This window comes from Frieseomelitta varia, unplaced genomic scaffold (assembly GCF_011392965.1).
Source record: "Frieseomelitta varia isolate USP_RPSP 00005682 unplaced genomic scaffold, Fvar_1.2 scaffold_416, whole genome shotgun sequence".
NCBI classification, from domain to species: Eukaryota; Metazoa; Arthropoda; class Insecta; order Hymenoptera; family Apidae; genus Frieseomelitta; species Frieseomelitta varia.
The window spans coordinates 321,807-393,895 of NW_025110164.1; the positions used below are offsets into that span (position 1 = coordinate 321,807).

At 36.7% G+C, this 72,089-nt stretch overlaps 1 protein-coding gene across 3 annotated transcripts; it reads left to right on the forward strand.

The window, feature by feature from the left end:
* The first annotated feature begins 28,547 nt into the window (after window positions 1-28,547).
* Window positions 28,548-57,604, forward strand: LOC122531781 (neural cell adhesion molecule 1-like). Of its 3 annotated transcripts, XM_043659969.1 has the most exons (12): window positions 28,548-29,998; window positions 44,805-44,958; window positions 48,500-48,711; window positions 49,491-49,601; window positions 49,683-49,898; window positions 52,138-52,434; window positions 52,521-52,651; window positions 53,911-54,070; window positions 54,137-54,439; window positions 55,635-56,090; window positions 57,042-57,251; window positions 57,399-57,604. In XM_043659969.1, exons 1-12 carry the CDS (start codon window positions 29,812-29,814, stop codon window positions 57,440-57,442), a joined length of 2,481 nt encoding a protein of 826 aa, XP_043515904.1. In that variant the 5' UTR covers window positions 28,548-29,811; the 3' UTR covers window positions 57,443-57,604. The 3 variants fall into 3 exon arrangements, with proteins under 3 accessions (XP_043515904.1, XP_043515905.1, XP_043515906.1); XM_043659970.1 differs by lacking the exon at window positions 57,399-57,604 and having other exon boundaries at window positions 56,956-57,072; XM_043659971.1 differs by lacking the exons at window positions 28,548-29,998; window positions 44,805-44,958 and adding an exon at window positions 47,873-47,973.
* Window positions 57,605-72,089: the final 14,485 nt, after the last annotated feature.

Here is a 72,089-nt window from a genome sequence, read left to right on the forward strand (position 1 = left end):
TGAAATTTCAAATTATCACTATTATTCTCTTTTTTTAGATTATAATACATATTACACACGTGTTGATATTTGAACAATATTTGAAACAAATCATATTAACGATATTTGAACAATAATTGAAACAAATCACGTATTTACGTTAACTTGATCATTCTGGAATTTCTAATATTTTGCTATTATTATTATTGATATTAATTGTTACTAAGATCCAACAATACAAATCCTACGTTACAAATTGACATTATGTGTCTAATCTGTATGCGCATAGTAATCCATGTACATACGTATCTTATCCTTAAATGCATCAAGAAAGTCGAGAATAAAGTCCAGCACATTGTCAGACAAATTATCATACAAATTGAGTTACATGATTTTCTTAAATGGATGTCGTAAATAACGATTAGTTTTAGAAACCAAAGAACAAGATAAAGATATCTTCTTTAATATCGTAAACAAAGTAAACCGAATACTTCAAATCTCTTCACTTTGAAGATATTCAAAACGATTAAGACTTTCCAAATTTTTAAAGCAATCAAGACATTCAAAACTTTGAATACTCAAGATCTGTCAAGGCTCAAAATTCATCAAGATTTCTAAGAATATTAAGCTTCGAATTACGTTCGAATTCTTTGTTTCACAATAATTCATAAAAATATTCGAATACATACCATGGAAAAATTTTTTACGACATATTTATTATGAGAGATAACTGCTATGATTATATTGGTATCTGAAAATATATATAAAACAATTATATGTATATACATCATGAAAAAAATATTGTGAAAAATATATGACTATGTTATGTACATAATAAGCATATACTGTTGAGATTTATTTATACAATGAATCATGACTGTTTAAATACAATACATTTGTGATCTCTGTAAAATGAATGCAAAATCATAACAGTTACACCTCACAAATCGCATTATATATAACACGCACAATATATTAACAAAAGATTTTTATAAACGTTCCAACAATTTCATAAACTATAATACACAGATTCGGGTCGTCTCGAAATACTTCGGATACAGTCTGACTAAATTCCATTATGTACAGTTGTGTCGTATGGCTTTCGAATAATTTAATAAAGCTCAACAGCAACGTTCTCGAAACGTTTGTCTCAGATCACTAAAATTTAGCAAGTTAGTCGAGTTAGAATAAGAAATGATTGTCGTGTTGTTTGGTTAGGGGTTAACAACGCGTTGCGTAAATAAAAATCACGTACTCGGAGTCGTGAAATATACGGCGCTACTTGATTCTTAGAAGCGCGATACAAAAAACATTCTCGCGAAGACAATTACCAATAGATGTGGACTTGTTTTCGCGCTTGTTAGTCCTCGCGCGTATACCTATCAATGAGAAATGATTTCATAGTCGATTTCCTACACGCCGAGCTTCCGGGTTCAACTGACTCATCGTTTTTGCTCGTCGCGATAGCACCGACACCTCTTTAATTTACTATTTTATTAAAAAAAAAAAAAAAAAAAAAAGAAGAAAGAGAATCATGTAAAAACCACGGAATTCGTTTCGCCAACTTTGAAAACCTCGGGGCGCTGCGTTCGCCGCAATATATGCGATACGTATACGCTACGCGCATGTTTTACGTAAATGAAGTCATCGCGTCAGCGGTAAATCTCCTCGAAACTTCCGTGGTCGAAACTCCATGTCGAAAAAGCCAGCTAGCGAACTGAGAAATTATTCAACGTGAATTAAAACATTTGAAAACATGAGTCATTCGAGTATTTGAAAATCAATATGACGAAAGATGTTATTTCGTTCTCGACGAGACATCTTTTTAGCTACGTAATTGGCACGTAATAATTACAGTAGTTTACTCTTTCGTTTTTATAACTTTATTTATGACTTTATTCTGCTTCGTACAATGATTACAAGTATTTATATTTTGAATACACTTCCGTGTATTACATTTTTTCATTGCTAGAAATCCATCAGAATTGTGTATTGATGGGCAGTTTCGATTATTTCGGCCAGGAGATTTTGATTTAAACAATCTATCGTGTTCTGGCCAGCAGGATCGGGTCAAAGTGACTCGTCGATCAGAGAATCGGTCGTTTGGACCCTTGTGGCTTCATTGAAGCTGGTCGATTGATGGATTGATCGATTGATTGTTGAGTTTATTCAGCTCAATTAGAGTATTCGGTGTATACTGTCCTGACTTTTGTTGAGTTCTTTCTGACGTGATAATACGAAAGTCTTAGGAAAGGTCTTCCTGAGGGAAGGAAATATCCTTTTTGATAGGTGACTGAAGAACTTCGTTCGAATGGGGTAGAACGTAGGAAGAAGCCATGGAAATCAGGGAGAAAGATACTCGTGCAGAGAAGAAAGCAGTGGACGGTTTAAAGAAAGAGATGGTAAGATAAGAAAAGCTAGACAGCTTGTAAAAAAAAGTTCTGATTTATGATTGGAAAGTTGTCACACTGTTCCCAGTTGTTTTAGAGTTACTCGCACGCTCGCGCGAACAAGCTGGACTAAGAGAATAAATTTATGGCAACAGCAATAAATGAAAGTAATTTACAGGAACAAGTTGCGATAAATTGTCAAATTACAGTTTTAAGAGGCTAATTTTCATTTAGTTGGATCGTTGTGAAATTATCCGAATGAGGAGAGTTCCTCTGAATCACAGAAACTGTAACAAGACGATGTTGAAAATATCTGACTGATGAGAGAAAGTACTAGAGACTAATGGAAATGATTCCATAAGCTGAATTAATCATATTTTATTTAAAAAAAAAAAAAAAAAGAAGAAAGAAACGCAGTGAAAAGTAGTAGCTGAAAAATTCAATGCTCGATGCTCATATTTTATTCATCATACGAATACGTTTGTACAATTTTATCCATTTATCGACTGCATCGAATATAAAAAATGTTAAAAACGTAATGCGGAAGAATTGGACCTTCGCGGTATCGTTGATCAACTTTTTTAGCTGCATTCACGTAGTAAGAGACAGCTGTCATTGAAAGAACGTAGAATTGGCTATCGTGAGATCTCTCTTTCTCCGTGCAGGTTCTTCACAGGCAATTATTTCATTTCGACTAATTAGAACATCATACAAGGGGCTAGATCGCTTTTATCAGCTAAGTAGCTACGTCTTAATTTTCTTGGAAACTTTGATCCCCACGAAACATCTGCACGTACATGAAGAAGAAGAAGAAGATAAACATTGAATCGAAATAAGCGGAATCGACAATTCGGCCGACACATGTCGATTTTACAAATCGGTGTTGAAAGAAACGTGGATAAATTATCGCGCAGGCAGGCGTAATATGTAATCGTAGAAGTGTGCATTTTTGTAACGCGGTCGCAGATACGATATCGCTTTCATTGCGGTTCAATGAGTTGCGTAGTGCCAACCTGCATAAATATGACACTGTTTCGCGCGCGATAGATCATACAGCAATTCAGAAACTGCGTTTGCAGTATTCGATAAACGAGGAACCGACTGCACGGAATAGAGTCGCTGTATACTTCGCCAATCAACGGCTGCTTCATGTTACGATATGTTGGTAACGTTTCTCGAGAGTGTGAAAAGGGGTTGTTCGGAAAATTGCCCTTTTTTTTCGATTTACTTGTCTTTTCCAATTGTCAGAATTTGGAGATATCGTTAAATTATTAATCGAGTATTCATTACGAAGGGACCACAGGCGAAGTATATGGATAAACCTGGTATAAAATGTGTTTTATTTTGGCCCATGATTTCGGAGTCCTAGGATCTCCTTACCATTTTCGTATCACATCCTGTCGTACCGATTCAGGGAGTTTTAGCTATATGACGAAGCACTCTTCGCGTTTAATTTTGAAAATTTTTTATTTCATAATTAGTAATAGTGAGTTAGTGTTGCGAAACAAGATACGGTTTGTTCCTCAGATTCATGTTGAATGTAGATTTGACAATAGTCCTTCTATTGGTTATTGTATTGAGCAGGAAATGTTCTTTTAATTGCCCTTCTGGCTACTGTTTTAGATTTTCTTTGTCAGTAGCCTTTTTGATTATTTGGGTTAGGTTTTCTTTTTCAGCACCTCTCGTTTATTACTGCATTTATTACTACTAAAAAAAATATATACATTTATTAGCTGCAACTTTGTTAAATTTTATTATAAATTTAATTATTATTTATTCATAAATTTATGTTTGAAATTAATGAATTTTTGTTCGAAGAAGGAGAATGGGTGGGATGGGTCTCCACTCGCAGCACCTCCACGTGGTGAGACCTGGGCAATCGGTATTATTGAATATATAATTAGTAATTGCATTATTATATAGCTAAACAATTAATTATATATAACTGGTACAATTACTAATTATATGGCAATTAATACGAGCTGAATTAGTTGCGATTTGGGTTAGATGTTTGTGTAGATGTATGTACATATCCATTAGTTTGATGAAAAATAAATAATATGTAGTTTTGACATATGGGTAACTAATTTGTAAACGTATGATAAATATTCCATCCGAATTTGTATATTTTTGATACAAAAACATTTTATAATGTCTAGAATTAATTATTTTTTCTACAATGATTGTATCTTTAAATGAGAGGGTTGTTCTTTCTTCTTCTCTTTAATTTCTCTCATATTATATCGAATTTTTGATAAAATTTATTTGAGCTGATAGATTCTTTAATATTTCATTGATAACTGTAGAATTTTTATTTACTGCATGAAAAAAGGCCCATAATACCGTAAAATGTGAATAGAACTATATAACTCTGACATATAGTAAAATGATTTCGGTATTGAGAATTGACAACACTGTAATGGATGTCAAAAATCATGTTTCTGGCGTATTTACTACCTAAACGATCAACTTCGATCGTTTTACTTGATGTAGTTCCCCAATTCGCCGTCATTTAGCATAGAGCGCGCTAAAAAACCAACTAACTTTTTAGTATGTCGGTATTTCAGAAAGTGAGCACAGACGAGATATATGAATTCATATTCTTAGTGAGTGACCTCGTGGCGTGAGACAAGAAATCCCGTAAGATACTTGATTTATTCATATTCCTCGTCTATGGAAGGATAAAATTAATCTGTTTTATCTACCGCGAGTAAAGAAGCACCAAGTGGAAATCGTCTCGGTTCCACGCTTTCTTTCGCGAGATGCCACACGATATTCCATCGAACAGAAGCTCGAACCTGATTCACACTGGCCAGATCTGTTTACTCGAATAAATGAAATCATTATTTGATAAATGAAGTCACTTCGTTCCGACTTTCACGAAGCACAAGTTAAGCATGTGTATACGTCTAAAATGAAACGAATTAATTCAACATAGATTGTTTTTAACTATCCTCGAACGGATCCTCTGCTGATTATCTACTCGTCAATTCTTTCCATTCCAACGCACTCCAGTGTTTTTCTCCCTTCGAAAGCAAAACGAAACCGATGGAGAGCGTTTTTTGATTTATAGCGGCTGGTGTTGCGGACTTGAAAACCTACATCCGGCACGAGAGGAGTATCTAGGACGCGTGGATACGAGTGGCTGTCGTAAAGAAAAAATTCTCAGCTTTAAAAGCTTTTTACGAGCCATCTGACGGACCGTTACCGGCGTTAAAGCGTTTGCCCGTAAAAAACAATGACTCGACCCGTAGCTTATTCAATGAAACATTCACAAAAAATCGTGGTACTAGCGAACCATCCGTGTCGTACGGTTAATGACATCCGCATAGTGGACCGACGATGGCACATTTTCCGTCGAGCAATTTCGAAAATCGATCAGAGCACACCGTCATTCGGCGACGAATGATTCCGATTTCCAGCAAACTGTCCGAATATCCGGCAGCGTTTTGAACGATTCGCGGTTTGCAGTTGCACCACTGCAGGATCTATTTTCGAACAGGGTGTATTTATATCTAACCTTACCTTTCGCGGGCCGAACTACGTGCCGGCACTCACGTAAATGGCATTGCGACCATCTCAACCTCTTTCGAATCCCAATATCTTGCACGTTGCCCCCAACAGCGAGAGCAAGTGTATTTCTCTGTGTACTTTGTTAAACGGTGCAACACAAATTACGTGGCCGTTAGAAAACGCCTTCGTAATGGACGTCGCTACTTAACTCGTCGACAACTTTAATAATTAAGTAAGTAGCTTCGTAGAAACGTTGAGCCGCGTTAAGTCTTCGTTGACTCTCCAGCTACTGGTTTCTCATGGCTAGATACACGTTGCCCCAAGGTCTCCTTTTTTTCGATCGTGTCTGTCAACTCGTGATGTACACGCACTGATCAGACCTGAGACAATTTGAATCTGTTTTGCACATTTGACGACGAATTTAAATCATTGTGACAAATAAATGTTTCGAAACTTGGAATTCTTGAAAGTATTGAGATAAATTGAGTAAGTATACGTGCGATATACCTATTATTATCATTGAGAGCATTACACACGTCTGATTATTTGTTTGTGCAATGAAATTTGGTTACACACATGTGATGCTCTCAATGATAATTGGTGCGTCACGCATGGTAACCACATTTCATTAATTTATTACATGAACAAATCATTTTGTTCGTATGTGGCCCACTGTTACATATTTTTGACATATTGGGAAACCAGATTTCAATTCGTACTCACTGTGTTTTAATTGTACGTAAGTACAAATCTGCAGCATATTCTGCAGAAATTTGGGAAACGAAACATGGTCGTAATGAATGTATTACGTAGTCTCGAAAGTTTTGATCGTCGTGAAGGTCTTCAAAGTCTCGATCGTCTTGGATGTCACGAGAGAGTTTGATGGCATGACGAGTATTTAGTTTATCACAAACTTTCGCATCATTACTCGAGTTCAATGTTATCGATGTAAATTATTAAAGAAATAATCAAAAAAATCCGATTTATTATAAACGTCGTTCATTTATTTATCTGTATATTTAAATATGTAAATCATAGCTCTTGATATTAAAAATATGTTTGCTATAATTCGAGCTTTCTAAATTTTTTTTTCAATATTTCATGTTTTTCCCAAGACGATCAATCCGAAACTTGCGAGATTCACGGCTCATCAAGACTTTTAAGCCAATCATGTTTGAAGATTTAAATTTGAAAAAGAAGAATTTTTATGTAGGTACCTAATTATAAATTATACGCGTAATTTCATTAACACTGTAGCAAGAGGTGACTATTACGATTATATCAAGACTTTCAAGAATTTTACATTCGAATTACATTCAACGTGATGCGAACTTTTATACACTTATATATTTATTTCTACATCATATGTATAACTTCATTAAATTCCACGCGAAAATTTCACGTTTTGCCTACGGGACAAAATATTTCATTTCCACAAGATATTATATTACAATGAAACACAACGAAAGCATATTTCTCGCGTTACAGTATTATCTAGTTGTTTATAAAACTCATTGTTAATGACGTTCGTCTCGTCTTAATTATTTTCAAGTACTCATGGAAATAGAAACGAAGGCCAACAACGGTGTCAACATGATAGTATCTAAAAGACAACTATCATTACTACTGTTTCAGGAGTTTCACTCGTCGAATCGAATTTTTCGTCGTGCGTGCAATTTCGAAACAATTCAGCGTCTCGGATCTTATCACTGACAGCAAGTCGTCGTTGGATCGCGATTCCCTCGAAAAGAAATCGAGTACAGTGCACTTCGCTATCTGGAAACGGAACGAACGAAGGGCCCGCGAACGATTGCGGGTCGCGTTCATGAAAGTAAAATCGCGCGGCGATTCTGTATTCCGGAGCAAAGTCGCGGCACTGCGAAACAAACGGAACCGTCTGCCAAGGGTTCCCGGGATAATCTCGGAAAAGCGGGATAAATAACCAGACGGCTCGTAGACCGGACCGTTTAGTCGTTTATATTTGGATACCGATGCATTCCGCGATCCCCTCGCATTTTGCATCGCGATCGCCGCCACTTCGTCATCCTCTCCACTTCCTAACCTCTACGCGTCTTCCATTCTCCCGACGTCATTTACTGCTGTCGTCGCAATCGGTGGATACCTTTTCGCGAGAGAGCGTAAACCTTTCTGTTCAACAAATTAGAAACGTTGTTGTCTGATGAAATCGTTCAATTTTACGCTTCCGGCGAGCGTACACACGTGGGACCTTCGTGCTTCGAAAGGAGAGAAGAAGACGAGTTGGTTTCGCTTTCTTCTCTCTCTCTCTTTTGACTAATGCAGCCTTGATTTCGGGAAAATTTCCCATGTCACGAGATCGGCGCCACGTGATAGCCTGTTTTGACTGATACAACGTTGATACACGTAGCTAGAGATGGGATCGAGTATCTCACAAGTCTCTAGTTTAGAAAATCGTTTCGGTTATGGAAGGTTAATTTGCTTCAATCGTGAATCCAACAGCTAATAATCCTTACCAGTTATTCATTTTTACACTTTTTAGTGACGAAATTTCCCGGTATTTTAATGTTAACAGAGACGTACGAGTAATTACTGAAGATATATAAAGTCGGACAATATTACAGAGGGTCGAAGCTCTACGTTTATTATCTTTTAGTTCTGAATCAATATTATGACGTTTTTAAATATGACAGTGATTTAGTATGACCAAGCCACGTTCCTGTTTTTTTCCTCTACGACACTCAAATGTCACGTTCACGTCGGATAAATATGTTTTCAAAACCTGTAGGCTTGGGAACCTACCCAATTTACATAAAATGAACACGTATAATTCCAAGTGTACTCACTGGGATATTATTACTTTACACCCACGAGATGAGAGTTAGATATCAAACATAACTTGATCCCATCTGTAGCTGTAGCTGGTCGAAGAAGAACGACCTATCGGTGGAGCATATCGTTCCATGGAGCAAGGGACAAAGACGAGAGGAAGCGTTCCCATGAGACGCCCCCGACGATACGACGTTTTTAACGTCGCCGGAGTGTTTCTCTGTCAAACAAAAGCTTATTATATATTAGCTTGTCGCGGCTAGATGAGAGAGAATTCCTCCGACTGAAGAGAAAGGGAGCCCACGTTTGAGAGCGAATCTCTTTCCCCGTTCAATTGTGTTACCTCGTATATGAAACTGTTGGCCGCGTGGCTCGTGTAAATCACATTTCCGGCAAGGTTTTTCCCTTTGAAACGCGGGACCTTATAACACAAAACGCCAGGCTCGCCAACAATTAGAGAACTGTTTCATAAACCGGTCGGGCAACGTCGGTTCGCGGAAATGCTTCTCCATGAATTAAAACGAGCATTGTGTATTCAAGAAATTTGCATCGTCTAATTGCGCGCGTTGGAATAAAGCGTATATACATATACGTACGTATATATACGTATGTTTGCGTGTCAAGGAATAAGTTAGAGTACACGTTTCACGAGATATTCTTCGCGGTGCTCTTCATTTTCATCGCCGCGCTACGATCGATGATTGGACCCTGGGGCGATTGCCCTACGTGTCTGTGATTTCGACGAAAGGTCGGGTCGTTGAAAGAAAGAAGAGTCGTTATAATCGGTTCATATGTAATGTATGCACGTGCCTCACATGTGCACGCTCGAACCACATGTGTGTGGACAATTACCATTTTTATAGAATCTCCGATGTTCATTGCGAGACACTTCCAGGAATACTGAGGCTTCGTACACGTTTTTAGGATTTCAAACGAAATACTTCAAAGCATTCGAACTTAATGACGTTTAGAAATGAAACTATATTGATTATAATATTCATAGCTTCCACGGAAATGCACGTACGAGAATTTCGTCTAAGAAGGTGAAGCGTAACCTCAAACTTAGATTGTGTTGAGTCGAACGAATTTAATTAATTCAGATGTTGGTTGAACGTCGCTGAGAAACTGATGCAACGTTGAATGACAATTCGCAATTGAGAAACAAGGAACCGAAGAAAGTTTGTAATTGAATAACAAACGCCAACTTTTATTTGTGTATTTGATAGAAAGTCGTTAGAATCTGTAGAAATGCTGTCAATTTTGACAGTGTGAAAAATTCTTCTACGAAGAATTAGAAATTTATAACTCTAACGTCAAGTAGATAACATATTTTATCACTACTCTATAATTATACCGCTCTAATATAGTGTTAAGTGAGGTGACGGATATTACCGACCGTTCAACGGGTTATTTTGATCACGTGACGAAAGATTTATTGAAGAAGAAAAGAAAACAACGACGTTCCACTTGTAAGCACGTTATTATTATACAAGTCATGCAAATGGGTATGCAAATTGGAAAGAAGATGCGACAATTTTTATTATTATCGCTGGTTTGCGGATGTGCCAAAGCGTTTAAAATTTATTCAAATTTATTCCAAGATCTCATATCTTTCTAACAGATATAAAAGTGAGAGAAGCGTCCACGTATTTTCGAGCGACGCGTGAACGCTTGTACTTGATAATACCTCGTGTGCAAGAAATTTCGGAACAGTGTGGAGCCAGTGTAATAAGGTTAAGGATTTGTTATCGCATATATATATATATATATATATATATATACATATATATATATATATATATATATATATATATATACATATATATATATATATATATATATATACACACGTTGCGCCAGTGTTCCTCTCTACTCGTTAAAACCGTACCCTTTGATACGAGCGTAGCTCGATGTCCAGCTAGCATTAAGTGACTTACGACGTTTTCACTGTGGCCTGACGGAAATAGCGTTATGGCGTGCACGAGCAACAAGAAACGTGGCGAGAAAGGGCTAACGGGGGCAGCGAGGACGTTCGCGCGGGCGAAACAAGATGAGAGCGCGTGGAAGAAAGCGGCCGTGAGAACGAAATGGGAATCCTCGTGCAGGGAGGGAGAAAGAAAGAAAAAGAAAAAAAATGGAGAAGAAAAAGGGAGAAATATCGCGGCGCAGAGGCGCTTAAAAGGAAAAACGATCAGAGGGAGCGAGGCACGGGGGAAAGCGAACAAATGCCGTGCGTCGAAGGAAGAGAGGAAGGATAGAGACAAAGCGAAGAGTGGCCGGGGATAAAAGACGAGGAGAGGTGGGATCTTCGTTTTCTAGCCCGGGACAGGTGCATGCCTCTATTTTGGCGAGCATCGGTCGGGAATGTTTTGTCCAAGCTGGTATAAAATCGCGACATTCCTTCGCTCCGCTTCTCTCGGAGCCGGCTCCTTTTAGCCTCTTTGGCTCCCTCTTTAGCTCGCTCGCTCGTGCTCCAAGATGGAGGAGAAACGAGTAGCAATTAGGGATGGGACCAAGTCCCAGTGCGTACTCACGTACGAGTCCGAATAAAGCTCGATATCGAGATTTTTCGTTCCGTTCTAGTGTCTTGAACGTGTATGCATTTTGTACGAATCGAGCTCGATATCTAGCAGCAAGTTTTATTTTCGTTTATTGTGAAAATAATCCAGTTACAGGTTTTGGAAACGCGTCAGACGCAAGCGCAATACTTGTCGAAAAAACAGGCGTACATATTCGTTCAAAATCGTAAATCTTCAACGTTCAAATACTTATTTGCGAAGTTCCCATGTCTACTCTGAGGATATTCAGTGGATATTCAGAATATTATGCTACGAAGTATTACTTTTATTCTCGAAAATTACTCGTGGAACGTTCGAAAGTACGATGCGCTTCGATTTGGGTTAACTGTGCTTACGAGATGTTCGAATCCAACGATCAAATATTCAAAGATACTCTGCTCGTGAGATACTCGATTCTATCTTTGTAGTCGCAACTGACTCCGGCGCGCTTTCGCTGCTTTTCACTAGCCCCGCGCGCGCGTGAATTGCATAACGTTTCGTTTAATATCCTCGCGAGCGAGGCCCTCGACTCGTTTTGCTTATCTCTTCGGAACGGGCGCTCGCGCGGAAACGAAATTTTCTCTCTCGCAAACGTGTTCGAATCTCTCCGTTCTCGGTGGTAACGTTTCCGAAAGCTATCCGTGGCTAACGTCTCGACCACGCGTGAACAATAATAAATTCCTTTGCTATAGGTGCAATTTAGTCACGGTGACGAGACACGTAACTAGAACGCGAGAAGAATGCCAATATCTCCCCGAAAAACTCGAAGAATTCGGGAACGTCGAATTCTTGGCGCCGAGAACGTCCGACAGAGAAAGAGAGACAGAGAGAAAGAGAGAGAGAGAGAAAGAGAAAGAGCAACGCTATTGGCATCCTCGTCGAATCGCCTCTCCAAAGTTCTCGCCGCACTTCCTTTCCTTTTTCGCTGTTCCTTCCCTTTCCCGACGTAATTTTTACCTTCCATCTCGTTCAGCGCGATTCCCACCCCCGTAATAATTCCGCGTCGACGACGTTGGACAATCGTCGATCGCGCGCATACGTAACGACCCCGTCACGGAAATTATTCCATTTCCATCCAGTAGAGGAGAATCCACGTGCACTCGCGGGTTTCCTTTTTCAACGAGGCGGCGAGGGCAGAGAGAAGACACCGACGTCGAAAATCCGTCGATGCGCCAACACGACGCGACCTCGTTAAAGCGCGATTTTAATTCTCGCGGAGGAGCTCTCGCCGGCTTCTCTATTGAAATTCAATTCTCCCATGGCGCACGTCCGATTTTTTGCCGGTCAGGAATTTTTCTGGCATCCGGCTGAATCGGGCTGTTGCCCGACGATATCGTTCCGTCTGTCCGTTTTCAACGCCGCTTATTTACCCGAGTTTTTCTCGAAATAATGGAGAAGAAAAAAGACGCACCTAGTACGGAGAAATGCGACGAGGAGTCGAGAGACACGTGCGCGATGGAAACAAACGCGTCGAGACCGATGGACGCTCGTTCGAGATTTATCGATGCATTAGAGTCTCGCACGCGGCACCGCTTCGTTTCTTCCTCTGACAAAGCGTTTCAAAGCGTCAGAGATTCCTGTCTTACGCGTGGTAAACGAATGTCTGGACGTCGATTCGTGTGATTTTTGACACGCAGGCGTGTTTACGTGTTATGTGTTTGAACATGCGTAGGTGAAAGTGTGAAGTGTCGGATCCCAACTCGGTCAGAAACAGAAAAATCGTAAAATTGCGTTTTTGGTAAAATTACAAGTAGCTTTGAAGCTGCAGTAAATAATTTTGTTGTTTTTCTGTTAGTAGCAACGGATGTCAATATTCGTATTTGCCAATAACGAACGAAATTAAACAGCACGGACAAGTATTTCTCCACTGTGACGCAGAATAGAGAACGCGTTGCATAAACAATAAACAGCCTAGAGATCGAAGCGAAATCGGAATATTCTTCGGATTATATTGCATCAGATTATGTTTCCATAAATTGGTGCTTGCAGCAAATTTTCTGTCCAGCAATAAAAAGTTTCCCGATATTTCTCTTTTAATTCCTTGACACACGATTCACATATACACGTATATTAGAAATGTGAGTCCTTAATTGGAGATTTTATTTGAAGAAAAATTTGTAAATTCTTTGTTGAAAGATTAAAGTGTAAACAATTGTAAAATTATATTAAAGTGTAAACAAGAAACTTTATTATCAATGGTTTCTTCGACAGCTCAGCATTTTTTTACTCTCTACATATCTTCTTACTTTTTCACTCGGTACTTCGGATCACTGATTCTCAATTCATTCGTCGATAAGAGACACGTCCGAGTGATTTGTAACAAAATTTGATAAAAACAGCAGGTTTCCGGTGAGCAAAATCCGCGAGATTACTGTTCGTAAAAATTGTTACATAAATCAGATCGAGTAACTCCAATGATTGTCACAAATGCATTGGATTCGTCTGATTCTTGCGCCAATCAATCCGAGGCGATGCCTCATAGAACATCAACAAATACGATATCGCAAAAAGTCCTTGATACTCATCCGGTTTCACTTACCAATTGTATGCGCGTGTGTTTTCAGTGCACGTCGAAAAACCGCGATTTTTATTCGACGCTTGTTACCGAGACGCACTCGTATCTTTCGTTTACACATTTTATTTACACCCGCGGGATTAGAACGCCGCCCGGTATCCCCGCGGCGGAAGTAACGAGAATCGATTTCTCCGTTGAAACAAAGCCCCTTAAATACAATTTGTATTCGTTTAGTAAATAATTCCTCCGTTCGCCGTGCCACGTACCGGAGGAAAAACCGTACGTTACGGGGAACGAGGCGCAAAACGAAGCTTGGAAGCCAAACTGGTACAATGCAGTGTACGTATTATAATAGAAACGAGTTGACTCTCGAGCGAAACGGAAACGGAAACTCGAGTCCCGTTCCGAGGAACGGGATAATTCGTCTGTCGGGCGGAGAGTTAGTTGGTCAGAGGCTACGCCCTTGAAAATATCAACCGAGAGCAGACCGGCTTTCGCTCTAGGAAACTGGCGTAACTCCCTCCGGTATTAACGAATGTTTCCTATTAAACGAAACCGCACGCAGACCGTGTTGGAATAATTAGCAGCGGCGCCGCCCCGGACTGTACAATTCCATATGGGACATCGTTCGGGGACTTTGAACGATTCACTTGCGAGAGAGAACGTAATTCGGCGGTGGATGGGGCCTGGATACGGTTGCCGGAGGGTGCTGGAAAAGCCTCGGGCCCTCGTGAATCATGGTGGCCACGCGAAAACGCCATAAAAATAATACGGCTGTGTCACGATACGGCCAAAGCAGTATCGTGACTCATCCTCGTCCTGCACGAGTCCTACTGCAACCACGCTGGATGGATCCTGCTTCCGAAGTGCGTAGCTCGATCGATAAGCCATGGGGTTTCCTAGTTGCGACGAAGACGGTTCCGCGAGTGGCACGCGCCCCCCACATTCCCTTTCAACGCTACGTCGAGATGATATCTCCTGTCTAATGCCTGTTGTTTCTTGATTTATATTCAAACGTCGAATGTTTACTCACGGTAAGCAATGTTCCACCCACTATTGTAAGATAAGACGCAAATAAAGATACAAACATACATGTTTATGTGTAATATAACGTGTATATGTGAAATAGAATGTCAAACATGTAAAATGTAATATTGAAACACGACGTTCAAAATAAATATTTAGAAAAATACAAATACAATAAAAATACAGTATAAAATATGAACGAGTAAGTATAAAAGTATAAAATATGAACGAATAAGTATAAAATATGAACGAAAGCATAAATAGATGATTTGAAAAAAATACGATGACTGGTTGATGTTGAATAAAATCACGTGTTACAGCCTTTGCTTAAATTTTCAAAGAAATATAATGAAGGAAAGTTCAGCTGGTGAGAGGGAATTGTTTGCGGTGGAGATATTACCCAGGGTACATACAGTGGTTGGTGAAGAAAGTACAGGATATCTTCCGAGAGTCCTAGATGAAATAGACATTAAATTTCGTAAGTTCAAGAACAGCAGAACAGTCGACGTAATTATTCATTATTTTGAAGGCAAATATTAGCAAAGATAGGTATAAGCTTGCGTTGTTCTAGTGCGAGCGGCTCGAGTGAGTTTGAAAGTGGGTCACATGGCCTATCGAGATAAAGTTTGAATGGGATTCTTGAAGATGTTGAATTTTTTCTGTAGGAAGAGCAATGGATTTGGCGTTTAGTTCCAAATGAGATGAACAGTATTCGAGAACGAACTTCCTCTTAAACGAATTAGTCTGACAGTATCATTTGTCAAGTTGTATTTATGTGATGAAATAAAATATCGCCGGTAATTAGTTTTCGATATGACTGAAGATGAGCTTGACGTGCAACAGTTGTCGAAAATCACCATCTGTTTCTACCTCTAACTAACTATTAATTGGTCAAATCGGATGAGGGGGAAACTACTGCAAAGATACAATATTACTGTAGTAACTACAAGACTTACAAATTATATTTCCATCTTTTGTAATAGGTCTGACAGTACAGTATTTTGAGAATATTATTGATTCTAAAGAAATTAGAGACCCTACGATATAATTTTTAAAAAGTTAAGACTTGTATAAACGTAGGTATAGGATTGTAACGTAAACTCGTCTCATTTTTTTAGTATTTTAGAATTACTTATACGTAAATTCAGACTTAGATTTCATCAACTGTTCTCCCATCTTTCTGGTAGCTGAAAGATTTCTCTCTTATAGAATTTCGGGGGCTTGTTCGAAACTTTAATTTAAAATTAATCAAATTAGTGTTTCCTTATATTTTGATGTTTTATTAAAAAAAAAAAAGAAATTAGTGGGAAGAAACTTTTGGCCCACTCTATATTTCTAAGTGTTTTACACTTTGGGCAACTTCGTTAAAGTTATCATCAACGGAATCTACGCTGTGAAAATCTAAGCTGGATACAATTGAGAACAAGGATAATGCGATTCAGCCGAAAGACACAGGAATGGTTATACATAAATATTAATGGGCAGGAAGCGAGCCGCGTGTCGTTCCGTAATGCTGCATTCAGATTGATATCGATCGCTTTCGTTTCTCGTTAGTCATCGCGGTTTGTTCCGTGTTGTGCGTGCATTGCTTTCGAGACAGCTACGTAACACGTAAACGTACGTTTCAATGACTCACTGATAAGTGGAACTATTTACCTCGCTGTGCAGACGATAGTCTGAAACAACACGATCCGCGTCGATTAAGACGACGACGTGCGACTTTTCTTGTTCGCGATTTCGCACCGGTGAGTCTCTCTCTCTGCGATTCAGCGGTTGTTTAATTATGTCAGACGAAATATGGAAATTTGCAACGCGAGCACCGATAGACTTTGTTCATTGAAAGTGGTTTTATTGAAATTATGGATTTTTACGTCCTAAGTTTTAGGTTTAGGTATCTAGTATATTTTACAATGAACGCTGTAGGTGTTGATACCTTATGTACTTTTCTCTGCATAAAAATCCGCTCTCTATTTGTAATTATTGCAATGAACATCTTTAATCGATCGTTTCTGATCGTTTGTGTTTGTCATTTTTAATCTAAATCTCTCCCATGACCGATAAGTTGTCTATTCCCTTGATATAGCTTTTTACAATAATTATAATAATATTTTTACTCGAAGTTTTGCAAAAAAATCCACTCGAATTTCATGTTGATTCATGGTTGGACTGCATCATCTTTCTATAGGGGCCAAAAGTTTCTTACCGCCTATTTCTTTTTTTTTAATAAAACGTCAAAATACAAGAAAAAACTAATTTTGTTAAATATATAATAAAAATATATTTTATTATATATTTTGTTAATATAATATAATAATAATATAATATAATAAAATATATAATTAAATATATTTTTATTATATATTTAACAAAATTAGTTTTTATATTTTGTTAAATATATAATAAATATTTGTTAAATATTATATATGTTAAATATATAATTATACTTTGTTAAATATATAATAAAAATATATAATAAAAAAATTTATGGATTTATTGTAGTAGAATTGACAAAACACCAATGACACTGAATTTGATAAATTTTAAATCGTTGCCTGACAAATATTATTTAAGAGCACACTCCTGCGAAATTCCGAATGGTAAAATCTGCCATTTCATACATAACAATCTAGTGCATACGAACGTGCGATCTCGCCACGGCGCACGATAGTCCACAATCAAAATTTAATGGCTAAATGATTTTAGAAATTTTCCATTGAATTTAAGTAGCTTAAATGTCGATATATCTTTGAAATTGGATTGCCGAAATTCAATTATTTCTGCACTTTCGAGGAATTATTGCCTCTTTCGTCATCGAATGAAAATAAAGGGCAGATCAAAATAATTGATTTAGTTTTTGATGCCAGCTATTAATTGCAGTAATAAATTAAATTATTATCAGTATTATAAAAGTTGCTACAACTATTTAACTCTCTGTAACCAGAATTGCGTTTACTTACAAAAGAAACAAGGCTTATTAGTCAGACTTGTTCCAAATTAAGATCTGGTGCTTATAATAATTTTTATAAATAATTCGTTTGATAAATAAATAATTTCTGTAGTCGAATATTAATGAGACACAATGGTGCATAGAATAAAATTATCAAAATGTGCCAGTACTTCCATAAATATGCCATTTTTTTTTTTTTTTTTTACAAAGTATTCATTTAATAAATGATCAAAAGTTTACTGTTGACAGTACGATTGCTTCTTCGTTGCTAAATCGCGACGACCAAGATCTCTCATTTAATCTCATGTAATCTCGCGTTGCAAGAGTCGAGCAGAAAACTAGGTTGGCGTTGCAAAATGCAAACACGAAATGTACACGAATTTTCGAAATCGAACGGGTCGATCAAAATTAGCCTCGAGGTTGCTAACTGCGCCGTCGTCGCCTGTTGCCTCGAAATCTTAATTCCCGACGATTCGTGACAAGACGTTCCACCGGAAGTATCATATTCGTGGCCCGCATGCGGTCTATTTATCTCGCTAGGAAATCGAGAATGCCCGTCGTTTACACGTCCCTATAAATTCAGTGGTCAAAGATGGCTCAAGATGACCACGCGTTCTTGATTGAAATATATTTCTTCATCCGATACCTTGCTCAAGAAGCAAGAGACAAATAGCTGCGGATGATATTTCGACTAGCGAATGATGCTAAAACTCAATCCGATCGCTTTACACAAATGGACGAATATGATTAATATTCTAATTAATAATACATAATTAACGAATGAATATAAATAATTCTCTAGATTCAAATATATAGAGAATTGGATGAATGAATTTTGCATCAGGGCAACAATACAATACAATTCTGTGAAACAATTTTATGGCTTCGTTTTATATAATAATTTTTGAAAATTTCAATTTCTGTGGCTTCTTGTTCTTCACAGATCAAATCAATGTCCGAAGAAACAAAACTGTTTGTAGTGAAAAGTGTGAAAACAAAAATGAAGGAGGTTCTTAACGTATTATAGAATATAATTAATAAAATTGTTTCAAATATTGTATGCGACTGTGTGTCAATTTAAAAGAAAACTACAGTGAGGAGCATAATTGACTCAATAATGAAAGATTGTCGATAATTTAAATTTCGCCGAAAGACTTGGTCTTATTTTTTAAGGTCTCTGCTTTCGCAGCTTTGAGTTTTGAAGAAGAAGAAAGTAAAGATACTTTGTTTTCTCGAAAATAGAAAAAATTCAAAAGTTTCTAAAAACAAAATCTTCTTCACGATTAGATCTATCATAGTCTTGAAGATTGAATCTTTACAACGACTTCTTAATATCTGCTGTACTTTTTCGCCATTCTATTAAACATTAAGATTAAATGCCAGGATTTCTTGAATGTTTGTCGTTTAATCCTGATATTCAAACCTCAACAAAATGAAAACAAATTGTACAGCAAATTCTAGGAATTCGACTTCATTCATCAAAATGAATGATAAATCCAATTGCAGAAATGAATTTTTACCATTTTCGGAAAGAAGTATTCTCACTTTCCCATCCATTACGTGACGTGAAATCATCTTTGAAAAACTATATTTTTTTTTACAAATTTACATCTATTTAAATTATCAACAATTTTTCATTACTATCGATTCATTTACGATCTGAACTTGCAAATTGCCAGCATCGTCTTTTTTGCTTTTTGTGTGTGTGTGTGTCGGACCTCTAAGCTGCATTTAACCGGTGTATGACGGTGGAAACTTGTTGTGACAGGACGCAGGATTTATCACGATGGGCTATTTAAACCGTGCCACATCCTGTCCACGTGTCACGGGCGTAAACGGTTTTAATAATAATTTTCGTCCGAATCGATGGAGACGATGGACGACGCGCGGGAGACGAATGGCGTCGTTTAAGGACCACCTACGGGCCCCTATAAATTTCACCGCAATTCTCGACAATTACGTCTCTTCTATAATTCTATTATTTATGCTCCGCAAGTGCTGAGCCTGACGTACTTTATCTACCCGGGGAATGCTAGATATCGATCTGCCTTTTCTCCGCCGCGCTCGTTTCGCGCCGAATTCGTGATATGCGATCCGAAGGGTAAAGGGAGCCGAGTAATACGTCCCGCGCACACAGAGTAGGTTATGTTCACGCATACATGTATATTAGCTGTGCACTAAATAAGAGCTGAAGCTTCTTCCACAATTTACAGCGAAGAGCACAACTGAACCACTAACCCAAATTCTTTCTCTATTGTCGTTAATGTTTGTATAAAAAATTAACACGATAGAAACCAATATAAATAATACTTTGATGTTATCAATATTCTCATACTTTGTAAAGAAGTTTCAGCGAAGTATTTAATTCTATTATTCTTGAGTTCTTCTTAATTATTCAAGAATCGATATATGTTGGTTTAGTGTTAGGTAAGTTTTGTGTTTTTTTTTGTATTAATGATCCTAATTCTACACGTTTTTGTGTTCGTAATTAATTTTACGTATTTCTTGTTGCGTGTTGAAATATAATAGTTTCTTTAGGAAAGTGGATATAAAAATAAATATTAGGGGTGTGCGAGAACCCGAAAATATCGGGAACCCGATGGTCGGGTCAGGTCGGATTCCCGAAAAATTCGAGAATCCGGCTACCGTTTCTCGAACTACTCTACAATACTATATAGCAGCCTACATAATATGTAAATACACAGTTCAATTTCTTCTGCCAGTGAAGTTATTGGGAACACGGATTCTAAGAATCGTATGACCTGATGTGTACAAACTGTGTGACTGCGTGCTCAGTACTTGGATATTATGTATACTGTTGAGCAGTATCGCTGAAAAATTCGGGCAGTTCAGACGTATGTTTCAAAATCTCTGTGAATTTCATAAAGATTAAAAATCTTTTAAAAAAAAAAAAATGTCGAGTGATAGTGAGAGTAAAGTTGTGGTAGCAGGAAGTAGTGCGGAAGATATCGTGCAGATGAAGAATGTAAAGAGAAAGCTCTGTTTGGGAACATTTTCAAGAAAAAGATGATACAAAGGCGGAATGCACGCATTGTCACCATGAATTTAAAACTAGGTATGCAAATGCTACTGGTTTATTACGCCATTTGAAGCAAAAGCATCCAAACATAAGTATATGTACTAGAAAAGAAACTGAATCGATATAAAATTTGTCGCATGTACAAAATGATACGCGAAAGATTGTTAAACCAAAAGATATAACAGAAGGAATTGCTCGAATGATGGTTCTAGATCTGCGACCTTTCGATACAGTTGTAGGCGTCGGCTTTAACGAATTATTTAAGTTTGTTCCCAATCCTTTCCTAAATCCCAACTCTTTCAGGAATTCCTATTCTTTCGAGAATCCTGATAAATCCGAGAATCTCGAAATTTTCGAGTACCCGTCCCGATCTTGAAAAAAATTTCGTGTTCCCGACCCGACCCAGTATTTCTTCTGTTCTCTAATAAATATAAATACTATTTTTCATATTCATACAAATTATAGCTCATTATATTTTTATATTCATTAATTCAATTTAATTTAATTTATTAATTACGGGAAATCTTAATATTAACAACGAGAAAAGGAATCCTTTTTATATAGCACTTGATATATTCCCAAACTCTGGAACTAATCTATTTTTCTAGTTTTTCACCAGTTAAATCGCGATTAGCACACGCAACGGTTGTTGTAGCGTAGACTTTTCGCTTTATTTAAAATTATTAATGATAAAATCAATTGTGCATTTCTTTTAGAGCAAATAAATTTATACACATCACCCAGATAGTTGGTATTAGAAAAAGATCGATATCTTTCGGCCATTAATCATCAATATATATATCATACCAAGAGATCCATACATCGTCCTCGAGATCCAATAGAATTATCATCTTTGGCTAATTAATATACTAATAATATCGATCTTTTCTGTGGGCTTAAACTCTTCCATGACACAAATGTAAATTTTTTTTTTAATTCTTATATCTATTATTGCATTTGTAATATTTAATATTAACATTAATATTTGTTTAATAATATTTTAATATTGTTATATATATATATAAGAAATAGATAATATATAATGTTATCTTAATTATAAATATAAATATAAAAATATAAGTATAAATAATTAATATAAATATTAATATTATCTTAATTATATTCTCCACCGACTAAATCCACGTGGTTCCCTCGGCTTGAAATCCCGTCACCGGACTCGTGAGATAAGGAGCACGTGACCCGACTTTTTTCGAGTGGCCCTGTACCGGGGAGATCGTTTTTTCGAACAAACGCCGTTGCTAATTGAATCGCGCCCTGCCCGGCGGATCGAATCGAATTAAGAACGGAAACCCGCCGTCTATGTCTATTAGCAGCGTATAAAAGCGAGCAACGTCGGTGCGTTGCGACGACGACACTCGAAATGAGTGATAAAAAAAAAAAAAAACAAGGGAAAAAAAAAGAACGAGAACAGCAACAAAGTGGTGGAATTGTTTAGTTTAGAGAGAGAGAGAGAGCAAAAGCGGCGCTTGAGCAAAGAATAAATACAGACCGGCCAGCAAAAGTTTTGAGTGGCCGGCAGAGCGCTCGAGCATACACCGACCGCGTTCAATTGTACCTAACCGAGTGGATAAAGTTCGACGAGATTCTCGCCGTCAAATAAACGCGAGTATGCTAGATCCAACGTTCAATCGGCCAACTAAACGGACGTACATATACACACAAACACCGTGTACGATCTGCGACAGATTTTACACCGATCTTCGCAAACACGTTGCTCCTTTTTCCCTTATCGTCTACGATTTTCGATGTTTATCGAAAGGGAGACAGATAATTAGACACCTGACTGTAGCTCTATTCTAAAAGTTCGATATTTTTGTTACGATTGACAAACGTTTTTCTAACGTTAATGCCCTGCAGTTTCAAGTTTTATACTCATCTTTGAGAAACAGTTGATGCTTAAATTCTATGCAAATCTTTTCCATATTGTTGGAAACATGTATCTCGATCATTCTAGAACTTCTTTGTCGGCCATTTAATTATTATATATTCGATATTCCTTTTCTCCGTATTTGTTATTCACACGCGTTAGGATTAAATTAGAGATTGAATTGCATTTCAGATTGTAGCAATTTAGAAATGTTCAAGATTAGAATACGTGCACAGATTTTCATCTTCGACTGACAATATATTCGTAAATATGAACTAACGTGCGAATTCTATTTCTTAATTGTCATCGACGCTATAATTCGAATACAGATATTGGTGTATTTAGTAGATACATACATGCACAGATTAGTTCGACGTGTTCAAGTGCTTGAACATCCGTTTTTGTCTTCTGATGTCGGGCAGTGAAAGATCAAAGGAGGATCAAAGATCATCCAAAGTACAAATGAAGAATGATTGAAGACGAATGCCAGTAAAGAGCAGAATGGTATCTATCTAAGTATCCGTGAAACAGAGATGTCTATTAATCAGATAGATGTTAAAGCTGTTACAGTTGCGCCTATTCACAAGTCTCATAAAATTAAATTAATATTTTCCTTTGTGAGAAATTCTCGAAGTTTTACTTATTTATCGTCGTGCCATTTTTAAATTCGTAACTTAGTGACCTCTAAGAAAATAAAGTGGAGTATCAGGAATTCACGTGATAGCTGAACAGTGGTTAAAATTCGAGGCATCATTATGTATGACGTTGTGAGACAGAATTGCTCGAGTTCACACGCAATATTCTCATTTTCTAAAAATTATTCATCGTCGCTCAACCCTTCCATAAAATTCCATAAAATTCGCTCTCGAATGAATGAAGAAGAAGGAATAGATTAAAATTATTCGCGATATTTATAATATTTGATATTATACTTGAAGAATATTGTAAATATAATGTCGAATGTTACATCATTCTTGTCAAAATTTGACTACTCTGTCTTAACCTTGCGCTGGCAACTGGTTGCGCGGACCATAACGAGTGACCGAACCGTATACATCAAACTTATAATTCGTCGCTTTCTTTCTCTATTGAACTCGTCAGTGTGATACCACCAGATTAGAAATTACTGAGAAGTAATAAACTTATCATTTGTTTTGCCTCGGTTACATTCAAATATACTTGAAACTGAGAAAATGTTGCAATTTGGGACAAAAGATTCTTGACGTGCGTGGCACGTCATTAAAGATGTACAAGAACTTCGTCGCAATATACATGCACGCACGAAAATATTCGAGTATCCCTTATTTTTTTCTACTTTTTCTCGGCCACTTTTGCCAAGAAAATTGCTCGATTCCCGATTCGTACAGGCACGTGGGTGCGTGCGGTCGGCCTCGGCGAAAAAGAGAGAGTGTAGGTATCCAACGCGATGGAAACGCGAGGTATTCCGAAAATAGATTCGCCGCGAACCGCGTGCGGCGACATTAGAAACACCACGCGTATAATGCCTCTTCTCTTGCCGGCTACAGTAACCGATTCGCCTCTCTCGTCCGCTTTCGTTATGAAAAGAAAGCCGAACGTAAATACACGTGGACACAGAGCTCCCACCTACGCATCGATCACGTGAATTATAAACACCGTCCGACTTTCCCGTTGAATTCGAGATCTTTCTTTAACTCCGGGGCTAGAGAAGGCCCGGTTCTCCATCGAACGTTTATTTTCTTATCCGATTCATGCCGCGGACCAAGTAGCTACGTACATACATACGTATGCATTAGGTCGTTCGTAAATGAAATGAGTCGAACACTGAATGGAAGTTTTCACGTTCGTTGCTTCCTCTTGAAGGAATAATATTAGTAAAGATGCAATCGACCAGATTTGATCCGTTCAAACAATATTAATCAATATTAATCAATTGGTTGCATGCTTGGATTTGGTTATTTAATTCTCAATTCTTGAACACTTTACGGTTTTCTAATTAAAATTAGAGAATTTTCAAGTTAATTCCAATTACTGTAGTGTTATATCTGTGGTAAAATTATTATAATTGAAATCTTTAGTTGATTGTTGACAGCTTTGAAGGATTATAATTTTCTTGAAAATGACACCAATCAAATTTCGATTTTTCTTTTTCGACAATTGTAAGACAAAGTTGAATTTTGTTTTACAATTAAGATCTTTAATTGATAATGCTTTGGTCAACTTAATTTAATTTATTTTAACGAGCATCATGAAGAAAGAAGAATATATGTACAAAAATACATGATATGAAAGTCATAATTGTAAAATTACAAACAGCGACATGTGGAACGTGAGATAGACAAAATCAAAATTGAAAAGTGCGAAGAAATTGACGAGAAAAATTCAAGTGCAATAGCTTCTTGTGACTGGATCAGTCCAGTTTTACGAGAAGTCGATATTCGTTCACGGTTTTCACGTTTTTTAAACAACATAATCAACACTGTTACGAACACTGAATTTTACACCTTTTCTTCATGGAATGGAATGTTGAATTTTTATAAAATGTTGCACCGTGAAAGCAATGTAAAACATAGTGCGGTATATAAAGGCGCGTTGAAAGTGTCGAGTCTAGTTGATGATTCATCACATCTTTAAACGTTACATATATTTATATACGCACATATTTCTCTGTAGGAGAATACAATGCATACAATACATACACACAATTACATATATCCACACACATATTTCTCCACAGAAATGTTTAAATAATTTTTAAATGCAGAAAATTTCAAATAATATTCACATTGCATATGCAACAGTCTAACAACAGTCTCCCTCGAATCGATAAACGAAATGGAAATAAAGAAAAGGGAGGAAGAAAGAAAGGAAAAAAGAAAAGAAAAGAAAAGAAAAGAAAATTGTTAGAAACGAACGAATCACGCGGCGACGAGCCAGATCGTTCGAGCAATCCATCAAATCGAACGGGCAAGCATTCGGGCGATGAGTTTGTCCCTTCAGCGGGCATTCCTGACCCTCGGTTCGGCCGACGACTCCACCCCCGGACCAACACGCTGTAACATATACAGCATACACTACCCCAGTCCCCTCTTGCGTTCGCGTAATCGTCTGCACGATGATACGACAGAAACTCACCCCGCGTTTATTCCACCGTGCCGAACTCGGTGGTGTTCCCTTCCACGTGTGTGTACAGTTCAAGTCAACCAGACAGAGACAGAGATAGATAGATAGATAGATAGATAGATATATGGAGAGAGAGAGAGAGAGAGACAAATCGGCGAAGCGAAACGCATGCATTTCCAAGCTTTCTACCCTACGCGCGTTCTTTGCTTCGCCGGTTCCGTGTTTGTTTGATATGTTTTCCATCGAATATGCACAGCAAATGTCCGACAAACTATTACTCTGTTGCTTGATGAAAACGAGAACGGGCAGTAGCTAGAGATTTTGATAGTTATTGGCGGACAAATTATTTTTAAATACTTGCACGTTGTTGAAATTAACATTTCGAACAAATTTGTTTTGTATATGTATATGTATGTATTTAATAGTTTGAGAATATTGTGTAATATTGTGGGTGAATGCTGGACAATGGGTGGTATGTAGCGGGAGCATATGCTATTTCATTCGAAAAGTCCGCGAAATATCCGAATTAATCCGACCTAATTCAAACTGACAAACAGGATACAATGATACAATTGTACGATTAATTAAATAATTACACAGGATAAATAGTTTCATTCGAAGGTTAATTTTTGTGAATTGAAGTTTAAAATTTCGACAGCTCGTTCTAATTTGGACAGCAATGAATAATCGACGAGACATTATTCTATTCGTTTTCGATCGGATAGACAACTTGAACATGCTTAATTAAGAATTCACATGGTACACGTGCGTTTAATAAATCCTCGAACTTTAATTCGATTTCCAACTATTTCTCCACACGTGGAATAAACTTTCCAATACTTGGCCAAATATATATATATATAAGTATGCTTGATAGATTTTCAAACTCGGTTGTTTTTTGGTAAATTGTGAATGAAAACAATCGAGTGAAACATTCTTCTTCCATTACGCGTGTCTTGTTTTGTCCCAAAGGATTGTTCAAAATGATTTCTACAACATATCTTTCGGTATCATAATTTTTCTCTTTTTTTTTCTTTTTCATTTTACTCAGAAATATTCCGAACGGTGCATTCTTGTTTATACTTTATGGTAAAAATAAACAAAGAATTTCTAGCGTAACAACGTTCCATCCGAAATGAAAAGCGTGAAATACTACAGTGTATTATAATGTTAAAGAAACGCTTAATTTTACATACGTAAATACACACGTGCTACTGTTACATACGTCATTGTATCCACGTGGTGAATGTTCAATTCAACGCGGAGAAAAAAAAGAAAACTATCGCAGTTGAAACAGAACTATATTTGAGTTATAGACGTGCAAAACTTCGCTGTGCGAGACCAGAAAATTAGATTATTAAATATTATAAAAAATTTAACGAAAATAATTAGAATTATATTATTCAATTTCATCTTTATCATCTATTATATTTATATTTTTTTAAATTAATAATTATTTTCATTTATTTTCTAATATTAATTTAAAAATTTTTATAAATTTTTTTATACTAATATTAATTATAAAAATAAGAATATTTTCATTTCATAATTGAATAATTTTTTGTTATGAAAAATCATCACGACAACAAATTTTTTTTTATCAACAATTATGAAATTTATTCCTATTATATTTTTTTTGTAATTTTATAAATCTTTGATTGAATTTAATTATTTTATTGATTTTAAATAGAATTTTTATATCAATTTATATTAATATTAACTTTTCTTTAAAAAAATTATTTGCATGTTCAACTTCAATTAATAATATTTTAATAATTTTTATATATTTAATTAATATTAAACAATTTACATTATTTTCTATTATATATTCAATTATTTTATATTTGATTATTAATTTATTAATAAAATTAAATTTTAGTAAATTATATATTGTTTTTAATTTCAGATTTATAAATTATATATTTAAATTATGAATTTTAATTTATTCTATATTACCATTAATATTTAGTTTTATATTAAAATGAAATTTTTTATATGAAATAATTAAATTTAATAAATAATTTCATATTTATATTTATTATCAAGAATATTATTAATATGAAAATATTTAGTTATTTTAAAAAGACTTATATATATAAATAATAATTATATTTATTTTAAAATTAATAAAAAAAACAAATTTATCTATTTTTTTATTCATAATTTTATTTTTATTTATATTTATTACATTTAATTTATTATTCCGTATCTCGGCTGAAAAAGAAGCACGCACGATGATTTCCGCTCGTATCACGCCACGATATCGAATTGCAAAAGTGTTTCCAGACGTCGATTGAATCTCCACTTTCTCCAAAACTTTCGCAAGCGAGCGGGTCGATAGTCGAACGCAGCCGTCTATCGAAGAAACGAAAATTTCCGACGATTTCCGTCGTTCCTAATTGCGAATTTCAGCTCGAAAGTTCCTCGAACTATTCTCAGCGGCGCGAAGAAGCGTGAAAGCACGCGGGGGGTTCAAGAGAAAACAGGGTACCCAGCGGAACGCAAACGGAACGGAACACCGAAGCGGATTTTGCCCGCGTCATTAGCACGAATGCGCCGCAGCGGGTGCATCTCGGTTGCAGCGTTAAGACGCGCGTTGGCTGCGCTGGGAAAAGCGGCGAGTGGAAGCGGAGAAGAGGTAAACGAGCGCGAGCGTGTGCGTGCTGAACTGCGTGTCCTCGGGGCTGGGTTAAATGGACGTGTGCCGTATGAGGAGGGTGTGCACGAGTGGGGGCAACTACACGCGTGTCGTCGGGGTTTTGGTTTTAGTTCCGTGGCAGTCGCTGCCGACGACGACCATCTCAAACGGTTGTGTCGAGCTTCCCTCTCGTCGTTTCTTTCGGCTCGGATTCCAAACCACGGATTCGAAACACGCGCGGCCTCTTCCTTTTACATCTTCCTAGATGTAAAAGGTTCGCCAGCCTTTCTCGTTCGTCGTTTCTTTGTCGACTTGTTGCGTGTTCGCTAATTTGTACACGCGCGTGCAGTTTGGTTCAACGACGAGCGCAACGATATCGGAGGAAAGAGAGAAATTCGCCGTGAAATTCCTCGCGGGATATCGTTAGCGTAACGAGCGAGTGTTGTTCCATTGTGCGCGAGCTTTAGCTCTACGGCAATAATAATCGGGACGAGTTCTATGTATTTACGAGCAGAGAGGGAAACGCAACGAGAAGAACAGAAGTTCGATCGAGCCACCTGATCACCGGTCTAATTTAAAACCGCGCGCGCGACGCGCAGAGGAAAAAAAAAAAAAAAAATAGAAGAAGGAACGAGGTAACCGCCCAGGAATAACGAGCGAGAGGGAAAAAAGAAAGCTCGCGAGCCGCGCGTTTGCAGTGCCGGAGATCAAAGTTGCGATCGTACGGGGGCGTCGCGGAAGAAGCGGAGCGAGAGTGGGAGACACGCGGTTGCCCTGACGAACAACACGATCGAGAATTCGCGAGGAAGATTTAGACAAAGCAGACGGCCGGTGGAATTCGAAGGAATTCGAAGGACGCGCGAACGAAAGAGGGGCGGCGAACGAAGGGACAAAGAGTTGCTTCAAGAGCGTTGCGAAAAAAAAGAAAAAGAAAAAAACGTCGGCTCGTTTTGTTAATCAAAGGATTTCGGCGCGGCTCGCCGACGTGACCGGACTAATAACGAGCACGTGTGACTAATAAGAAAAAAGGATCGACCCGAGACAGAAACTTCCTTTCGAGAAGGAAGCCCTTGGAAAAGGATCTTCGTTCTTTCATCTTTCTGCGGGAGGATCGGTTCAAAGTTATCGTCCCGTTGGAACGCGATTGTCGATGTTGGAACGAGAATATTTTCTTGAAATTCTTGGAATACCCGCGACAGAGTTGTCTGCTGAACGCTCCTCTGCTCGCACCTTTGACATGGCAGACGATCGTGCGTCGAAAGATCGATCATCGCGGCGATCGAGCGCCGTTGGAACCGGACGAGGCGAGAACAGCGACGCCGTGTAATCGGCGTTCTCAGATTGTCGTTCGATAGAGATCGTTGAGTGGATCCAGCGACGCGTGGACACACCTGGATCGCGCACGATCGAATGACTCGGAAGGTGTGGATCGGACGTGGCTGGTGGGTGGCGCGTCAACTCGAACACCTGATTCTCGGTTGCCGGTTCGAGATGCGGCTCACGTCCGGACACGTGTTTCTGACAAGTTTGCTGATACTGCTCCGTGCGCGTCGAGCGGACGCAGCTACCGACGATTCGCCCGAATTTTCGAGCAAGGGTACGTTGACTTTCATATCACAAACAGATCGTTTGCCTAAGCGAGCATCTATCTTCCGACACACCAGACGACTGTTCTCAATTTCCATTTGGATTTATCGCTTGCTTCGCCGAACCTTGCAAGTTAATTGTACCGACAAACGAGCGAATTACCGTTTCGCGATCGTGTTTCTGCGAATATATATAGTATAGGGCCGAGTGGTGGATTCGTGAGGGATCGATTAGGCTATCGAGATAGGCAGCGAATACATATATTTTTCTTTCTTTTTTGTTGGCTCGTTGCACAAAATTAATTTATTATTATGGGCATTAATGACTGAGGGCATTGTTGTTGTAAATTGTTTCAATCCTTCAAGCGATTACGTATACGGGCTAGTTCAAGCCATTTACCTTTTCTGGTTCAAGTTAGAAAATGATATTAAAGGAAGAAAATGAATAGGGTCGAAAGTTTTTTTTTTTAATGTTTTTCAAGGTTAAAATTCTCGCTACAATGATGTTAGAATGTCACGTATGTAAGGTATGTAAAGAAACTAAACATCTTGTATCGTAAGCGAGAACAAAATAATTTAATCATCGTCGTTAATGATCAGTTCGTTTATGACAATTGTCGCAATATTACAGCGAAATTCTCGACTGAAGAATCTTTTCTTTAGCAAGAAAACCGTGCAAGGTTTTTATTTTTAATGGAAAATGGTGAATTTCTGAGCGTCATAGATTTCCACGAGTTGAAATTTAGAAAATTAGTTACAGCTATTCTGGAAAAACTTTACTTAACTTTCGACAGTCGCGACTACTCGCACTATCTTCCTGTGATAAGTAAATTCACCTGTGAAAACAAATCATTCTCGAATCCTTCGTGAGTCACTGGATAAGTGAAACTGTGTGTTACATTCGCTCGAGTGCTGTAATGCTAATTCTGTTGAAAGAAAAGCGGCGTAGCTGTTCCAGTCTTATTTCGGAACGAACGAGCGCTCCGACCTCGGCCCAATTTCAAATAAGTTAAAACTTCGGTTTAGTCGAATCTATTGAGAGCGGCTAGAAGGATTCGGATAAGCTCCGCGCGATAACCTCCAAATTTTTGGCATCCGATCGACTACCGATCGAGTCCCTTCAAAGTGGAGGGAGCACCTTTTAACGACGTCTTGTTTCCTCCTTCTTCTCTTCTTAGCAGCTGTTCTATTGGTACTCGGTCGCTCGAGCGTGAAAAGTATTTCTTTTGCGTGGCTGAAAAGTACTAAGACACTTTTTTCCTTTATATCAAATAATCGGTACTTTCGATACTGAATTGCATGTATATCTTGCAATATAATTGTCGATGCATTAAAATTTCATAGGTTACTATGTAAATTTATGTTCCCTGTTTTGAAATGAAAATAAGACACGAATGATTTGAACATAACACGTGACAAATTGTAAAATAGAAATCAATATAGTGTAAAATGTCGCAGGAACATTATAAGTACAAGTTGTTCTTCCACGTATGTACTAAATGTTCTGTACCATGTAGTTAAAAAGTCTCTGCCCCAAAAATGAATTTTTTTGCACGTAACTTTATTTCATTTTGTGCTATTGAAATTTTGATCAATTATTTCTTAACATCAGTCGTAATTGCAATATTTCTGCTTCAAAAGGAAAATGTAGGAAGAATGTTTGTTTCGTTCCAAATTCTAGCATAAAAGTATAATATTTCGTAATAAATATAACATTTCAAATATTACATTTTATACGTCGAAACGTCCCTCATCCGGTGGTTGAACATTTTCATTTTAACATTCAATATAATTTCGCGTGACATTTTGTGTGTATTTCACAAAACAGTAATAAACTGTTTGCAAAGAGAGATACGAATGATATTTGAGCAGATAGAGCGACAAGGCGAAGCAGGATAAATTTGCAGGAAACAATTACGCTGACACGAAGAAAGAAACTGACAACAGAGATTAGAAAAAGGAAGAAAGAGGAGAAAAGAACGATGTTTCGATAGAAAAAGAATAAGTAGTCCGGTGAACTTTTGCCGGTAGATATTTCGGTCGGTGGATAAACCAGAGCTTCTGCTAAAGCCGTAGCAAAAAGAATTTGCGCGATTTATTTTTGGCGCCGTAAAAAAAGGCGCCGCTCGTTTCATCGGTCACGGACAGCTCCCTCGGGGGGGACGCCGCTAATTTTCGAAATTTATGAAAAGTGCGAGAAGCTGAACGCGAGCTAGCGATTTTATAAAGTGGCCCGCGCGAGAAGGAATGCGTTGCGTGCTCCTCGAGCGTCGTTCTTAGCTTTTAACCGAGAGCACAGCTGGGAAGAAGCTCGGAGAATTCGAGACGACTCAAAGTTCTGAAAGAAATTCAGTATCGACACGTTACTATGCACATAACAATGAAATGGTTGATGATTTTTTTTTTTTTTCGTTCGAACGAAAATATTTGTACAGACTGTGTCTCTGATATTGATACTGTCCCTGAAAGGAAGTTCATTGAAATCTTTCGCTGACGCGAATTTAATTAAAAATCGCAGTTTCATTTTGTATCTGGAATGTGTCGATGCTTCTTAATATCCTCGAATGCGTCCTGTTCATTGAAAACTTTTCGCCAGAGCTGTACTATTGATATTCAAACACAGCGAGCGGGAAGCGATATATATATATATATGTGTGTGTATTGAAATTTCAGGTATACTTGGTATTAATTATTCATGCCGATTTTTCCTGAATTAATGCCAAATCAATGCCGTACTGAATCAATGCTTGTTTGCAATGATCAGACCAATGTCGAGTCAAATATACGGATATCAATCCACGGATTATGACATTCAGTTGAATATTACCTAAGTCGTAGATAGTAAAAACATTGGCATCTCACGAAAGTATTTGATACTCGAATAAAATAAATATCTAACAAATATTGTTAACTTTATCGAGTGTCTTAGTAACTTTAATTAATGTTACAAAATGGCGATGTTATATATTGAATTACATAAATAAAGTAGGATGAAACATCACAAAATTTATAAATACCATGGATACATTAAAGTAGATGAAATGTATCATTATTATTATTATTATTGTAATCAAAATATATTTCACTGTACGTATACTGTATATATGTATATGTACAGTAAAACGTACTTTGATTATAACTATAATAATGTTATATATATATATATATATATAGTAAAACGTACTTTGATTATAATTATAATAATGTATTATATATATATATAATAATGTTATATATATATATAGTATAACGTACTTTGATTATATATATATAATACGTACTTTGTATTATATATATAATAATGTTATATATATAGTAAAAAATACTTTGATTATAATTATAATAATGAATTATATATATATATATATATACATATATATATATACGTATATATATATAATACATGCATATAATACGTTTTCAATTTAACAATAATAATTACAATTTCACAGAGAAACTTTTAATTGAGATTCGTGAAATGTCCAAACTTCTCTGTGAAATATCTAAAAAAAAATTTGAAATATCTACGTCTTTGATCGTATCGTACACGATCGTATCGTTCCCATCACTGTGAGTATTTGTCCGTCGCTAATATTTGAAAACACATAAACAAAAGAGCTGTTTCCACGGCGATCCATCATCGCTCCTGTAGGTATCGCGGGCGATCATTACATGTTTGCTTTGCGGTAAACGTCAGCCGGAACGAGCCGCCGCGAAAGCAACACTTTCCACGAAACGGAAGCTCGCCGAAGCACTCCGGCACCACTTTTCGCGGGCCTCTGCTTTTCCTTCAACCAATTGCCGGGACAAGTTTCCAACGCCACGCGAGTCTAACTAACCGCCGCATAAATAAGCTGCAAATTCGAGGCACGATTCACGGCAAAGAAGTAGAAGCCCGGGGAAGCTCAAAGAATTTAACGAAGCAGAAACGCAATCGGTTTGCACGTGGAAATTTTCCAGGCGGCGCGAAGGGCCTTTAACGCGCCGAGTTTGAATAACAAAACGGACGAGCTGTCTATGCCCGCGTAACACCGACGAGATTACCATGCAAAGTGATCAAACTTTCTATCTACGGCAGCTAACGATGGGTTATGAAGTGTTTCGGATCGCTTCGAACATGAAATTATTCGACGCGCGGCGAAATATTCGAATCGTTCTCCGACGTCTGACGATTGTTGTATTCTTGAAAGTCTTGAAAATCTTGATGATCTTTTATTTTAAGATGTTCAAAAGTCTCGAATGTCTTGGATATCTTAGATATTTCAATGATGATGATGGTGATAATGATTAAAGAATAGAATATAGAGGAGAGTTGAAGGAATGAGTAAGGAAATATTTTTAGGAAGCAAATTTATATTCGACTTCGTTTAAAAAATGAAAAATATAATATTCAATAGTGTTAATTTTGTTTTATCTTCTAATGTACAATAATAATAATAGATACAAAAGTAATGAAAAAATACATGTATCTGAATTAAAATAACATTAAAAGAACTTTATTTTGAATACAATTATGTATCCAAAAAAAAAGTCAGTATTATTAATTTACTAAATTTTGAGAATAATGGCAAAAATGTCGATCTCTTTCCAATAAATATATTCGGATAGTAACTGCACACTTATTTCCTAAGACAGATAGAGTATTAAATTCCCAAGAGTACATAAATTATCCCCAGTATAAATAAGAGAATAGTTAAATCAATATATGACATTTTAAAAGTCATCTTTTTGAAGAAATTTATGTTGTACTCTTTCACAAGGTGCGGTCTAACTGGCGAAACTCTTCTAACTAGAGAACAATAAAAGAGTTTTAAAATTCCCAAATCTTTTCAAAGATTTATTAACAATAAATAGAATAGTAAAACTTTTCGAAAAGTAAAAGTTGCTACTTCAAAGTTGCTGACTTCGCTAAGCTCTATAAAGCCTCGTCCATTTTGACAAGACTTGTTGAGAAGATTGAAACTTTTCACAGCATTTGTGTAATTAACTGCATAATAGATAAACTACAGAAACGAATAATGTAAAAGCGTTTTATGTATCTCGAACTTTCTGGAGTTCGCCGAATATTTTGTATCAATACTAAATGACTGCGGGCCGAGTTTTCCAAACTTATGAAAATAACGGAGATCTTTAATAACTTCCAAGATTATCAATTTTGAGTGCTTCAATCCAAGCCGGATCATTAATATCCGAGCGAAAATGCAGGAAGTTCGAGATAACGAAAATGATTGTACCCTATTCGTTTCTTGATCGTAATTAATTGCTCTGAAAAGTTTTCATCTTTGCAGCAAGACTTCAAAATATTTAAACTCTTTCAAACTTTCGAGACTTTAAAAATAAGAGATAATAGAAATCCTATTCGAAATAATTTGAATTCTCACGTTAGAATCATCCCGAAACTAAGATTCGAACACTCGTTACCAGAATATTTGAGAAAAATGCAGGAAATTCGAGAATTTCGTTGCTCGATCGTAATTGCATCGTAAATGCTTCTCGAAAAGTTTCAATCTTTCTAACAGGATTTACAAAATATCTAAAACCTTTACAAATTCGATAATGCAGAATCCTGTTTGAAATAATTTGAACTTTCGAATACTAGAATCAAGATTCGAATGCTTAGCAGCGACAATCATCGAAAGGAGTAGCAAAAGATTGCCGACACGAGGTCACGGATCTTCGACCACCAACCGCGAGAACACAAGCTAGGAAACGAGTTGAATCTTTTCGCGTATATTCATATATATTCCTGCAGGTAGAAATTGACCGCTGTCGAACGCTGGGAGGAGTCGGTTTAAATAATTACGGGCCCGCCAATGAAGTATCCTTGATTTCTTCATCGAGAGAAGACCTCCAACGTTTTCAACGTAAACCAGACCCGGGCCTCTGTTTCTAACCTCGCTTTTTAAACGTTGTAACCCGTACGTGGAAACCTCTCCATCTATCGTCGTTCGTATTTCACGCACGTAATCGATTCCAGTCCCCGAGAAGAGAGAGAGACTCGCGAGAATATTTTTTCTCCTTCGCGTAATTTCGTAGGTGTAATCGGTTCAGGCGCATACGTGCGTGGCGAAGCTTTCGATAAGCTTGGAATACTGGGATCCTCGCTGTTGCTTGGATCCACAGGTTTCCGATTTGCGAGAACTCGGATTTAAACACTCAGTTGAGAAGAATCTCAGCGCGAAATATTTCACGTTCTCGAAATATCTTTCTTACAGTACGAGATTTTTGTTTCACTGTTCGATTCGTGGTCGAGTAGATTTCGTTTGTTATTTTTATTTCGCGAAGTCAATTGCATCTTGCGTCCGAATCGAACGAGTAATTTTCTATTGGAAATGAAAGTAAAGGTGAAGTTTAGATGATAGCGACAGAAATTATTTATGGAGATAAATTCAAAATTATTTGATTGCTAATCAATGAAATAGCTGATAGCTTTCCGATATATACATAGGTTAGTACTTTTTTTTACAGAAAGTGACTTGCTGCGTCGATTGACGTAAAAAAAAAAAAAATTACATAATTATACCTAAAGAAAATAATAACCTTCACTTCATCTCTATCCAGAGACAAAACTAAGCGCGTCAAATTACTACTCAATAAAAATGTCTTAAGACAGAATATTTGAGAAATTCTTAAAATGAACAGCTTCAAGAATTCAATTGCATAATTAATATTATATTAAAATAAATATTAATATTAATATTAAATTAATATAAATACTCAATTGCATAATTAATTATATAATAAATATTCAATTGCATAATAATATTATATAATAAATATTAATATAAATATTAAATTAATATTAATATCATATTTATAATTAATATAAAAACCCCTCGTATAACACTGTAATTATTGCCTCCATTTAATATAAAAAAGCATAATAACTTAAGGAATGTAATGAAAGGCATAATAATAATTTCTACACGGTAAACAATAATTTACAGCAGTCTGAATGAATTAATACGCCTGTTAAAACTCTCTCCCGTTGTAAAAATTCTTCGATCGTAATAAGTATTCCGCGTACGTGCTCGTACATTCGATTAAGTGTATCAGCAAGATCTCCGGCGGTGTCTCTTCCGAAGCACCGAAATAACCATCGCGTCGGATCGAACCGGAGCGTACGTGGTGACAGTTGGAATTTTATCGGGGCAGCGACCGAAACTTCTTCTGGGCAGGGTAGCAACAGGTGTTGGGACGCGGAATTATGCGAGAACGGAATTGAGTGAAGCGTGGCCGAATACGTGGCTAGATTGGAAAGAGATAACGCGCACGAACGTAATAAAACGGGCGGCGCTCGACGTTTTTCGCGCGTCCGGAACGATATCGGGGATATCGATCGAGCCTGGGGACCAGCCGCGAAGACGCCTAGCTAACAATAAGCTGGAACGGAAACGCGCTGCCGGCGATGGAATGTCATCGATCTCTACTACGTAGGAGACACGAGTCGAACAAGACTCGAATACGTTTCGCAAACGAGACAAAAGGCAGGAAATTGCATGGTATCGTGCAACGAGACTGCAACCAGCAACGATCGTTCGTCTCTTAGATGAAACGTAGACAAAACGCCCCGGTGATGTGTTATCAAGCGCTATCGAATATGCATGTACACGCGGCGAGGACTCCGAATCAATTTGAAGTACGATTCGGTACCTGTAAACGCTTGAAAATCTCGAACATCTTGGACAGCCTTGGAAGTCTTCGAAAGTCTTGAAAGTTTCGAATATTTGGATTAGTTCCCGAAGCTTCGTAAATGGTCGATGTTTTACAAGCATGTCGGATAGTTTAATTCAAACGATGTTATCGATATAAAGTATTGAAATATTAAATTCAGAAAGTTTGATAGTTTTGAATATTTGGGTAAGTTTACTAGTTAGGCAAATGATCAATGTCTCGCAAGCACATGTTGGATGCTTTAATTTAAACGATATTATCGATAAAAAATATTATATGTTAGAATATTAAATTTAGAAAGCTAGTTTTGAATATTTGAATGAGTTTTACAAGTTTGGCAAATGATCAACGTTTTACGAACACTGAATAGTTTAATTTACAAAATTTAGTCGAGGAAAAAGATGTCAGAAATCTACTTACGTTATTTGATTTTATAGTTTATGCATACGTGTTATTTTATAGTTGTGCACACACTGTGCAATTGATTACATCAGTGCTTTGAGAAGCTATAACGTTAAAAAGAGATTACTGTTAATAAGCAAGGAAAGAATATATAAAATGAGTAAAATTATATTCAATGAACTTTAGCTCTTCTTTACACACTCACATTATACAAGCATATTATACGTACATAAATTCGGATCGTTTCGAGTAGGATTCGATACTCGAAAAGTCTCGTTAGATAATTTATTAAATTGCACGAGCGAAGATCGAAAGGACACGTACAATTGAATTTATAATTGACGTGAAATACACGAGATAAAAATATTCACAGTTGACGAACGTGATTTACCTTTTTCTTCTCGAACGTTATTGATAGTGATTTGAAAAATTTCACTGCTACAACTGAGACTCGAGCACCTTGCTACGGACGTCGATAAAAACTCGTAAATTAATTCCACGTTGAGGTCCGCGACATCGTGGAGCCTCGCGCCAACCTCGCTTAGTCATAACTCCGGGTTACTGTGCCCGCTTTCGTCGTGTTCGTCGCTCGTAAATTACCGCCACGGCCGCGTCGAGATACTCGCCGATTCGATACCCGCGAAAGATGAATGCCCGATTCGGGCATAAGGGAGGAAACGGCGAATGAAAGAAATTAGAGGGAGGAACACGAGAATAGACGGAAGCGCGGCGGAAGCGCGGTTTCCTAACGAGCGTGATACAAAAATAACAAGGTTTACTCCCTTCGGCCGGGCATTATTTACTTAACGATACATAGTCCGACATACGGATTTTTTTCTTTTTTCTCTTTTTTTTTTTTTTCTTGGAATCTTTACCAATTTCCGTCGGACTTATCGGGATTCTATTTCGAGATGCAATAGTACACGAATACGGGGGAACGATTGTTTAGAAAAGGGGGCGTCCTCTTCGCCGAAATTGTGGGAGCGTGTTTGAAAAATTGTGATTACAAAATGGTAGTAGCCTTGAACGCTCTATATTCGAGATCAGTGAGAAATATATCTCTGTAGAATTCTGACAATAAGTTTTTTTTTTTTTTTTTGTACATATCTATCAATTATAGCAATGATTATAGCGTTATGAAGGTGTCGATGCATTCATTGAAAGATTACCGAATATTTTATTAATTTATAAATAGCACAGTAGCCCAAAAGTATACTAAATTATTTTCTAACATGTTAATCAAACAATAAATAAATAAAAATCACCTCTTCCCTCATTCTGCTCTGATCTAGCTTATTTTACATTCTACTTTGCATTTTTAACGAGTATCTAAACACATCCTTAACGATACATTTCTTTGATTTTTAAAATAGTCAGTTTTATTTATTCTGAACTATCATCAATATTAATTTGAGATCATTGACCCTTGACGTGAATATAAAATTTACAAATAGAACGCCAGTCTCGTTTAAATTCTCGCGAAATGTGAGAGAAAAGAATATATTCCACGAGCTTCTTGTCTTTGCTTAACTCGTTAGAGAATTAATATTGCACTGTTGCAATTCTTTTCGATCAATTTACATTGTTCTACTTCCCGATATCGAGATCTTGAAGGGAAATTTCATCGTTTAATATTTTTCCTACCTTCGATTCCGTAGTTTATAGAAATTTATGACATCACGATCAATTAATACTTGGACCTTAAAGAGTTAATCACCATCGGTTGCAAACAACATTACAGTTATACAGCTAATTTAAACAATTTTTCAGAATTGTAAATACTCTTCACTTGCTTGTAACAACAGATATTCGTCGACGTTAGCATTACACACATTTAACGCGTCGCATTTGATTATACATTATAAATTTATAAAAAATTTACTCGATCGTTTATGAAAAAGTCAAATATAGAGTCATATGAAGATCCTTTCGTCATAATATTCATTCGTCGTAAATTTGTTCCTCAAAGAACGGTTCCATTGTATGTTTCTGCATAAACATCCGCAGAGATGTCTAAAAGGATCCGCACGAAACGTACAAGTCGGTGATCTAAATCATGCTCTTCGTACTAGCTCCGTCAGATCTATTTACACTCGTAACTCCATTCATTCCTCACCGATCTACGGCCGTGTCCAAAATCGAGAATCGATCGCGGGAGCAGGTTCGATCGGTCGAAATAACGCGCGAAATTACGCAACAGCCGTGGCGAGGCGATTGCGTGTCACCGGTCAGCGAACAGATCGGAGCTCGGCTGGTGACGAAACGCTCTGTCGGGAAGACAAACTAGGTTCGGTCGTTCGCCTTTCATCGGCGCGTTACGCACGAAAAATCTGTACTGAATGGAAAATCGAGAGCGAGTTCTCGATCCTTTTTCGATCTCTCTCCACGGGAACGCCAGCGGAATTTTCTATACGCGGCGTGACAACCAAGCTCGTTCAAACGTCGGTTATCGTCGGATATCGGGACGGTGCATCATCGTCCGTAATTTTCTGCTCGCGGCAGATCTCGATTTAAACTTAGAATCGTTGCGACGTTACGAAGTCTCCACCCACGGAGAAAATAGACCCGATATATAACGCGAGCGCGCACGTGCGTGAGAACCGGTGTTAATGTACACGGCGGTATGCCATTGATAACTCGGCCGTTCTCTCTTGGCACTCGCTATCTCGAGATCGCGAGCGGCCAGTCGTGTCACGGGACCGAGCGTTTAATTAAGGAAAGGGAAATTGACTTGATTGCTGTTCACACAATTAGAGATGTCCTTTTCCACCAATTAGACGCAGAATGCTTTAGCGCTATCGATTGGACTTGCACGAATGTAACGTTTTTTTTCTTTTTTTTTTTTTATCGAAGTTGGAGAAAAAAGATATTCGGCCGTTCAAGACTGAATACTAGATAAAGAAAATTTACCAGGGACAATAGATTCATTGCTGTTCATATGAAATGTTGTTTCGTTGACGCGAAATGCTTAATACTCCTTAATTGGGGAGGTTTATGTGGGGTGATTCACGCGAGTGTGGCATGTTATATTCTTGTTTCTGTATCGAAGAGTTGGAAGAAGATGTTAAAGATACTCGGAACTAAACACTTAACGAAGAAAATTTATTAGGAACAATAGATTCACTGCGGTTCACACGAAATGTTGTTTTATTTGTTAGACTGCAAAATACTTTTAACATTTTTAATTGAAAGAGTTTGTATGGGATCGTTCGAAATTAATGTGATGAATTAATGAAAAATGAAAATTATATGTTCGAATAAATGAAATTAATAATAATATCGTTCCGATTGAAACACGAATATCGTGAAATCCTGTTGATAGGAAGAAAATTGATCCATAAGTTATATCATTTATACAAAAATATGCACTTTTATATTCAATTATTTGAATAATAGAAAAATATAATCCTAAAATGATTATACATAATAACACTGCAACTACCAAAGTGGTGAAAATGAGCAATTTATTAACTTACAGACATGAAACAGCGTATTTCTAAAGATTTAGGTAATTTTTTATAAAATAAAGGCTTGCATACTCTGTGAGCGTGACAAGTTATATTTCTTCCGTTTTTATTGAAGTTGGAATAAAATATTAAAAAACAAGATGAGTGGTTCAAAAGTGGATTGTGTGCATATATGAACGTACACATTTTGTAGTTGCATTATCGTATTATTTTAAACAAAAATATTTCTGTCTCTTTGCACACATCGAATGCTCTTTGAGTGTTTCAACATCCTTACATTTTCGTTTGCTACTTTAATTTGTAGAAAGATGATATCTTCGATATTTTCATTGTTCATCAACGAAACGCTAATTTGTTACATCGTCGTTTTCTTTTTTTTTTTTTAGTAAAGTCTTGTATTTCGTATTTTGACAAGTTATTTTTACAACATGTGAAATGCCTAAAACGTGAAATACGTATAAAATAGTTCAGTACGAGAAAGGGCATCTGTTGCTAGTAAATATTCAGGAATATGCAAAAACGCAAAAAACATCGAGAACCCGGTAATTGAAACGGACTCCCAAAAATATTTCGAAATTCGAAAATATCCGGGAGTTGCAAGAATTTCAAGAACACGAGGCACGTTTCGGGGGGTCAGCTTTGTCGAATGTCGACCACGGTTTAACATATTTCACTTTCGAGGCATTTCGGTATCCCGCCGTATGAAATAATGAAATTACAAGAGATATGACAAATCCTGACCCAGTCCCGAAACTGCGCCTCAGTTGAAAGTACTTGAAACTTTCATCTGATCCCGATCCTGAAAAAAGTTCTCGACATTTTTGTATTCTCCACGCACCGCTCTAAATATTCTTTGCATAACATTGTTTCAATAATAAACAGTATACGCGAGTAGTGGGAATCCGAATACGGGAAACTCTACTGTATAGTAATACATATTTAACGCTAGAAACTATCGACGACCGAAGAATAAAATTTTCATTCACTTCAATGAAGTATGCAAGCCTTTATTTCACAAAAAATTACCTAAATCTTTAGAAATACGCTGTTTTATATCTGTAAGTTAATAAATTGCTCATTTTCATCACTTTGGTAGTTCCAGTGTTATTATATACAATCATTTTAGGATTATATTTTTTCTATTATTCAAATAATTGAATATAAAAATGCATATTTTTGTATAAATGATATGACTTATGGGTCAATTTTCTTTCTTTCAACGGGATTTCACGGAATTCATGTTTCAATCGGAACGATATTATGATTAATTTCATTTATTCGAACATATAATTTTCATTTTTCACTAATTCATCACATTAATTTTGAAAATTCATCACATCAATTTAATGTTATTTGATTATCATTATTGATCAGATTGATACTGACATTTGGTTATTTTTATATTTATTTTGTTACACATTGATTTAAAATTTAATAATAATTGAATATATAATGTAATAATATAATATAATAATAATAATAATACAATTCTACAAAAAATTACGTAAATCTCTAGAAATACGTCATTTTATGTCTGTAAGTTAATAAATTGCTCATTTTCATCACTTTGGTAGTTCCAGTGTTATTATATACAATCATTTTAGGATTATATTTTTCTATTATTCAAATAATTGAATATAAAAATATACATATTTTTGTATAAATGATATGACTTATGGATCAATTTTCTTTCTTTCAACGGGATTTCACGAAATTCATGTTTCAATCGGAACGATATTATTATTAATTTCATTTATTCGAACATATAATTTTCATTTTTCACTAATTTTCATCACATTTAATTTTGAACGATCAATTTGATATTATTTGATTATTATTATTGATCAATTTGATATTGACATTTGGTTATTTTTATATTTATTTTGTTACACATTGATTTAAAATTTAATAATAATTAAATATGTAATATAATAATAAGACAAAAAGAATTTAGGTCTCGTTTCTTAATAGACGGTCATGAATATATATAAAAATTCGCAGCCTAATTACAAATGCCTGACAGCTCACGCTTCGCCTCTGATTCTCTCCATCGTCGACTATCGAAACCTCGTCGCGTTCTCGCCGGATAATTGCGAGATTAAGAAAGTGGGACGAACAGCCATCGGTATGATGGGCGTACTTACGGAATTGCCCTTAACTACGGCATCGGCTTATAGGATTTACCGTCGAATATCTCATCCGTTCTCCGCGCTCCGGTGAAATCCTATTTTAATCGGAACGTTCTCGCGAAATGCGTACGGCTGCGTGCATACGCCGCGCTCCGTTTCCTAGAATAGGCGAAAACGGCGAGTTCGTGGCGTGTAATGAGCACAATAGCGAGCCGAAAACGATCGCGGCGTGTCGTCGTAAGCCAGAGGTCCCCGTTTCACGAGTACACACCTGTTCGAAAGTTTCGAAAACTCGCTGCCTGAGTTTTAGTGAAATTCTGACGTCTGAATTTTGTAATTCTTTCCTGATGATAGTTAATATGTTATTATTTCTATATTTGTGCACTGCACATTAACGTAAAGATCGTCAAATTAAATGAACTAAAATGAACAACATCGTTAAACGTTTATATAATTTTCCTTATATAATTTTGAAATAAATATCGAACTGATGTGGTAACTAAGACCTTCCATTCGTAGATACTGCGAATTATGAATCTCGTGTTACGAATTTCCGTTTCACAGATACAGCGCGTTCACTTTCGTTATGTTTATTCACGTGTGTTCATTTAAATATTGTTTAGAGCCTTGCAATCTGCAAATATTCCTACAACACCTCCAATACTTTTTTCTCATTTTAATCCATGAAGTACACCGACATGCCTAAGATTGTGAACCCACGAGCACGGATCTTTAATTCCTCGATACGCGCATCGCGCGCCACGTGCGCTTCGGTACACGTTCCGAGACCGCAGTGTGTATCGTGTGTATGTAGGGCTTTGCCGGGCATTGCGCTCGTGCACAGGCGACGAAGCGTGCGCGACGACAGTCCGGCTGCCGGGGAATCGCTTCATTAGCGCCACTTTCTTCGTCGCTTCTCGTCACCCTTAACGAACGAGCGACGAAAAGGGGTGGCGGTGGCTCTCCCGGCCTCTTTTCGTTACCCACCCCCCGCCCCCCCGTGAATCTGCGTCGCCTCGCCCTCCCTCGGAAGCTAACGTCTATCTTCATTCTCAACGATGCTTATATTCTCTTTTTCCCGAGCCTTTCTCTCTCTCTACTCGTGTCAGTCTTCCTTTTATTTCGCTTCTCTTTTTCTTTTTAAGGCTCGACTCACGCTCTCACGGCACCGCTACGGTTGGTGTGGGCCATCGAGGGCAAAGACGCCGAATTACCATGCGACATCACTCCACCGACGCCCACCGACTCCGTGAACATGGTGCTCTGGTTCAAAGACACCGCTGGGATACCTCTTTACAGGTATAACGCTCTTTCGCCCGTTCCCGTTTCCATTCTGTATCGCTCTCGTTCCGAACAACGGCACCTGCAGCAAGTGGTTGTATCCAAATCCCGCAGTATTTGTCGTAACCCGGCGGACTGAATTTACGGGGGATGCACTTTGCGCTCCGTCCCTGTGAAAAGAAGGAGGTCAGAGGGCAGAGACAAGCGGCGGCAGTCGATCTAGGATGAACGGGTTCCTCCACGGATTTATTTTGTTTAGCTCTCGTCAATCGATCGGGCAGGAAGGTACTCGGGGTTTAAATCCAGGGCGGATGAATGATTTTTCGTCGTTGAATGATGAGTATAATAAGGAAGTGGCTGTGTTTAGATATTTTTTTGTTTATTCATTTGTTAGCAACTGATGATCGTTGGTCCCATGTTGCGATTCGAACGCCAACTGCGTGCTTCTAACAATTTTCAGAGCGCTTGTAAATATCGATACAAGTAAGAAAATTATACGAATGTCGCGATCATTAATATTTGTAAACCTTCTTGATAATAAACACACGTGATTTCAATTTCTTTCTCTTTAATCTAGTTGATAACTGATGTTTGACAGTTTCGGGATTCGAAGAAACGATATTTCATATGCATCAACGATAATATTTATTACGTAAACACTTTGCGGAAGAAAATGGCAAGAAATTCGTTCAATCGTTGTGACATTGGTTTGTTGGACTATAACGAGCTGTATGTGTATTTTACAATGAAATTAACCCTATTAATGCTTAAGTAGTATTATAAAAACTTGAGGCATTTAATTTTACTTTCCATTACGAACTCTCCGCGACTGAAATTGCAAAAATTGATGAAACTGAACAATTTAATTCTACAATAGTAGTTGTCCAAATGCTAGTTAATGTTCGTAAATTCCATTGTTCTGACATTGCGTCTCGAAATATCTCAAGCCAGGTCTCTGAAATAGGATTCCTCTGTACCGGACACTACCTCTGTACTATCCTCCTCCATTGTACAATCGAAATACTGCTGTCGATCTTCGAAATAAACCACAGTCCTCACTATCGCGATAGCGTCTTCTTATTCGCACTTGTATGTGATAAAATTGTTATGGACACGAAGCACGCTGAAAAAAACGATATTCCAATTATAATTTCACCAATGTACAAAGAAATAGATAAATATTTTACGAAATTAAACTTACAGTATTCTTTAAAGTTCGAACTGAATAATATCTCTTAATTCTCTTCAGCAATGACAACTGATTTTTTACGATAATTACTTTTGGATAATATTCGGATAATTTCCGATAAATTATTAGTGTTTTATAAATTTGAGTACTGTTTAGCAAAATTTCTGATAGAGATCGTTCGGTACAAGAGTTAGTACAGTGTAGAAACGTTGTTCCTGAAGTGTTGGCTTATTCTAACACTTTCAGAAAAGAATGTATCGAAAATTGTTTCATTTGAAAAGGAAATGATCTCAAAAAATTTGTCCTATCATTACACGTGCCTCAAGAAACGATGTAACCTTGTCCTAAGGATCTTTTTTTTTTTTTCTTTGTGAAATTATGAACAAGAGAGCATTCTGTGTGCACGTTTCTTTCGGAACGAGAGGGTTAGTTAAAATTATGGCGGATTTCCGCAAGGATTGAGGTAGATCGCGTAACGTAAATAAACCAATGGGACGTGCGCCGGTCTCGGTTGGCATCGGCCGATGGAATTTCTTCATACCAACGAACTTTCAGAAATAGAGTGGTCGATCGTCATTTCGTGCTGACAAACAGCGTATCTCCGTTGGTTTATTTATGAACGGTGAGTTGCAAGTTTATCCGCAAAACGGAACAGCCCGTTCCGGTGACGGCGAGCAGTTAATCGCCAAGCTAAACGAACGCTGTTGAAGAATTTTGGAAAAAGGACAGACGACGTGCCGAAAGAGAAGGAAACGAAGCAGGTGGCTCTGAAATTTTACGAGTTCAGTTCTTCTCGTTTGCAGCCATGGCTTACGTGTGCCCTTTCACACGAATTCTTTTTTTCTTCTGGCCGTGAGAGGAACGTAACAGACAAAAAGAAACGAATATTACCATAGGAAAGGGCGCGGGAAAGAAGTTGGAAGTGATGAAACGGAGGTTGAAGAAACAAACGCTAATGATGAGATCTGAGACACTTGGAATCGCTTCAAGTCAGAATAAAAATGAATATATTCCGGATTTGTTATTCTCAAGAGAGAATGACAATTCGTCATTAGTGGACATTAATATTTAGAATGAGGAGCAAAATCGAGAATTGTCAATTTTTAGTGATTTTCCGTTTTTGCAGGTTCTGAGCCTTTAAAATCTCGAAAATTCTGATTGCCTTGAAAGTCTTGAAAATCTGAAGTACAGTCGCAATAGAGATTAGCATATCGAGTATCGATATATATATAAGCTTTTTGATGAGATTGGAAAGTTCTTTGAAACAGTATGAAATCAATTTCGCCTACTAAACTTCAATGAACATGATTTGTTTGAAACGTTTCTTACGTCCATACAAAGCTACATCCAACAGTAACATGTAAAATCTAATAATAAAGCATCTATTTTCGTTATACTGATACTACGCGTACTACTTCGTCCACGAAAAGACTTTTATCAAGAGTTTTAAGCTTCGAATCCGAATTTTAAAGTGATCAGAATTTTTGTGTGATTCAAAGTGCGCCAGGCTCCATCGCCGTTAATTTGAAGAAAATCCACTGCGAATCGTTCCTTTTTTCCCCGCTGGTGATTTCCTCCTCGACATTGCGTAACGGTCAACCTGCGTTCGCGGCGGATCTAAATTCGTTGACTGCTCGTTTGCCAACTATCCTTCTTTCCTCCGCAAATAACTGCGCGTTCTAGAGTTAGTCATTTAAAATTGGCCAACGAAGAGTCCGCTGTTCCCGGTGTTTATCAGCTCCTTTTGCACCGCGGAAACGTCAAGCTGTGCACGAACGTTGACTCGGCGTCGATCGAGCCAAGAATTTCGGCCTGCTGATCGGCAGGATGTTCCTGGTAACCGGGTAACCTCCCTAACTCTGATCTCGAAACGAAGTGAATTGTGCCTTCTATTTATTTTCTTTAACAGAGGATGATGAGTTCTAACTAAAGTCTAAAGTGTTACTTCGTCATCATTATCTTGTTTCACAATTCACGATCTGTAAACACGGAATTTTTTTTTATTCATCTTGTCTCTTGTCACAATTTGACACACTTTTATTATAAAACGAGCGTGAAACACGTTGAACTGTGGTATGACATCGAAATCTCATAGTATTATTACTTACATTTGAATAGAAATTTAGTTTGGTTACGAAATTAATTAATAAAAGAAATCTAATTTAATTATACGTATTTTAAGTACGTAGGTACTTTCGCCACTGATACGGAGGATGAAATTGAACTGAAAAAAACGAAGGACGGATAATATTTAACTTCTAACTTTATTTTCTCCTTTTATTTCTTTTTCTCAATCGTAACAAAGCTCCGTCAATTGCTGATAAATGGGTGAAGGAAATAAATGAAAAAGTTGCTCGTCTTTCTACGCAGTTTGGACGCGAGAGGCAAGGACCTTGCCTCCGCCATTCACTGGGCGGTCAGCGACGATCTCGGCAAGAGGACCTACTTTCAGATCGGCGATGGCCATCGAGCGAAGCTCAAAGTTACCAAGGTCACCGTCCAGGACCAAGGAATCTTCAGATGCAGGGTAGATTTTATCAATTCTCCGACGAGGAACTTCCGCGTGAATCTCACGCTTGTCGGTTAGTTACGCCTTCTGTTTAGTTTAATAGTTGTACAGACGCTCTTTTATTATTATATTAATGTCAAGATACACGAAGGATGAGCGTACACGAAACATTTTTGGGTAATTGAAATCAATTCTTTTGTTGATTCAATTTTGCGTAATGTCTTTTGTAATAAAAGTTTTTCAACTTTAATATTTATGAATCTTCAAATTTTAGGATAGTTGTAAATTCTTGCTGTATGAAGGCAAATTAGCTTCTGTAGGAAACTTCAATTTTTATTTTCTTTTAAATTTTATGATAGATTGGCAGATTATTGAAACGGATCACGGATCATCACACGTACAATTTTCGATATGATATTTTGTAAAAATTAATCAATCAAAGAAAGATCATAGAAAATATTAACTATACACTACTTACTGTTAAACAAGCCGTTAAAAAAACATTGTAAAGCAAGAAACAAGGAATAGAAATGAAGCTTTTTCGTTTTTTCAAATTAAAATCTTCAACGTAACTGAATCAAAAATATCTCTTCTCACGTACGAAGTACAAGTAAAAAGAAAAAAAAAAAAAAAAAAAAAAAAAAATTGACAACATTGAAAAATTGTTTAAATTTTAAACAATAATAGATAAATATTTTTGCAGTGTGCATTCTTTGTAAACGACAATGAAATATGATTCAGTCGCGAAATCTAGGTATAATTATCGCCTCAATTATATCTACTCCTCAACTGTAACAAGCGTAACGAGCTCGCGTTTTCTTTTTTATTTTTTCTCTGTCTCTTTTTTTTCAGAAGAACCATCCAAACCTACGATATACGACGCTCAGGGACGAGAGGTGAAACGAGTGGCTGGTCCCTTTTTGGAAGGTTACAACCTAGACTTGACCTGTCAGGTCTCCGGGGGTAAATTCTTTTTTTTTTTTCTTCCCCAACGATCAACTGTTTCAACAGTCGCTCTGATCGCACTATTGTTTATCTTTTCAGGAAGGCCAAAGCCCACGGTAGTGTGGTGGAAAGACGGCAAGATATTGGACGCTGTGGTTGACACACATTCAATTGGCTCGTCCAGCAAATTCACGGTGAATCGTCTGTTCATCAACGAGGTGACGAGATCGTTGTGGGGCACGAAGCTCGAGTGCAGGGCCCAGTCGGAGCAGATGCCCGTTCCGATCATCCGCGAAGTACCTCTGGACATTTACCGTAAGTAATGAGTGCCTTTTCTCGTCGCGATACCGACTTCGACAACGATACGTTTCGAAAAGAAAAGAAAAAAGAAAAAAAAAAAAAAAAAGGAAGAGGCCAATCGCGTGCGACATGCGTGCGGTAACATCTGGCGAGAATAAAATAGAACGAATGTGCGCGCTGCTCAAGGTCGCATCTTCGAGTCTTAACGCGTGCTAAAAGCGATCAAGGTTTGATCCTTCTGTATTACCGGATAATAGGATGTTCATTTTGGTATTTATTTAATTATTACGGATAAAATATAAAAAAGGCTGGCGTTCTGGGTACTGTCGACAAGACCATTAATAACTTTAAATAAGAACACAAATATGTATATGAGTGACAGAGGACTTGGCTGTAACGAATTATTATATTCTTCAGAAAATATTGTAAAACTTTTTGGACAATCTTGTGTCAATGTGTGTCCTGTGCAAAAAGTTAATTAATATTATAATATATTGAGTTATTCATAAATTATAGTTGAATAAATTGTCAATACTATATTTATTACACGTAATACGTGCTATTTTTTTTATTATACACAGAAATATCTTCTTGTTAGATTTAACGCAACTCTTTCTATAAGAAGGAAAGATTAATGTCAGAAGTGAATGAGAAAGGTAGTGTACATACATCATATTTTGGAGTAGGTCATTTGGAACTCGCGTAATTTGGTGATCAGTTAGGTTTAACTAAAAAAGTTAAAAATCTTTGCTCTCGGAATGTTAATCTTATGGCATTTTGCACTTTCTCCAATAACTCAACTTGTAAACGTTATCACATCCTCTGGCTGTACAATTATTTACAGTACTTCATTTGACGTACTTCTACAGATTCCGTTTAAAAACACAGAATGAAATATTACGGAATATAAATACGCAAACTAAATGTCATCAAGCCAGAAAACAATGAAAAGATGAAAAATAAATTTAATCCGGCAAATTGTATCTGCGATTATTAAGCAAATGTGATAACAACTCCGGACGATCGAGAAACGAGTTTCAATTCACCTTGGTGTTTCTCTTCGCGCTCGCCTTCCACTTCCTGTCCGATATCACGAACGAAGCCGAATCAAGACGATCGCAGAGAGAAAAAGCGTAGGAAGAAGACGAGGCCGGCTTCTAAACGTTACGCAAGCTGCTCGTGTTTCTCCGATGCGAGGTGCGGACGAATTTCCAGCGGCTGCGTGTGCGATACACGATCTCCGATACACGGCTGCACGCCATGGCTTCATCAACGTTCCGACATAACCGCCCGGACATCCTGCCCGGGAAGAAACACCGCCGCTGTTATTCATCCGAGTGTCCTGCGACACGAAGAAGAAAGAAATTTAAATATAGTCGGAGCTAGTGACCCACGGCGGAAGCGAGATGAATTCCAACGATTTCGCGGGCGGACCTCTCCTTAACTCCTTTGACGGTCGCATTTCGTGGAATTGTCGTTGAATGTAAAAATACGCTCGAGCATGTGGCTCCCTCGATCTGTTATTTTCACCGCCGCTCGAACCTTACATATTCGGCGGCAGAACTGTCGGGAAATTTTTTTCACTACACGTTTGCGAATCCTTGGAGAACTAGAACTCGATTAGAACGGAAACGAGAATCTCTGACGTCAGTCACGAAATATAGTGATCACGTGACCAGCGGATGGGATTCTCGAATCTGCATGGCATGCCTGGCGACGAATTCGAATCATTTCGTGACTTTCGGTGCTCGAGACTGTCGGGAATCTCGATGTGTCTTGAGCTTTCAAAGTTTTTTGGGGAGTCATGCGGAGCGGTGGAAGTTTTGGGATTTCCGATAAAGTCTCAGTGACGAATATCCAAACGTCGTACGAGCTTCTTGATTACTATCATCGTTGTTTCACAGTGTGAAACTCTCAGAGATAGTAGTCCAGAAAAATTCGAATTGTCGAAAACGCGCATTCCAAACGAAGAATCAGAAAATGTCTTCCATTTAAGAATATGTAATATTCGTCACAAATTGACTTTGTCAAATAAAAATTCAATCGGTATTTTACGTACAACGAATTTGTTTAAATGCATTTAACTGATGTTATTTAATTTATATGTCGCAATGTTGTTTTTGAACGAACAAGGGGAACCATGCCTTTCGTAAAGACTTGACAAAATTCCCAAGAATTTTAAGCTTTGAGTCTCAGATGCTGTCGTCGGCGGCACCAGGTGAGCGAAACACGTAATCGTCGATTCGTTTCGCAGTGAAGCCCGCGATCGTCAAGATCGTCCTGATAGAAAATCGGATTTACGCCGGGCGTCCGATCGCTGCACGTTGCGAAACCTGGGGAAGCTCACCGGCTGCCAGGATCATCTGGAAGTTAGGTGGACAGGTGATAGGCGATCCGAACGTATCGACCACGCAGCGAAGCAATTCCACGATTAGCAAGCTGGCACTGGTTCTCGGGAAGGACGATAACGGCAAGAAATTAACCTGCAGAGCCGAGAATCCCAGATTTCCCGGCGGTGTCTTTGAACAATCTGAGAGTCTGGACGTTGCCTGTGAGTCTCATGTTTTTTTTTTTTTTTAATTTGAAAAAAAGAAATAGAAAACGTACACATTCTTCATTTGTTTCTTCGGTTTTCAGACGCTCCGATTGTTTCTATCGGTCTGGCTACTGGTTATGTTCTGGATACTCTCAGAGAAGGGGATGATCTGAAGTTGGTGTGCGATGTGGAGAGTAATCCACCACCGACTAGAATCATTTGGTATCACAAGGTACAGTTTTCACGTTCTTTTGCACAGTTGCACATTGAATTGTCGTTGTATGAAACGGCCGACTTTATAAATCTATCAGATTTTAATGAAATGGTCAACTTTATAGGTCTATCAGATTAGTCAGAATTTAAAATTGTTGTTTAATATTTATTAATCAACTAGCGCGTTTGTAGTGACCATAATAGACGAGATTTAGTTTCATTTTAAAGTTCCTTAAACATATCCTGCGAGTATTTTATAAATAAATAAAGTTTTGTTATGTATTAATTCTTTATTTTGCAATCTGACAGGCGAAAGATTAGTAATCACGTAATTACTGAAATCAATGATCTAGAATTAATAAAAAAAGGTAGGTTTGTGTCAAAGAGACTCGAGTACACTTAAACATTGATTTAACGTAACATTAGTATAAATTGAATTGTGCTGATCTGAGAAAGTTATATTAGAAGGAAAGACTGTTTTACAACCGTCAGCTAAAAATTTTATTCGAGGTAGTTGCAACAATGAAAAAAAAGTAGGAAATCTGGTGAGTCATACAATCCATTTCGTCTGGTGAATCATATATGATTAATACCATTTAGGAGAGTGTCCAGAAACGCTGTTTTATTACGTTTTATTACGTGTCCGACCATTTCATTCGACCATTTTATTCGATCACTTCATATTCTAATAAGAAGGAAAGCCCGATTTGGATGAAATTTTGAAAATTCACAGTTTGGACAATTATTTTGTAAACAACTACATAATATATATATTTTTCTAGCTGACTTGGAGATTACAGATAAAAGAAAATTGAATAGTTTCTAGCAATCCAAAGCTATTAGATAATCTACGTTCTTTCGAAAAAAAAATACAGCGATTGTGTATAACAAGAAATACTTCGTTACAAAATAATCGCCTCGTTAAGTGAGATAAATAATTAGTTGGAGAAATCAGGAAAGAAGAACAAGTTTTTGCATTAACACACACGATCTACCAAATATTTCTAAACATTTCTCAAACCACCCTTTCTTCCTTTCGTGTTAGAAACTATTGAATTCTTAAAAAAAAAAAAAAAAGAATCTTTCTCCAAGTTAGCTTCTAAGAGGCGAAAACTTTAAAACCTCACCCCTCGAATCCCTCTCGCTCGTCAAGCCGTCGCAGCCAAGAAGAAGATACATACGTATCCGCTATCTTTCCTTCAAAGTTTCGCCCAAATTGGATGAATCGGACCTCCCCTCGTAAAACGTACCGTGGCGCGAATCACGCTCACGTTTCAGGACGATCGATTGGAGCACGACGTGGCTGGCGGAACGTTGATAGCCTCGAACACATTGACACTGAGGGTGCTCACCCTCGCGCACGCCGGCGAGTATTCCTGCGAGGCGATCAACTCGGTGAGAGAGGGTCGGAGCCCGCCGATTTTCGTTCAGATGAAATGTAAGTGATGCCGCGAGCCTCTTCCTCGACGATAGATCGTTCTGTGTTTCCCTTGTGTGCGGGCAGACGCGCCGAGATGCAGAGCGGGCCACGAGCGGCGCGAGGTCACAGCTGGTCGTCACGAAACCGTGTCGCTGCGCTGCGAGGTCGACGCCGTGCCGACGGACGCGGTGAGGTTCTCCTGGACGTACAACGGGACGCGCGGCGACGTGTTGCCGATGCCAAACTCCAGGGCTCGGAATAACGGGCTCGTTAGCGTTCTCGAGTACACTCCTGCCGCTGACACCGACTTCGGAACTCTGGCCTGCTGGGCGAGCAACAGCGTCGGCAGACAAAGAACGCCCTGTGTGTTCGACATCGTGCCCGCAAGTACGCGCCCTTGGAAATTGATTACCAGAACGAATTCCACGGAATTCTTTCGCCTTCCGTCCCATTTTCGTTCTCGGAGTCTTCCTCGGTCTGACAATACTATTCTCCTCAATCTGTTCGATCAAACGAGCCAGATGAAACGTGAAACGAAAGGAATGTCGAAAATTATTCTTATTAGAGAAGTTGGAATTGTTTTCTATGATTTTAAGCTTGCTGAAATAAAGTGGTCCATGATTACGCGAATTATAAAGGTGTTTTTAGGAAAGATTAAACTTGAAAAGAATCAATTTTGTGTATGACATGTTATGATATAATTTTTATAATTACATTACAAATTTATAAATTATTACAATTTTATAATTTTTTTCTAACCAAGAAATAATAATACTCAGGTATAGTATTTTTTTTTTTTTTTAACCAGAGGTTGAAGGATTCCCGGACCAAAGGAATATAACGTATTGTCTATTATAACAGCTGCTGGTAATTCGATCGTTGAAAAAACCAAAAACCAAGCGTTAAAATTTAACGATTTAGAATTTTTATGCATTTATAGGAAATTTTTAAGTATGAAATTACACACGATGCATATGATATGAAAGTATATAGCGTTCTTTACAATATTTGATACTTAAATTACAATTTTCTATCGAATTTTATATTTTCAAAAATATGAATTTGCATAAAAATTCGCTAGTTATTAATATCGTAAGAATCATCAAACAGAGAGGATATCAAAAGGCGGAATTAGTTCCACATTTTTTTTTTACATATTTCAATAATTGAAGAGTCAGCAGCAGGAAGGAAGTAGCACTCTTTTCTTTATTTCATTAAAAAGAATGCAAAATGTGAAAAGGAATTGTCCAAATAATGAGTAATCTTGCAATTATCATAAATTTGTGACACTGATCTTTAATCGTTCTTCGTTGGTTTACCAAATTTGTCCAAGTCTCTTTAAAAGGGAAGGAAAGAGCAGAAGTATCGTGAGAGATATGGACAAATGGTTGAACAATTAGAAGACACCGACTTTACGCAGACAATTCGAGACAACCTCAGGTTCGATCCGCGAAACTTGACATACCTAAACCCAACGGTCGTAAGATATTTCAATGTAAAGTCGACGAACGATCTCGGGAATCATCTCTAACAAACATTCACTCTGTCCCCCCAGTGTAACCGTTTGCTTTCCCGTTTGCAGAGCCACCGCAGCCTCCGTTCGATTGTTCTCTGCACAACGAGACCAACTCGTTGGAGGTGAATTGCATCCCCGGCGAGGACGGTGGCTCCCAGCAATACTTTCTGCTCGAGGTACGAGGTATCCCGAGGAACACCGCCGTCGTTCAGTCGAACCCGTCGACGCTGCACGCGCCACAAAGCGATCAGGGAATGGTCGGCGAGGTGCCGGCGATCTATCAGGAGAGAAATCCAAGGCCGAACTTTCAGCTGCACGGTCTTGAACCTGGCTTCGATTACACGTTGTACGTGTACGCGGTGAACGGGCGAGGAAGGAGCGAGCCGGCGTTGCTGGAGCACGTCCGAGTCGCCGGAGTTATCGGCGGGAAAATCGAAAGGAACGGCTTGTTCCTGGAGGATCTGAAGAAGGCGCTCCCCAAGGCCAGCTCGGAAAATATGATCATCGCTATCGCCCTGACAGGTACAGGTAATCGAAAGCATCTGTCGCGCGTTTACGGCGAAAGTGACGTAACTCGAGATGATACGAAGAGGAGAATGATTTGTTTTTTTAACAAAGTTATGATATTTTTCAGTTGTCCGCGTTATTTATTACGTTGTATCACTCGCATTGTATTTTTCAGCTTAATTAATTTCAATCGAGGTGTTGTAAATTCAATTCGAGAAATTATATAAAATTAGACGATGAGAAAATATTAATTCTTTTGTGATCTCTGTGTTTAGTATGACGAGTCTTGAGTGTTCAAATTGATCATCAATTTGCCAATCAATTCTATTAAATTTTGATTAAAAGAAGCCAAAACTCTTTCGTCAATCCAAGTACAGACCTGCTGATACGTACGATGAAAATAATTACGAGCCGTTAAAGGCATATTCTTGGTATTTAAATGGAATTTGAATTTAAATTCTTTAACTTAATGAAGAGTAGAATTCGATAATTAAAATTGATCAAAAAAAAAAAAAAAAAAAAAAACAGCAAAGTGAAACGTTGTAATTCGATATTAACATTTGTTAAACACGAATATAAATAAAAAAAAAGTTAATAATTTCTACCGAACAAGATTCCCATAATCTTAGACTGGGAACTCTTATGCAAAACGTCTAACGGTAAAAAAAAAAAAAAAAAATTGGACCTAGATACTTACATACTTTAGTTAACATCATTTTCACCTTCCAATTTTTCACGAGTACATAAAGTTTGTTCGCAATTGAAATATTTCCGCAACATTCTCACAGCGGTAACTCGGAAAATTACGTTTCGCGAGTAGAGTCACTTTCGTCGGAAATACGTCGCGAGTATGTACATATATATCGAGAAATTGGAGCAGTCGGCGTCTGTTTCAACGCGGTTGGGACGCGTTGAAACGCGCATGTTCACGGACGAGCAAAAACGAACGAGATTTTGGACCCGAAGGTGCGGCGGCTTTGATCCTGATTGGTATCGGGGTGATCATCGGGTTGGCTATCTGCAGGAGAAGGACCACGTCTCCGGTCAAAGACGGCCCGGACGATTTCACCACTCCCACCTACGTTTCTGCTCAAAGGATCGAGCCAAGGATCAGATACTCGGGCGATGGCAGGCGTTCTCAAAGAGCCAGCTTGTACGTCGAGGAAAATCGAAACGGTAAACCTCCCTCGCCCCTCGACCGAGAGCCATAAATTTAGCAAACGCTTTAACGCCCCAGTGCTCGAATCTTCGGAAATTATTTTAACTAATCTAGAGTAGCGCATCGGCGTTGCGTTGAAATTCCCTTTATCATTCTCTTTACAGAGCCGGATCTTCTGCAGAGAGTCGAGATCGACTTGCACGATTAATCGCTCACGATGCGGCTGCCGCTTTATTTTGTACAGAGTTTAGAGAGAGGTAAAAGTATACAAAACGATCGTCGTTGTGCGTTGTCGGATTGCGGGTTTTTATGCGTTCGTGGAAAATTTATACGTACGAAAATGCATAAAATATATATAATACACAAAATATTCGAGTATGTTATAATATACTATACATAGTATACTATACATATACTTTCACATATACAAATATTCGAGTATATTATAATATACTATACTATACATGGTATACTATACATATATTAGTATATGTAGAGTATAATATAATATACTATACATAGTACACTATACATATACTAGTATATGTAGAGTATAATATAATATACTATACATAGTATACTATACATATACTTCCCGATATACAAATATTAGAGTATATTATAATATACTATACTATACATAGTATACTATACATATATTAGTATATGTAGAGTATGATATAATAGTATACTAGTATATGTAGAGTATAATATAATATACTATACATAGTATACTATACATATACTTCCACATATACAAATATTCGAGCATATTATAATATACTATACTATACATATATGTAGAGTATAATATAATAGTATACTATACATATACTTTCACAAATATTCGAGTATATTATAATATACTATACATAGTATACTATACATATACTTCTTTAGTATATTATAATATACTATACATAATTTCTACTATATATAGTGTCTTTTAAAATGTTTAACTTTAGAACGACTAATTCTTAAACTGTTAAGTTTATTATATTTTTGATCGGAAGATGTGTCTTTCAAATGCTGATATTTTCCTGAAATATCGTGGAATATTGAACAATGTTCTCTATCGTATCGTTTATATATAAATGACAATATTTTTCCTCTGTTATGTATCATGTCATTCATACACGTCCCCGTTCAAGTCCTAGAACACTTTTCATTTTTAATACTTATTCATTGTAGTTAACAAAATTTTTAAATTGTATGTATACAATTGTTAATATATTGACGTTTTACTGATTTTTTTGTTATATAAAGTATCTTCTAACTTATTCAGTTTTAAAACAAATATAGTACTTCTTTTGAGAATTTCGAACAGAGTTGTATGTAACAATTGCAGTGAATTTTTTCATTGTTGTATTGCATACTTCGCTATATTTCGCTATAAATGAGTTATTTTTTTACATTAAATTATAGATGTTTAAAACAGAAAAAAAACTTGTTAACGGAGTTCAGAAATTTCTCTCACAAACTACTCTTTTCGTTCACATAACTGATAAATGAGAAGTTCAATTAATCGAGCATCAACTAAAATTACATTATATCAATAAATATAGTCCATTATATTTGATTTACATACAAAGATAAAACGAAAAATATATTTCGATCGTACGAAAAATTCGCTTTAGTAAAGAACATGTATTCTATAAATTTTACAGAATTTTTCAAAACGAGAGAAACAATGTACATTCTACGTTTTCTATTTAGCGTTTAATCTACAATTAATCGTTCTAAGGTTAATAGGTAAAACAAGTCTCAGCCTAAATCCCAATTTTTTTAATTACATTTGTAAAATTGTGAATTTGCATAAAAATCCGCACTGTTCGTGTTATAATTATACGCTTTTTACGACGTGCTGTATATATATATATATATATATATATATATATATATATAACGGGCACAAGTGCCTATTTCCTTAGACTTTAAGTACTAGCACATAAGTAGCAGTAGTAGCATATACAGTACATTCACGCTCAAAAATCTTAAGACAGATACTGCATTTGTTTCAGAATTGGAGAGATTAAACAATTCTTTATACAACAAAGAATTTACAAGAACCTATAAAGTGTTAGCATTAGATATAGAAATTAATTTTGTACCATTTTAGACCATTTTTGTACCATCTTGACATTTATTTATTGATTCTGCATTTTCGAGATCGTTCTAACAGCAAATTGTATTTTGTGATGTAATTTTTACGTCAATTATATTCTTGGTCAGACACGTCTTGATTATTGTTGAAAAGTCTTCAGTTGAAAATAAAAAAAAATATACATTGTTCCTTCTAATAGTCTACAACATGTAGATTATAAATTATTTAAAATGTTTAACTCAAATTCAATGGAAAAGCACCGAATTCATTTCTACACTTAATACAGCGACAATTGTGTTGTCAAATGCAACTTAAAGATTCGATAATCGTCTGCAATAAATACCGAATATTAATAGTAAAAAAAATGTTCCAAGATTTTTGAGCGCAAGTAGGCGTAAGTAGGTGTAATAACGGCATAAAAGAAAAAAAGAGAAAAGCGCGATACGTCGTCAGTTTCATCCAGACACTGTTTCCATAATTCCTGTACCTGTTATTTACAATTTATTCGAGCAACTATCGTAGAACGTTATTTATTGCCTGTTTCATTGCTCGCTGCAATTTAACGTGCCATATACGTTTTCGTTTTCTTTCCCCTCCGTTTTTTTTTTTTAATAAACAACAAAGTATTGTAACTGCGCGTTGTCGTAGATCGATTCACTTCGATCATACGAATGTACATACAAGAACGCGACAGGGAAGAATTTTCGAAGAAAACGAAAAACGCCATTGTCCATTGAAGCAAAATGTGTAAATAGCATGCGAACACGTTGTACTATTAACGATCGAAACGGCCAAATAAATTTTTACGTGATAGCACGCGTGTGTCTGTTTGATGTATCGTCCCCCAATCGCGCGTTATCATGCGCGCGGTTCCGAGCGGAACAAATTGTTTTTAAACAAAATGTAAAACCCTCCCCCTGCGATTCCCGGATGTTCCGCGCTATCAACTGTTGGTAAAAAAAAAAAAAAAAAGAAAAAAAAACCATCGACGCGATACGATATCGCGCGAAAAACATAGCGCGTCCACTATTTCGACAACAGCTTCTACAAACAATTTCGCGAGAGACCATAATTTTTCGACCGCGGCCAATGGTCTCGTTTCGTTGCAGCTCGCAACGAAAGATCATGGCCGCGCGATTTCGTTGCCGGAATTGGGTAACAGACGGTGAAAACCCGACAACAGATCCGACACCCGTAAATTACACGATATTTCCCGGTTGTTGTACAGAGTCCGGGGAAAGTGTGCTGATCGAAAACAAACTGCATTGTTTGGCGCGATACCCTCAACTTCTGTAGTAAATACAGGGCCGTTTTAGCCGAACCGGCCGCGGACCGGATCGTGTTGGAGATTCTGCCGAAGGCGTTCTGCGGAACAGGTAGAGAACGATCAATCTAAACAGTATCTCTGCACGACGGTGTGTGCAATTACGCGAATTATTTGTTTAGTTTTCTGGCGCGACTCGCCAATTGTCGAGCGAACGTGGATCAAAAAATTAGCGGGGCGCGTGGAAGTTTTCGACGTGGAACTATGCGAGATCAGAGATACTGATATTGTCGGTGAATCGTTTTTGTTTCATCGGATTCTGTGCGTGTGTGTGTGCGTTTCGGAGAAATTTAATCTAATCGGGAAATCTAAGCGTTGAATTCGAAGGCCTAGCAAGTAATACACTCAACAACTGTGTCCAGTAGATTATAATTAGTGATCATTAGTAAAAGAAAATAAGTTTGGTGCAATAGCTGATACCTTGAATAGTAAGTACATTCAATAAGTACATCCTACGTCAAATATTAAACTATAATTAGGTTATATTATAATGATTAGATGACATGGAAAGTGTGCGAACAGTGTAATCTAATTATTTAAGTACCATCGACTGTATCCGAACTCCTATTATTCTATTATATAATATTTCAACAATCAAATATTTTACTTTCACTGTTATTCGATTAGAATAGTTTTATGTACTGTTACACGTTTTGTGTGTTTTTCAAAATTGCAAAGAGAACACATTAATTGAAAAAGCATATTCTACTGAAAAAACAAAACGATGTTCATTGCGTTTAGTTCCGTGCGTGAAATTGACGTTCCATTAGAACAAGTAACGGAAATATTATAGATATAATTGTTTCATAAAATGAAGCAAACAGCAAATGAAAATGCGGAGGGCGTGTCATTTTACGCTGAGACATTCAAGGTATTTAGAAAAGAATTTCGGTGCTTTGAACGGTGTACAAAGTGTAGGATGTACTTACTTGTGCTCGAAAGGTAATTCAATAGCGAAGAAAATATAACATTCTTAAATACTGAAATAAACTGCCAATTTTCTTCATTTTCATTCGAATGTATTTTAATATCAGAGAGGTGATTGTTTTATTATCCGAAAATCCCACTGTTTCCCTATTAATTCGAAATATAGATCATCTGTGACGCTGCTTACAATTTCCATTCATTCCTATTTCCCTTCCTGCATTATTTTATATTTTATATTTTTCAATATATTTGCTATTGTTTAATTAAAAAAATTCTTTATTGCCAATACATAAAGCAAGAACAATTGAATTTGATCTTGACCTAGTAAAAGCTTTTCACAGAAAATTTATGTAAGTTTCAATGTATATAATTGCCTTAAGAGTTAAAATCCATCCATTAGCGGAATATTCCAAGATTTTCCACTATTTTTCATTCCTAATATATTTAAAGCGAAAGAAATATCTCAAAATTAAATCATTTAATCAAAAACCAAAGAATGAGACTGAAGGAATTAACACATAGTGGAACTATCAAAGTAGTGAAAATAATCAATTTGCAATTTATCACAGAATGTTTTATAGATTTATAACGACTTGAACGATTGTTTAAAACAGTCACAACTTTATGTTTTCATCATTTCAACAATTCGTCGCTTTTATTCGCGCGTCAATTCGTTTTCACGAACAACACGACGAAAAGCTCGAGCTTCGTTTGTTCGTTATTTGCGAGTAATCATGCATAAATGATTATAACCGCAATTATGCATTGATCGATGTTTCTACACGTACACGTGTATATATATATATATATATATATATATATATATATATATACACGTATTTACGTACGCGTAACGCATATACATGTACGCGTATGCAAATTAAGGATGGATATAAAATTCGCAATGTACAACGCGCGCAAATACGCATTCGATCCTAATTATCCGACAAATGTATAGCTATAATTTATATTAAATTCCGTTATAACAACAATAAATCTTAGCAATGAGCGCGTCATTGATATACACAGTTCAATTTATGATTGTATTGAAATATCAACTATGGGAGAATTTTTATCTAGATATCCATATACAAAACCCTCTGAGAGACCTAATGAGACATTTCAGTATTAATGGATTATCGTGAAAATGGAAATTATAAATTATTTATTGCTAATATGCATGTAGTGAAGTTTTAGTGCGAAGCATGAGTAATGGTCTTAAATATGTAATTAGTGTTGAAGATATTCCAGCCGAATGCCCTATTTTATTAATACAAGAGTGCCTTTTTTCAACAGGAGTGCGTTTTTAAACAGTGAATTATTTACGTATCGTATTTCTCGTATATGTGAAATACGTAAATTTTTTTTTTCTTGTAGTATAATGTCTGATGTAAAAATAAATTATAACTTTTGTACGTATTAAGAAGCCAAGCAATTCGCGTGATTCGTTTTATTGCGATATTCGTTTCGTTGCAGTGGCCCAGAATCTGCAGTATCTTCGTGTTGTATAGTCAGTAATTGATTGCTACATTCTACGTTTGCAATAAATATCTTGCGACATCTATATAGCGTAAATCAATAAGAATTATTACCTAAAATAACTTGTTTCTTATTGGTTGTATACGTATAAACGCTTTCAATTAAATATATTGCGTTTGAAAAGACTCGTCAGAGCATTATCATTGAATGCTGTTCAATTTTTTTTATATCCTATATTCTCTGACATTCATTACATGTCAGTTTATCGAGAGAGATTCTTTGATAACTATTTTAAAACTGTTGTCAACTCATCACTCGACATCTTCATTCTAAATCATTCTCTGAACTAAACTGAAGTTATTGCCTATGAAAATATATATAGCAGCAATGTAAAAATTCGAGGAACACGTGAAGAAATTATAGTAAATACATATATCATTATATAAAAGATATAATAGTAACTAGTCTGTTCAAGTGCAACTTTCTTTCAAACATTTATTTCTTGATATGTCCAATAAATAAGGATTTATTTTAGATAGTAATCCTTGTTACTCTATACTCATTTTCCAGACTCATTTCAAATTTTATCAATGCCACCGCTAAATAGTCAAGGTTCATTACAGTGTTGACAGAATTCTAAAATTTCTTGTCTTAATTGTTAATCGTTAGAGAATAGTAATAGTCGAATAATTAATTGTCGAAAGAACAAAATTTACGGAATTTCAAAATGGTGTTCATGAACGTTCAAGTACTTTCGCAAACGAGATGCATCGTTATTGAATCCGATGATTCCCTCAATATCCGAGAGAGTGGAAAAAAGCTTGACGGCGCGATGATTTCTCGATCGAGCAGCTACTTTACATTCATTACTATCGTCGAAACATCCCAACGCGTTGCGACGGACGTGCAAGCGCTAGATTGGCCGAAACTTCATCAACGTCGCGATAATCGTGTCGTCGATTGCGACAGATATTCTATTTTCGCTGAATTAGTTGCCGGAGCGCGCGCGCGCGCGCGCGCGACAACCAATTGCAGGAAAAATTCAATTAGCATTGCCAACGTTTCCGGTAATCGCTTTACAGATTGCTCGACGCGTTAAAGCGTGACCGTCAACATTTTGATCGTGTTTCGTCGCATTTCAGAAAACTCGCCGATTGTCGATAGATAGTAGAAAAAAACTGGCAAGTGCTCGAGACTTCACCTTAGTTCAATCATGTTAATTTAATTATGTTAATAATTACGTTATTTTTGTTATTTAATTACGTTGATTTTTTTAGACCATGTTTTTAATATTTGAGATAACGTTCGAAGCTTTATCAGATTTATATCGTGAATAATACGTTATTATCGTTAATATATGTAACATTTGATGGCTTATGATTTGTAATCATCGTTGCGACACAATTTAGACAGCTGGAATCTTCGAGTTCAAAAGTTCGAATGTCGAGGAGTTCGAGTTTGAACCAAGCTGCAGAACTAAAAGCTTATCTGAACGCTAGATTCAATAACCGCGGTTTCGTTTACTCGTGATTTATCGTCGTTCATAAATTCACCAGTTATTATTTACCAGCGTGAATAATTGCGAATGTCAAGGTAAATTATATTTATAATTGTAACTTGTAGTTTGTATATTTCCGTTTCTTTTTCTGAAGTTAATCAATAAACTCTTTAGCGATTCATATACTTGTAATGGATAGGTATAATAAAGTCTAATTTTGATTCTGGATGTGAAAACTTACACAATTATTCGTAGTTACATTATACTTGCCGTCGTTTCGAGTCAAACGAAGAGAAACGACGAACGAAATAGTGATCCATGTATAATAAAGTACAATATTGCCAGAGTTTCGGGAGTTCGCGCTTGCGGAAATTATCGTGATAAAATATCGTTCTTCAGGTCATTTAAAAATGGTCAGTCAATCAGTGGAGTTCAAAAGTTTAAATTAGGACGATATCCCTAAGGGGAAAGGCAATATTTTAGAATCATTGTGTCATTCACGACACGACAACAGTTAAATGACTTGTGTCCAATAATTACGTAACTGGAAATAAATATTTCTGTCCGTACCATTATTAGACACTTACGTCGCCTTCCTTACGATTCTCCTCGCAATCGTTTCTCTAATAAACACTCGTATTAGCAATTACGTCGATACTGTTTGGTATCGATTTGCTATTCGCTCATCTCGCTCTATTCGTACTTTAAAATCTCCGTATCTTCTCGAGTTGCCTTCAATTCCGCCCACAGGATCCTCTATCTTCGACACTAAACGTACCGATGCTTCATATATACCACAGCGGGTCAAACGACTCGTCTTCAAAATCATATATTTCACGATGTAATGTATAGAAAAAGATATACCATTTAGTACAATTTGGTGTATGAATGAAACAATTTTGTCCAAATAACATTGTATGTAAGAAAATTTAAAAAAGGGTCATTTGATCCGTCGTGGCAGGTTCAGCGTTATAAATAACGCAATAACGTAGAAACTAACGGAATCATCAATTGTATATGAGCTCATCATATATTTACTGTAGGATTAGATATTGATACACGAGCAACATTATAGCATAATTATTGCAATTCCTACAGGAATTAAAGTTTTTAGATGATCAGTTACACACCATGGATCAAAATTAAATTTCAACATTTCATTTTTACGATCAATTGGATTTAGTTTAATATTTACTATTGGAGGATTCAACTGGAATTATGTACTTTCAAATTCATCAATTGATATCATTTTACATGATTCGTGTTATGCTGTTGGTCATTTTCATTATGTGTTACCAATAGGTGCTGTATGTTTCAATTATTAAATCAATTAATAAATCAAAAATGATTCGACAACGAAGGGAAAGAGGCGTTGAAGGTCAGAGACGAATAGAGAATAGGAAGCTCGGATGGTTGTTAAAGCGACAGGCAACCGTATCCAGTCGACGAACGGGCCGGGCAAAGTGTAAGCAAATGCGGCGTGCATTCGCCTCTATAATGAAGATGCAAGCGGACCAGCAACCGTTGAATGCAGTTGCGTATTACAGAGAGGCGTAGAACGCGAGAGGAGGAACCGCCGCGGCGCGCCGGTGTCGGACAGATAATTAGGTTATACTTTGTAGCGTGGCAAGCACGGTATTATCGTTATCGTCATGGGAAACGACGCTCGTGGAACGCCGCGGGGCGTCCGTGTTATTTTCAACGTACCTGCCACCCCCATCGTCGCTGTACATTCCCATACCCTCCCCCCCCTCCTCCTCCTCCTACCCTTGTTAAATCTGACCTGACCGCGTGGCGAATAAATCCTTTTAATTCGCGTCGGCGAGTTCTCAACAATTCATCGATTTTTTATTTTTTTTTTTTCATTTCAACCGATTCTCCGGTCTCGCGCGCCGTTTACCCACCGACCTCGCCAACTTTCGTTCCGCGGCAAATTTTTTTCCACCGGCGCGATTATTGGCGGTCACGGACGTAATTCGCGAAAGTCCGCTTTCGTTCGTCGAATCCGAGGTTTAATCATTCGTCGAGCCGCGTGCGTACCTGTAATCGCTCAGCGAAATTAGAGGATCGTCGAATTAATAATTTCAAAGTTCTCAGCTTTGTAACTTCGCGCAAGAAGATGTAACGTCTCAGCTGCGCTCATTTCTAAGGGCGAGAGGTTCGAGTCTACGTTCACGCTCTTTCAAAAGGCACTTTTCTTTTTGTTGTTGTTGTAAAATGCAGCGGGAAATTCCAACGAAACTCGCCGTTTTTTTTTTTTTTTTTTTGGAAATTTCACGAATGCGAAAACGGCTCTACGGTGGTTTGAAAAATATTTTCTCCACATCTTTGTTTCTTCTTGCGTTTCAAAGAGATCTCTCAGAAGATGTTTACATACTTCCGTTCCTTTACAGTTTGAATGAAGATCATGTGTTTTTACAATAAAAAGAAATGGTCTTTGAGGGAACTAAGCTTAATGAAGTGAAGGTAAGTAGAGGCTTCATCTTTTAAACTAAGCACAGTTTGCAGAACATCTACGATTTTCCTTCATATTTACGAAATAATGTATTTCCAGTTTTTAGTTAGAAACGTATTACGAAACACATGTTACGCAGAAGTCACACTATACAATTGACGATTCCCACGAAGAGATTAACGCATACTGCGTTAGTTTATCGAGTATTAGCATAGTCGCGGTACGAATCGTGGAAATTTCATTTCAATTTCTTCGACCACCGGCTGAAAAATTTGTATACGGAACTATGTTTCCTAGAACGAATCAAAAGTTCGAAGAGAACGAAACTCGTCGGCAAACCGATATTTTGCCACCCGTATTCCTGGCTTTTTAAACTTTCTTTCCTCGAGGACAATTCGTGTACTTCAAGTTGAATGAATTTAATCGACCAAGTTCGATTGTAGTTCGATTGATTATAACTGTGTTCATGTTTGAAGAAGAAGAAACGGAGGATATGATGTAGATAAGAGTTACTGGTCGTACGATTATTTATTCGTGTTATCTTCTTCTCTGTTTCGTCCAATGGTTGCTGTACTGTACACTAGGATAAACAAAGATTATTGAATTAGGGCCATTCCAAATTTTCAATGTCTTATGTGTTCTGAATAAATTTGAAGGATTTAAAAGAAATCTTTTTTAATCATTGGAGTGTTATACGCATAAATACTAGTAATTACAATAGTAGAGTGTTATATTTTATTATCGAGCGTGTCAGTTGATTAAGATTAACTTCAATGAACTGATTTATTGTACTGTCCATTAGAACAATCTTATTTGTATCATTAAAATAATAACTAAATCAATGAATATTTCTTGTTACAAATAAAAAATAATTCGCAATCTCTAGGAATTTTTCAGCTCAACATTGTACAAAATATTTCTGTAATTTTCTGTATTCTTTAACTGTCGCTAATACTAATTTTTCTTATTTTATTAGAGATAATTGTAAATAGTGGTACAATTTGAAAAAAGTTAGATCTCTTATCTCCAGCAGTTATTTACTTACTTTAAGTTATGATAAATTGCATAGCAGAGAATAATCATCTTCAAAGTGTTCGTACAGTGCTTGCACGCTTATTGATTAAACGATTGATACTTAGAGTTAACCTAAATGTTAACAGTAATGGAGAATGATTCCCACGAAATCTGTAGTTATTGATTTAGTTACTATGCTCTTCGGTGTATTAGCTTTAGCCAATTTACCAATGCACGTGAAGTAGAAATGCTATTAACTTCAGCAAATATGAAATGGCTTATGTAGAATAGAGAGAGATAGAGAGAGTTTATATACAGAGTTTACATAGAATAGCTCATAGGAACACACATATACGTAGAGTGAGTGAGTGAGTAAGTGAGTGAGAGAGCGAGAGAGCGAGAGAGAGAGAGAGAGAGAGAGAGAAGTTGTAAAGCAAAAATCTTCAGAAAGAATTATCCTTTTGCATTATTAATCCTACTCGTCGCCCAAATAACATGATCTTTTCGTTAGGTCGGTTTGCGTTTCATTGGACCGCAATAATTTACAGGGTTCTGCTTCGTTTAATTGAACTAGGATAGTTATAGTCTACTCGTTATACCTCAATTATCTCGATGCCAACTACCTGGAATAATTGGCAGCCATTTACGGCGATATAGTCTTCGTTAAATAATTCATGGCAAACCGGCGAATGATGAATATAATTCCACGACGCTAAGAATAACACATATCGCAATATGGAGCGTCCAACGAAATTATCATTCGGTTCTAACAGCCGGTATTATTTATTCGAAATTGCGCATAAATTATTATAAACCACAGAGTTAGAAGCGATCCCCCGGCAATGAGATGCACCACATCATCTCACGTAAACGAAGATATACGTGCGATTAATTTCGAAGTCATGCTGACCGACTGCATTAACTGAAAAACAATGTTTCTTAAGTTTACCTACAAATTTACTGTCGTCCATGTTGTCGTCTTCTTACGAATAAACTCACGGAAGTGAGTAGTTTGTTTCCTTGAGAATTGAATATTAATCGTGCAGTTACAGTGCAATAGCGTAACTGAAATTAACGACGATGAAAAGTTGTCCGTTAATTAAACTGTGAGAAAAAGAGTTCACATGACGATTTATTTGGTAAGAGAATCTTTGATTAATCCAGAGACGTTTGAATTTTAGGATACAAACACATCTTCACTTTCACTTTTACTTATATATACTCTTACGCATAAGAGACTTTACACTTTAAAATGAGAGAGAGCAAGTGAATTTGTTATATAACGTCCTTTTGCAAAGTTCAACAGTTCGAAATGTCGACAATTTCTCATAGTCGGTGGCTCAATTGTGCCTATGTTATCTTCTTCTCACGGACGAAATCATAGACACTCAACTCTTGTTTCATTAATCGTGCGATTGTGAGATGAAACTGAAAAAAAATGCGGTCAGTTTGGAGACTAATGTCAATACGAGTCCTCGTGTTTGCTTCAAGGTTGTTAAAATTATCGACGAATGTTTCCAGTTTCTTGTCCCGTGGCGAGATGCAATTAGAACGAATTGCGCACGTGTTCCGACCGGGTTGCGAAAAAATTGGACAGCGCCGATCGAAAGAGAAGAATCGATACGAACGATTAATCGAACGTTACCTTCTAGCTTCTGCAAAAAGGTCATACATAATGAATACCCCCGTTAATTCATTTACGCGTCGTAGAGCGGAAAATTTAATATGGAATAACGTACAATTTTAATTAACGTAACGGTAATTATAAAATGTAATTACACACGTAAATAGCATCGACGATTAAGCGTATTCGATATGCAGCGAATTGAATCGATCCGAGTAATAATGGGGAAATTAAAGTTGGCGCAGTTTCGTGCTACGATTTTCGACGGCTGGGCGTGGAAAATTCTCCTGACCCCCGGATAGCACTTGGCTGTCCACTTTCGCCAATTGAAATGTGATGAAGTTGCTATAACGGCGAAAGTTGGGGTGAAAAGGGCATGCACGTCTCGAAGTATTCTGACCGCATGTGCATGGGAAAAGACATTAATCGGCTATTATTGTTGTTATTTATTTTAACGTTGTCTCGACAATTCAGAATGCCAACAACGTGACGCAGTTCTTGGACTATAATAACATAGTTAAATAACGGAGCTCACAAGGTACATAATCGACGTAATTATACAATGCTTTGTGAATTATAGATGCTTGAAAATTGAATGAAATTGAATAAACAGCTGGCGAAACTTGGTATCATCTAACATTGTTCAATCATTATGTTTGCTATGAAGTTAGTGCATTAAATGTAGTAAAGAGTCTTGCATTTATAAAATTTTCATCGTTACAGGACACCTGAGTCGTGTTATCGTATGTTTTCAATTATTTTGGTATTGGCTGCTTTTGGGAAAATATTCTTCATCAGTATCGGAAACAACATTAGAAGATAAAAATCTCAAACTATCTTGTTGTTTATTTCTTACTATATTCGATATTGTGTCATTTAATGTTACTGTCATCATTAGTTAAATTGGCCCTGTATCATCAAACTTATATGATTGATTATGTAATTTACCAATTCATTTAAATATTCCCATTTAAATATCCATTACTCTGTATTATTATATTAGATTGATGCATATGAAATATCGTTTCTTTAAAGTTTGATAACGCCATTTATTAAGTATTCCCTTAACTGTAACTGTAACTATAACTACAACAAAGAAAGAAATATTTACTACAAACCATGTACAGTTTAATTTATCATTGTAATTAATGTTAATCTATAATAAAAATATTTGCGAAAATTTCTTTAAATTAAATTTCGAAAACAGAAATAAGAAAACTTTTGAAAAGGTTGCTAGAAATATAAGTTTAGAATTTGGGAACGATTGAACACACTTTTCATTTCATCTGATTACTTTAAAGACATTTATAAACGAAGAAATTAGTTCTAAGATTTTTTTGAATTCTAAAGTTAATAAATAGTAAAATACTGAAACAAAATATCGTGGAAAAATCGTTGAAAACATACAAGGAGTTGTGGAAATTACTTTAATAAAACCGACAGTATTTTAAAGAAATAATAACTTTCAATTAACGTTCGATGTTACGAAACAACATTTAATCCGCACCAATCTGATAAATACTAATTGATCATAATGAAATATCAGAAATTATGAGAAATTAAATGCAAGTCAGAGTACACAGTAAGCTATTTAAATATAAAATTCTTAGTTAATCATTGTTCGTGGATTATTCCGTGTTTAATAACATAAAGCAGATACTATTCACGGAATATTCCGCTTCGTGACGCAAATAGGTTAAAATCATACGCGAAAGTTTAATATTAATTTAATTTGCATATAATAACATTGCTTATTTCATCCCTTTAATTTGATTTCTATTATTGTTAACATGTAATGAATGCTTTTAACAAAAAGAAATGAAATACATTCGACCTTTTCACGGTTAATTTGTTCCATATTGTATCGAAACCTGTGTCAAAGTGAAATCTAATTAACAAAATCATCGTATCGAGGAAAAACACCATTGCAGATTTGCAACATTCTATATTCTATATCTGGCTTTAAATCTACGACTTGAAAAAAGTTTCGCGTCAAAAATTGTTATTATGTCACTGTCGCAATATTCGCATCGTGTCATACAATATGCATAATAATTATATGGAACAAAAAATATTATTAAATAAATTAGTAATAAAAGCGTCCGTATAAACAGAACGTTCGTTTAATAAATTTATAATAAATAAAACATAAACGAATCGCATCAGCTAATTATTTCAATATAAAATCACGATCATTTCTGAAAACGACGAATGAAATAATTACGTCTGTCAAGGTAAAAATTGGTTGATATTCATCTTGCTTTATAATGAGTATTTTCCAGAATCTCAATTGATAATTTGCATGCTCTCCTTTATCTTTTATCTCTATCAAGCGATGAACCATTAAATTCACTCAGTGTCTAAGAACGTTTTTTTTCAATTCTTCTTCGATTGTTTTTTAGTCAGCTGACGTCTCAAGTTGACTAAAAA

Excerpts from the sequence above, each read along its gene's own strand:
- LOC122531781 (XM_043659969.1), top strand. The coding sequence starts at position 29,812 with ATGACTCGGAAGGTGTGGATCGGACGTGGCTGGTGGGTGGCGCGTCAA. Across the intron at positions 48,712-49,490 it reads CGTGAATCTCACGCTTGTCG|AAGAACCATCCAAACCTACG; the intron begins GTTAGTTACGCC and ends CTTTTTTTTCAG. Across the intron at positions 52,435-52,520 it reads TGAGAGTCTGGACGTTGCCT|ACGCTCCGATTGTTTCTATC; the intron begins GTGAGTCTCATG and ends TTCGGTTTTCAG.